The sequence below is a fragment of the Calliphora vicina genome, chromosome 2 (assembly GCF_958450345.1).
Source record: "Calliphora vicina chromosome 2, idCalVici1.1, whole genome shotgun sequence".
NCBI lineage: Eukaryota > Metazoa > Arthropoda > Insecta > Diptera > Calliphoridae > Calliphora > Calliphora vicina.
This window is the reverse complement of record NC_088781.1, coordinates 24,615,487-24,674,582: the sequence shown is the minus strand read 5'-3', so window position 1 is coordinate 24,674,582 and position 59,096 is coordinate 24,615,487. Positions and strand designations below refer to the sequence as shown.

The 59,096-nt window shown below is 31.5% G+C and overlaps 1 protein-coding gene across 1 annotated transcript; it reads left to right on the top strand.

Annotated features, from left to right (window-relative positions):
* Positions 1 to 5,112: 5,112 nt before the first annotated feature.
* LOC135951090 (uncharacterized) lies at positions 5,113 to 54,813 on the top strand. The gene is made up of 5 exons (XM_065500673.1): positions 5,113 to 5,261; positions 31,032 to 31,135; positions 53,213 to 53,329; positions 53,399 to 53,874; positions 53,949 to 54,813. The coding sequence occupies exons 2-5, from the start codon at positions 31,034 to 31,036 to the stop codon at positions 54,331 to 54,333; spliced, it is 1,080 nt and encodes a 359-aa protein (XP_065356745.1). The 5' UTR covers positions 5,113 to 5,261; positions 31,032 to 31,033; the 3' UTR covers positions 54,334 to 54,813.
* The last annotated feature ends 4,283 nt before the right edge of the window (positions 54,814 to 59,096 follow it).

Below are 59,096 nucleotides of genomic sequence, written 5' to 3'. Positions count from 1 at the left end.
TCGTCATCCATCACATAAAATTCCTCCTCAATTTTTTCGCTCGTTCTTTTGCTTCTGGGACTTTCTTTATGTGACTTCAACCCATATAGAGAACTCATATAACGCCCCCTTAATAAAACAATAGTGTATAATTGGTTTGTGCGGTTCAGAAGTGGCGATTTTGACGCGGAAGACAAATTTCGCCCAGGCCAACCTTAAAAGTTTGAAGAAGACAACATTGAGAGCTACTCAAGCAGCAATTTCAAAACGTTTGCGAGCAGCAGGATTCATACAAAAGCATGAAAATTGGGTAGCATACGAATGGAAGCCGAGGGATCTTGAAAGACGAAGGTATTGCTCTGTCGTTGGTGGGAGTAAAACGGTCTTATTTATTATGAGTTGCTAAAATCTGGCCAGGCCATCAAATGGAAAGCAACGCCAGACATGAAATCGTAATATTCCATCATGACAACGCTCAGACACATGTTGCACCATATGTTAAAAACCTCACCCGCCTTATAGTTCAGACCTTGCCCCGTCCGACTACTGTTTGTTTCGATCGATGCAGAACGCACTTCAGAACAGAGTATCCGAAATCGTCTTGACTCGTTCTTAGCCTCAAAAGATGAGCAGTTCGTTTGGCGCTGAATTTATATATTGCCGGATAAACAACTATAGATAAACAACTATAGTTTTTGGAAGACAGTGCCGATAATCGTATAACAGATGAAGTCAGGAGAAAATGCGAAGATAATACGGTCACCTTCTCGTTTTCTCTTGACTTCTTGACACAATCCCAAATATTCGAGAAAACTCATGGAAAAGTGGAGTTCCATCTGATCCATTTTTTAGTAAATCCAAGAATCATGCGGATTACGATAAGAAACAGTGAAGCATAAACATTGAACAATACATAAACGACAGAAAACATAACCCAGAAATGTTTTTGGAAGAATTTACTTTCGGTCTGATGTTGGATAAGTTAACTCAAATATCACATGCCAATATTACAGATGCCTTAAAGGAAAAATGCAATTTACATAGCAATGCAAGGATAAGATTAGAGTGTCCCAAAAACCGGCATATTTGAAAAACCGGTTTCCGGCTTAACCGAAAAAGTGTGTTTTTGAAAAAACCGGTTTTGATTATAGTATTTTAAAAAAACCGGTTAAACGGTTTCGGGTTTTGTCTTCAAAAAAACCGGTTAACCGGTTTATATTAAATTTTTATTTAATATGAAAAAGTTCTCCTTAAATTTATTTTTATTTGTGGACGCTATTGGGAAATGTGTTATGAATTGTATACTAAATCTTCGGAAATTTTGCATTTTTTAATTCTTAATAATCTATCTTTATGTAATTATTTTATATCTTTTACGAAATATTGTCAAAGAAAATATATTTCTTGCAAAAACCGGTTTGTAAAATAACCGAAAACCGAAACCGCTGGAGTTTACAATGATGAAAAAACCGGTTGACCGGTTTTCGGTTTCGGTTTTGGATACTCTAGATAAGATAGTAGAAAACTCAGATGTAGTGGAAACTCCAAGAGGAATGTCAATAAAAGATACCAACTTAAAAATGTCGACAAGCTAGACGAAGTCTGCAATAGCTCATAATAAAAACAAAACGCGATAGCTTGAAATAATTGATCAAAGAAGTTGAGGTGAATCCTTTGAGAAATGCTTATCGAATTGTATTTTCAAGTCTGACTTCGCAAATTATATCCTACCAAACTTCATAGAAGAGTTGTGGTGATGCTTTTTTTAAGGAACAACTATAGCAAATACCAGGCAATTGTTTCATACAAAGGCATTACTATAAATAAATTATCAGAGGATGAAATGCTGCAAATATGCTCGTAGATTGCAGATAATAAATCACCATGTTTAGTGCTCTGAATAAAGTATACAAAATCGGTTTATCCTGTTTCGTGGTACCGGTTTTTTGGACACTCTAGCTCTGAAGATGGAACTAAGGAATAAACTGCAGATATTTTCAATTAAACTGAACAATTGCCTTTGAAAAAGGCAATTTTCTGCATGTTAGCTTGAAAAAGTATTGGAATGGCTTAACAGATTACAACCAGCAGTTAGACTTTCGAAGAGACAGTGTATATTTTGAAAAGCACGTCTTACAATAGATGCATTTGACAACTGAAGAATATGATCGAAGAGGCTATTGAAGGAAAAGGAGAGTGCAGTATTGAAACATACATATGTATTATAATAGCCCTCCGAAAGCTAGATGTACCAAACTAAACAATACGGATACTTACGGATCCACAAAGAGAACTCTTTTACCAGAAAGCACCGATTCAGGAATGTAATATTATACCAATTCAGTAGGAGTTTCCTAGAGAACAGTTTAAAGACCAGTTCTTTGGATAACAATGTTCAACGAAGTACTTGATTTGAATATACCAGAAGTGGCCAACATCATTGTTATGTTACCTTTGAAGCCGGTATAAAACGCTTATAAAGCGTGGTTTTTATAGAGGCGGAAAACTTTAAATTGAAATTAAACAGAGAAAAACGTTTTTAATATTCATCCAATTGGCGTTATTAGGTAGATTATTTTATGACTTTCATGTTTAAATGTGATTTCGGACATGTGGCCGCCCTTCGCAGTATTTCAGTAATAACGTGTCGAATACTCAGTTCCAAGTGCTCGATCATTTCTGGTTTATCTGGATAGACCTGGAAATTTACTTATCCCATCAAACCACACTTTTAAAGCTTATGGACGGGCACGGGTTACCGAAAACAGATCCGTCTAGTTTTGCAAAGAAAATTGTATGACACTAACGCAGAAAGTTCTATCTAAAATTATGATCGAAATTATTTCTTTAAAGGAGTCTACTGTTTGTTGTTGTTTGTCCTTTAATATCAAAGCAATTTCTATTTTTTCTAATTTGCAAACACTTTTGAGACTAACTTAGTTCTAAGCAGTTACTATTGTGAACATCCAAAAGGGTTAATAACGGGTCAATGCAATATTTGGCCACATTCGAATACCGGCAAAACTATGATGGATGACACGTGTACAATATTTTATTTGCCGACTCATAAGGGTAGAAATGCATAAACACACACACATACATACCAAAAGAGAACCTAAACAAGGAGATGCCAAAGAGTAAGAGAGCCACCAATAACTGTATAATTTGCCATAAAATCAACTGGCTCTCTGCTCGCATACATATGGGCAATAAATATATTGCTGATTATAGGACACAGAACCAAGCAACAGCAAAGCAGCAGAAAAAAAGCCGCCCTTCGATAAACAAACAAACTTACGAACAACAACAGCACTTTGCAACAGCACACAATAATAACTACAACAACTACCATACGGTCACGAGACGAGAATATGAAACGAAAACTCTGGTAACAAACAAAAGAGTCATAGTGCAACATCTGCTCCTTGGCAAACAATCAGTACAACGCCAGTCAGTATCCGAAGAAGAACAACGAATAGAGGAATCAACTTTATAAAAAAATAATAAATAAATAAAGAAAAAATCTTACAAAAATAAGAAAAAAAATCATACATAAATTAAATCAGACGTTTCAAAACGTGAAAATTATTTATAACAACCAAAAAAAAAGGTCTTGAAAAAAGTATACAGAAGATTTTTTTGCACAAAACCTTAAAAAAAAATATTGAAAAAATTATAAATTTGTTAAGAAAATACAATTTTAAGGAAACTCAAACAAAACTTGGTGAGAGCAACTATTATATTGTTAAAAAAAATATAAAAAAAAATTAACACATTAACTTGCCCAAAAGGAAATGTATGAAATTTTGTTTTAGCAAAAAAGTGTTAAAAAAAATTAAGATTTTTAAACCGAAAACTTTGGAATTAGACACTATTATATAGAAATTATTGAAAATTTTGTAAAACATATGTAACAAACGCCATTTTGACCAGAGAAAATAAAACTTATTGATTTCTCAGCATCAACAAAAAAAAAAACAGCAGTAGCAGCAGCCAGGGAGACAGACAGAGTCAGTCGTCAGCCCTTTTAACAAAAAAAAATACTTTCTTTTAATATAAAATTTCATATAATATCTAATTTCTCTAGCAAATAATTTTGTCTTGCTAAAAAAAAAAGAAAAATTTGACATTTTATTCGCAAAAAAAAAATATATTACTCCAAATCAAGGACATTAAAAATCCAAAAGACCAATTCAACATCGTTGTCAAAATCAAAAGCTGAGTCACGCAGTGTTGATTGTATACACGTACATACATGTTTGTTTGGATGTACATACATACGTCAGTTTGTGTAAATGTTTGAAGAAAAAAAAGTACATATGTGAAAAACTTGCAGCAGCAGAGAAAAAAGAACAGAAACTGAACTAAACTAAACTACACTGAATGAAGTACTATAAAGCATAATAAAACAACAAGAACAAACACACAACTTACAATTGACGCCAACAAAACAACAACAAACACGCGACTTTAAATAAAGTTCAAAAAAATTCACATACATACATTCATACACCTCTGCCTCTGGTAGTGAGAAAATACAGTTGTGCAAATACTAAAAACAAAAAAGAAAAAACTGCAAGCAACAATAACAAAAACAACACCTCTTTTATAAACACACGTTCTCACCACACAACAATAGAGCAGAAGAACAGCAGGCCAAAGCACCAGAAGAATAAAAACAAGTGAAAATACCGTTTAACACTTAAAACAATTTTGGGTCAGGCCAATTGGAGGTGCTCCGGGGGGAGTTATAAAATTTGTCGTTAATTGCAACCAATAAAACTATAAAACAATAAATTCCAAAAAAAAACAGATTAATCCCTAAAAGGATTAAATTTTCGCATAACCATACAATTTATGAAATAAATAAAAGTATTCTATACACACCATAAAAAATAAGCCTCCCGTCATCTCCAGATCTGTAGGCCGTTACACCCGTGTTTAATTCTAAAATCAAATACTAATATAAAAATTTTAACTATTTGTAAAAAAACAAAATAAATCTGTGATTAAATTATTAAAAAAAAAAATTAAATATATTTTTTTAATACGGCACCTTTAAAATTAAACAAAAAATAATTTAATATTTTTTGGTCACCAATTTTGTGCACTTTTTATAAAAAAATACACTATTATTATTAAAAAAATATTTAAAGAAAAGTAAAACATAATCTAATAATTTAAACAAAAACCAAAACTACAACTCCTAAAATAAAAAAAATAAACTAAAACACAAGTTTTAATCTTCTTCACGCCCGTGGGATTTAATAAAAAAGTATTTTGTAAGTACATATTTATAAAAGATTTTATTTGAATATTTTTGTTTAAAAGCTTAAATTTTAAACATAATCTAACAAAATGTTTAATTCAATTAGTGCTCAATCTATATATTTATTCATTTAATATAAGTATGACTACTACTTGATTTCTTTTAATTTATATACATATAACTCATACGTCTAAAGCTAACTTTATAAGAAACCACAAGTTCTGGCAACTGACCTTAAACTTTACCATTTCCAATTGTATTTCAGAATTTTCTAATTGTATTTCAGAATATTCCAGAAGTTTCCAATTGTATTTCAAAATTTTCTAAGGACTGAGATCAAAAAATTGTTAACATATCCATATATATAAAAATGAAATGGTTCATGTATGTAATGGCATCACCTGAGAACAACTGGATCAAAAAATTGTTAACATATCCATATATATAAAAATGAAATGGTTCATGTATGTAATGGCATCACCTGAGAACAACTGGAGCGATTTGGCTGATTTTTTTTTATTCGATTCGAAATTTTCAAGAAAAAAAATTCCTGGTAAAACTCGGAAAAAACTTTTTTAGTCCAATCAACTGTAATAAAAAAGCTCCCTAAAGTATGTAGTATAAATTTAGATATTTTATTTGCAAATAAATAAGAACAGGCAGGTGTATGTGGGTTGGAGAAACTTTAAGAACTAACATTAGTAAATGCTACCGGGCGAAGCCGGGGCGGTCAACTTACAGTTTTGATTGTTTTTTTATTTGATTGAAATTATTATTACAATTTTTATAGTGCTTTCTGTCAGTTTGTTCGAACAGGTTGTCCATCTCCGTTTAAAATCTACCACACTTTTGGACACCTTTTTTGTGCTCTTCAATTCTGTTTTAACAAAAGCCCAATATCTCTCCACTGGCCTTCAAGGTTGCCAAATCGGCTAGATCTAGCGATTTTATTTTCATTTAGCCATAAAAAATGGCTAGATTTAATCTAGCCGGAAGATCTAGCCATTTTATTTTGTCCTAGCCTTTTTTATGTTAAACTTTTCTTGAATTTTTTTTAAAAATAAAACATTATTTTTCATCAAATGACAAAGAAACAGTATTTTTTAAAAAATCTTATGTAGAGGATTTGATGAGAACAGGCTGCGAAATTGTCATATTCAAAAATCAATTTTGGATTTATTTAATGCATCCGATTTTGTTTATAAGTGCCCAGAAATTTGTTTAGTTTATCAAAAAGGAACCAATTTTTATTGATATTACAATTTTTTATGAAAACTATTCGAAAGAATTTTAAAAACTGAGTTTTTTTCATACAAATTTGTTCGAATCATTTTTCTTTCGACATCGTGAAACAGGCCTGTAATATTTTATATACTAGTAAAGTCGATCTCACTAAATAAAAAGAAAATAATTCATAAATATTCAATTATTTTGGGGTTTTAGCCATTTCTAGCTATTTTTAATTCTAAATCTAGCCATTTTCTGAGCTGAAGAGTTGGCAAACTTGCTGGCCTTAGCTCCTGGCAGTTTGTAGGATTTGCCTCTCTTGGTACAAATACCACATTATTGATATTTTACCATTCATAGGACAGGAAGTCCATATGAATGGAAGTAACATATTTTGTTTCCTTGATGTAAATTTCGGTATTTATAGGGCCCTTTGTAACAAATGTTTGGCTTCTTTTGCCGCAACTGCATATTGCTTTCCATGCCAAGAATTTTTTTGGGAAAATTTTCTGCTTTTGGGTCCTAAACTTTTCTACAACATTCCCTCAAGCATCTGCAACATAAAAATATTGACCCGGAAGCTGCGAATTTCCATACGTACGTTTCGTCATCCATTATGCAGCAGGTATATTTTTATATCCTTCACCTTCGTGAGAAGGGTATATATAAGGATTGTGGAAATTACAAATGGAATGACAAACACATTTGTAATTTCCACAATCCTTATAAATAGCGGAGTCGATTAAGCCATGTCCGTCTGCCTGTCTGTTGAAATCAATTTTCTGAAGACCCCAATATCTTCGGTATCCAAATCTTCAATAATTCTGTCAGACATGCTTTCGAGAAGTTTCCTATTTAAAATCAGCAAAATCGGTCCACAAATGGCTGAGATATGAGGAAAAAACCAGGACAACCTCGATTTTTGACCTATGTATATCTGGATACTAAGTCATTAATATAGACAATATGGTTATCTAATGATAGTGTTTCAAATACTTTGCAACGATGTATATAAGACCATAGTAAGTTGAACCTACAATGAGTCAAAATCGGAAAAAATATTTTTTAACGCGAATTTTTTTTTTTTCACCAAAAAAAATAAATCTAAAAACCAAAAATTTTTTTTAAATTTAAAAAAAAATTAAAATAATTCGAAAAAAATTGTTTCTAAAAAATGAAAAAACAACTTTGGAAAAAAAATAAATTTTGTTTACCTAAAAATATTTAAAATTTTTATTTTGAAGTATAATTTGGTGAAGGGTTTTAATGAAAAAACGTGTGATAAGGTTTTTTCGATCTCAGTCCTTAGGGGGAATGTATTTAATGCTACATAGATTACAAAGCCATAGTCTGGTAGCTGGTCCAAATTAGTTAGTTTATGCCGATACCTCATGCCTGGTACCTCAATAGCAATTTGACGATAAGTGTCAAATGATCCAAAAATATAGCTAGCTTTAGAACTCTACAATTTGGACAATTTGGAGCAAACATCTTGTTAAAAGTTCTTGGCAACAAAAAAATTGTATTTTTGTTTTCTATTGTCAAGATAACAGAAAATACTGCATAACTAACCCCCTGTCTATACTTGACAAATATTTATCATAACAATTAATGACGTTTGTTGTCAAAACAAAGTTGTCTGAGCAAAAGCACTAACAATTTTGTCGTAACGAAGCAATAATACTAATAAATGGAGACTATACCTGATAAGTTTTTATAGTGACAACCATTTTAATTATATTGACATTTATCATGACAAAAATTTATCAGTTATAGACATAGCAGTAAATACGTATGTATTTCTCTCTTAGTAAGATGCTAATTGGATCTCACTCCTCTTTTCTTATTATTTTTTTTTGATAGCAATGCTAACATGTAATTTCCATTTTATCAATATAATTAAAAAATCGTGTTCGCTTAAATGGAAATAAAAAAAATCATTAGCTAATCTTCGTAATTTTTATGAGGTTCTTTCAAAGCATCTAAAATACTATTAAATTTCAAGAATTCATTGAAACAAATTAAAACTAACCGGAAACAATAAAGTCAAAACTGCTCCTGTCAACATGCATCTGTCAGCTGACTCCTGTCAAAATTTGAACAAGCTGCGCCATTTAGTTAGTGTTTGACTGCCATTGATAGCAGATTACCACGTGACTTGAGGAGAAATTGGAAAAAAGTGAATTTCGTCTGCTCATTAAGCATTCTTTTTTGTGAAAAAAAAACATCATTTGGGAATTCTGCACCATAAATTTTAATGGTAAAACAAAGTGGTTTACTGAATTTCATTGTGGCCGTACAAGTTGAGGTCTCTACAACCGAAGCAATTGAAAAGAATGTTGGCTGATTAGAGATTGAAATTGCGAGCGATTGTGGAAGCCATAGGCATCTTACATGGCTGAGGGGTTTCAATTTTGAATGATAACTTGGGTATGAGAAAGCTTTACGCAAATGGCTGCAGCGTTTGCTCACAATCGGGTGCACAAAAGGGTACAAATGTGCAGTTTCCATGGAAAAAAAACACGAATTCTCCGGATTTAGGCCCTAGTAACTATTTCTTGTTTCCAAACCTGGAGAAATGTCTCGGCGGAAAGAGATTTGACTCCAACGAGGAAATCATCTTACAAAAAATACCTATTTTGATGATCTCGACAAATCTCATTTTTAGGAAGAGCTCAAGTGAGACTATGTTAAAAATATAAAATAATTTTTTATTCAAAAACCTATGTTTCATTCAAAAAGGCAATATTCACAATTAAAAATCCTTGTTCACAAAGTGTAGCGTTCCATGGTTAAAATTTCCCAACTTTGCACTAAATTTGTAAATGTCAAAGGATGACAGCTCAATTATTGAAATTTCATCATTTGACAGCCAATTTACTTCATAAGCATTAATTTGTCCACCCTTTACAACATTTTACTACAATATAATCTTTTATTAGTTTTACCAATTAAGCTGAAAGTGACAGATGTGTGATTTTATTAGTGAACTTGTACTTGCATGTGTAGCTGCTAAATGGGTGATTTTACAACCAATTTTGTTTTTTTCAAATCTGACTACAAAATGTTACAATTTTCTTAAATTACGCAGCTTTTATTTGTTTGTTTTTCATTGAAACTATAAAATAGTTAGACAAATTTCGCAAAAATCCCTTTTAATGCTTTTTGTTGGCTTAGTGGGCAAATGTGTTAAGTCTACTTTTTTATGAAAATTTTGATTTTAATACAAAACTATTAAGGGAAAAAATAAAAATACATATGGTCAATTCACAAGGTCTCCTATCATGTCATAATGTCCTAATATTTTACAATGGTTTGAAAATATTGTTAATGCCTCCTTACAAGCTAAAAATGTCCTAAAGAGACCTAAGCCGAACGCCTAAGAGTCAATTAATCCGAGACATAGAGTCGTGAAATATTAGGACATGAAACTGTATAGCTATAGGATTTTTTCTAGTTGTTATGCTGTGGCAAGCAAAAATGTCCATATTTTGAAAATGCCAATTGAAAATTATCGTGTGATAATAACTTACAATCATTCTAGTCAAATTTATTTGCGTATAACATTCTATAATAAATATTAAAGCGCAGATTTAAAAACAAAAGTTTTTTGAAATTTCTAAAAAGGGACTTATCACATTTCCACCCTAAGCTAACCACTATTTATTTTGTAATTTGTTTATTTACACTCATAAATGCACATGTGCATGTCAATTTCAATATTTGTGCACAAAAATCTATTCACATCTTTTGTTTTCATTTCTATTCGCATAATAATAAAATTGTGGTATTCAATCTTTATGGCACATTTTCATTTTAGACTTCATGCCGAAACACAAAAAAAACAATTTTTATAAATTAGTGTCATTAACACAGAATGAAAATGTGACAAACAATTTTTTGCATAATGAAAAAATGTGTGCATTAATTAAAAGATGTAAATGAAAACGTTTTAAAGTAATTTTTACTTTTTTTTATTAAAATGTTGTTCAATTAATTCAAGCTACTAAAATTAGTACAAAAGAGAAGTGGTAAAAAGAATTCAGTTCAACCTTTCGGTTTTTTTTTTGTAATTAAAAAATATTTCAAATTTATTTGCACAAAAGTACCACAAATAATTTGACATTTTTGTTAAATGGAAATATACCTAGTATATGGTTTGCTTAAAGGCACAACTGCAAGTTAAATTGACCGTTTATTTGAAATATTTATTCTCATACATTGTTTTTGTAAATATGTAATTTACAGTGTAAACAATCATGAATGTGCAAGTCTTTTTAGCGATTAAGACTTAAAATACGGTATTTTTTAAATTTGTTAGCTTTTACTTATTTTGAAACATTTGTACAAAACAAATTTATTCAAAGTTTTATTGTTAGCTATTTCCATTATCCCATTTTTCTGGCAACATATGGATTTCGCACCAAAAGAACTGTTCAAGACTAAGAACGAATTCGGAAGTGAAGCGTATTGTAGAAAGAGCGTTCTGCATCGATCGAAACAAATATTAATCGGTCGGAGCAAGATCTGGACTATAAAGCTGGTGAGGCAAAACTTCCCAACCACTTCATTTTAAATATTTTTTAACAGACTCGGCCTCATGTTGCAATATGTGACCGAGCGTTGTCATGGTGGCGTTTTTCTGCCAATACTCTCTTCAAGCTAATCAGTTGCATTCGGTACAGGATCCATGTGAGGTTCTGGGCAGATTTCAGCATCTCATAATAGATAGGACCCTTTTGGTCCTACCAAATACAGAGCATTACCTTAGCGCTATGAATATTTGGCTTTGGTGTCGATTTGACAGGTTGGCCGGGCTTCAATTAGGATCACTTACTCTTCGGGTTATCGTAATGGATCCATTTTTCATCGCCAGTAATGATTCGATGCAAAAATGATTTTCTTTTATTGGGTTCAATCATCATTTCGGACATGCAAATCGTCTTATAAGGTCTCTCGGCTTTAATTCGTATGGTACCCAATTTCGCTTCCTTTGGATGAATCCTGATGCTTGTAAACGTTTTTTTTGCAATCTCCTGTTGAGTTTGAGAACAATCGTCATGGAGTAATGCCTCCAATTCTTGGTCTTCAAATTTTTTTAGCTGGTCTGGGCGATGTTTGTCTTTCGTGTGATCAACACTTCTTAATCGCACATTGAAACCGATGGAACACATTCACCATAAGCTTTGGTGAGCAATAGGTGATTCAGCGGCACTTTTTTTTCGTTGGAACAAAATTCGGCGATGAGGCTCATTTGTGGCTTAACGGATTTGTTAATGAACAAAATTGCTGAATTTTAAGTGAGACCAATCAACAACAGACCTTACAGACTCTATTACATCCAGAAAAATGCACCGATTGTTGCGGTTTAGACATCATCGGACCTTATTTTTTTTTTTCAAAAATGAAGCCGTAGCTCACGTTACGATCAATAGAGAACGTTACCGCACCATGATCGAAAAAGAGGTCCAAAATTGGAAGTCCAGAATGCACTTCGTCAAGAACATTGAATGAATGAATCATTTTTTATTCTAAATTGAACAAGTAAGAGTGCTATATTCGGATATTATATACCCTTCACCAAATTATACTTCAAAATTTTAAATATTTTTAGGTAAACAAAATTTAATTTTTTTCCAGCTGTTTTTTTCATTTTTTGAAAAAAAAAATTTTCGATTGTTATTTTAAATTTTTTAATTTTTTTTTTTAAATTTTAAAATTTTTTTTTTTGTTTTTTAAATTTTTTTTTAAATAAAAAAAAAAATTCTGGTTAAAATTTTTTTTTTCCGATTTTGACCCATTGTAGGTCCAACTTACTATGGTCTTATATACGTCGTCTTTGAAATATCTATCTTTAGATATCCATATTGTCTATATTAATGTCTTAGTAATCCAGATATAGGTCAAAAATAGGTAAAAAATCGAGGTTGTCTTGATTTTTTCCTCATATCTCAGCCATTTGTGGACCGATTTTAATATTAAAATTCTCGAAAGCATGTCTGACAGAATTATTGAAGATTTGGATCCCGAAGATATCTGGGGTCTTCAGAAAATTGATTTCAACAGACGGACAGACAGACATGGCGACTCCGCTATCTATAAGGATCCAGAATATATATACTTTATAGGGTCGGAAATTAAAAATGTAGAAATTACAAACGGAATGACAAACTTATATATACCCTTCTCACGAAGGTGAAGGGTATAAAAATCGTATGTATTCGAAAAATATCCTCAATTATTCGAATAATTTTTATTCGAATGGCAACTCTAGTAGATTTCTAAAGATTTCTTCTAATCTACCCACCAATTTCCCTCTTATTTTAAACAATGACTAAAATAAGATTATTATACCATTGTTATTTGAATGTTCCTCTTATCTTGAGACTAATATTTGTTTGCATACCAATTTATGATTTACTACTAACTTTACTATTGAGTGTGCTGATGTGGTGTTGCCTGATGATGTGATATATAATGTGTAAAATACTTTATTATACATGATTCATACTTTCATCGTCAGCCTTGAATAACACAGCCACTCAGCCTGTTACTAGGCAGTAAAATTACAAAATATTTAAATAATAAAAACAAACCAAAAAAAAATACACCAAGAATATTAGAAGGCCCATTGTTCAAAAAGCACTTGAATAAAAAACAGAATAATATCAAGATCAAAGTTAATTTTAATTAATAAATGTCTATCCCTTGTTGTAAGATAATGAACAATTGTAAAATATCTGTCCCTGCAAATATTTCATTATTTGTATGTCAGTGTGTTGTTTGATTTATGGCATCTAAATTTACTTGATTCTTTTTTTTTTTGTGTTAAATAAATTGAGATATTTAATAGTACTTGTGGCCACATTAAACATGTTTAAGTAGACCAAATATTACTTGTTCTAATACGTATAATACATCTATTGATTTTTTGCTATTGTAATGTACTTGACAAAACATTTTACAACATAATAATGGCATACAAGTTGTAAAAAGTACAAAAGAATTTTATTTATCATTGCCGAATTTCAATATGAAACCAAAAGAGGAAGTGTCTTAAATTTATTTTAAATCTGTTTATTAAATTTAAAAAAAAAATATTACTTTTTTCCTTATTTATTCACTCCCTACTGAAAATGTATATTGTTAAAGTAATAATAGCTGAATTCTTCAAAATCAAGAACCTAGTATTTTGAATGATGAAAGAAATGATTTTTATACAGGCTCCAGTTCAAATTATTGTATTTTAGAATAATAAGAAGTAAGAGAGCTATATTCGGCTGTGCCGAATCTTATATACCCTTCACCAAATTATACTTTAAAATAAATTTCTTTAAATATTTTTAGGTAAACAAAATTAAATTTTTTTTTTTTTAATTGTTTTTAAAATTTTTTTTTTTAATTTTTTGAAAAATTTTTTTTTTCAAATTTTTTTTTTTTTTCAAAAAACAAAATTAATTTTTTTTTTAATTCTTTTTCAAAATTTTTTGGAAAAAATTTTTTTTCAAATTTTTTTTTAAATTTTTTTTTTTTTTTTTTAAAAAAAAATTTATGAGAAAAAAAATATTCAAAAATAGGTCAAAAATCGAGGTTGTCCCGGTTTTTTGCTCATATCTCCGTTATTTATGGACCGATTTTGCTGATTTTAAATAGCATACTTCTCGAAAGCATGTCTGACAGAATTATTGAAGATTTGGATCCCGAAGATATCTGGGGTCTTCAGAAAATTGATTTCAACAGATAGACAGACGGACATGGCTTAATCGACTCCGCTATCTATAAGGATCCAGAATATATATACTTTATAGGGTCGGAAATGAAAAATGTAGAAATTACAAACGGAATGACAAACTTATATATACCCTTCTCACGAAGGTGAAGGGTATAAAAAAGGTAATTTAGACTCTAGGGACCAGAAAGCACTTTGTTATACTTTACGACCTTCGTCAACATTCTTTGGGGATTTTAGTGTCAAGTTTTATAACCAATAATCAATAATTATGATTGCAGATATTGCAAATGTAATTCACTAAATTAATATTGTTAGCTTAGCGTGCAAACGTTTTAAGTCTGATTTTTCAGTCGATGTTGGATTTGTTGGAAATAAAACGGCTGGTCTGATCGGGATAAAATTTGACGTGGGCGTAGCCAAGGAGTTTAAGTTATAAAAATGGGTAATATGGGGGCTCAAAGTAGGGTACCTTCGACATGTAACATTTTCAAACACATGCCATTTTTGGTTTTGTTTCCCAACTGATTTCAAAGATTTTTATATTTTTGGAAAGCGCTATGCTAGGTCATGCGTGTGCTATTTATCTCTTATAATTTGTGAGTTATAGGCATTTGAAAATTGAAAATTAAAAATTTTGGATTTTAACCACTCACTTACAACTCTAGATATGTGTTTGGGGTCATTGTCGTGCTGGTATCTCCAAACTGGGGGCATTTTTTTACACTGCGTATGAATATATAACATCGTTTAAAATGGATCTCCAGTCAATTTCAGTCTTAGTATTTTATGAATTGGACTCATCCCTTGCCCTGAAAAACAGACTGTATTATTTGTGTATTTGGCTGTATCTTTCCCTCCATCCGGCTGTTTTTTAAAAAATATAGGTCGTATTTTTGGACCGATTTTTTTTTTTTGTTAGTTAGACAACTAATTTACCGTTATTATACAAAAGATTTCAGAGTAAAATCGATTATGGATAAATAAACGATTTTCAATATAAAAATTCCAAAAATAGTAAATTTTTACAGTTTTTTGGGCGAAAATGTGACTAAACTCTTTTTTTTATTAAAAAAACTTTCTTTAAGAACACACAGAGAAAACAGATTCGTTATCGCAACCGAATTTGTCGCCAATCGAATTTTGTCGGTTGCAGGTACTATCATACAATTCGATTGCGATTACTGAATATATTGGTACTCACAACTGTTCATAAAAAAATATTTCGGTTGGAATAGTCATAAAGTATGTGTTTAGGCTTTCCCAATTAAAAAACATATATTTTTAAGATACATATTTCTTTATTATTCTTAGATTTTACCTAAAATAACTCCAAAAGAAAATACATGGAAAATAATGTACATATCGATGGCTTAATATAAAAATGCCCTAACTCGTGTTTTTTATGCCTTGATTTTTTGGCTAATTATGATATATGATCGGACCATTTATTGAATTGACTTACAAAAAACACGAGTTAGGGCCTTTTTATATTAAGCCATCGATAGTATAATGGATTCGAAAATTCAATTCTCTTAATGGCATGAGTTGGAAAACATTATATCCTTGATAGCAAAGTTGAAAAATTATTCAGTAACTAAAAGTATTTGGTGTTCTTGAACAGTTTTGATATATCTATAACGATTGATACAGGTCGATTGTTCTCGAGATCTAGAATTTTTAAGATTTTTAAATGTAAATAAATGATCTTACAGATTTTTTGACAAATTTCTTACCATTATCGGTTGCATATAAAAGCTGGGAGTATATAAAATCTACAATCATGGGTCAACCAACGGAACTTCTGTAGATGTTTGGCAGCATAAACTGAAACCGATTGTATCTTCTAGTAATCTTATGAAACCTGCAATCATTTGAGGTCTTTCTGCATTGAATTTCGCATAAAGACAAGACCTGTTAGCATCGGTCACCAAATGCTAAATTCAAGATCGGATTATTTCATGAAATGCTTGCCTTTCGTTTCCATCATAGTCCAAGTCTGTTGATAAAATGGATAAATTTTCTTTGAACTTTTGCAAAAGTTTATATCTACAATGTAAACAATGCACAATTCTCAATTACTTACCTTTACTAATGCTGTTGATTGATTATCGTCGTTTATATGTAAATATTTTTGAAATTTTTTATCTCGTTTCTGTATAATTTTTCTAAATTTAAATATTGGTTTTTATTTTATAATTATTTTTTCAAGAATGTCAAAAAAACATTTTTTGATTAACATAATTATCAGTCGGTTCAGAACACCGTATTATAAGTTGTATGTATTAAAATATGAATTCAATTAGGTTGCAATTGTCGATTCTATAAAATTTATTTTAATCAGACACAAATTGATTATGCTAACTAATCTAACAATGCTACGAACCAAATTTCCATTATAAGAATGATTTTACTGCTATAATTCAAGAATATTTGTTAGAGTTATACATTTTCGATAATTAATATAGAATTTTGGATAACTGTACTATATTTTCGTAATTGTAACCATTTCTCAACCAATCCTTTTTCTGTGTGCATATAACAATTTTATGTTTTTCTGTAAGATATTTTTACGGAGAAGATTTTTGTATAAAAAAATTTATTTCGAACTAATTCTTTTTTTGTTTATATAAGTTAATTTTTGGTATTACAAAAAAATAAATCAAGTCAATATCTCAGTTAGATTTAAAAATATGCCATTTTAAAACTCCGTCCTTCAAATATATTGCACTTTTACATATTTTAGTATAAAATGTCAGAACCATTGACTTGTTGTTAAATAAAATATTCCGAATATTTATACAAATTTTTATATCCTTCACCTTCGTGAGAAGGGTATATTGTATAAGTTTGTCATTCCGTTTGTAATTTCCACAATGTAATTTTCCGACCCTATATATATATATATTCTGGATCCTTATAGATATCGGAGTCGATTAAGCCATGTCCATCTGTCTGTCTGTTGAAAACAATTTTCTGAAGACCCCAGATATCTTCGAGATCCAAATCTTCAGTAATTCTGTCAGACATGCTTTCGAGAAGTTTCCGATTTAAAATCAGTTAAATCGGTGCACAAATGGCTGAGATATGAGGAAAAAACCAGGACAACCTCGATTTTTGACCTACATATATCTGGATTACTAAGTCATTAATATAGACAATATGGATATCTAATGATAGATATTTCAAAGACCTTTGCAACGACCTACAATGGGTCAAAATCGGAAAAAATATTTTTTAACCCGAATTTTTTGTTTCACCAAAAAAATAAAAAACAAATAAAAATTTAAAAATAACAATTCGAAAAATTCAAAAAATGAAAAAAATTTTGGAAAAAAAATAAATTTTGTTTACCTAAAAATATTTAAAATTTGTATTTTGAAGTATATTTTGGTAAAGGGTATATAAGATTCGGCACAGCCGAATATAGCTCTCTTACTTGTTTATTATGAAAAAGTGAAATTTGTTTAAAGGACTGAGTCGAAGGTACGCTATTTTGAGCCCCCATAGCGCTGCCCTTTGACAATTTGTAGGGCCCATTTTAATAACTTAAACTGGAATGGTCCTTGGCTATGCCCACGTCAAATCCTGATCGTACCAGCCGTTTAGAGATGCCAGATTTATTTCCAAAAAATATTGATTCTGCCCCACTGTGCATCATGACAACGCTCGGTCATGGAGTGGTTTGAATTGTTGCCTCAACCGCTTTATAGTCCAGACCTTGCGCTCGAAGTCGATCGAAGCAGAATGCTCTCTCTGGGATACGCTTCACTTTGGATAAGAATATCCGATATTGGCTTGATTTGTTCTTGGTCCCAAAAGATGAGCAGTTATTTTGGCTCGGAATCCATATGTAGCCAGATAGATGGGAAAATATATATGGTTACAGTAAACAAGTATATGTTTGTGACAATATGTTGTTCTCAGATTATGATATCATAAAAATGGTTATCACAAGTCACCATATACATGATTGATACAATCATGTGAATCATAAATTAACCATATTATGGTTACCACAATCATATAAATAGTTAATGTGACTATAATATTGTTAAAAAACTTGCAAAAATGTTGAAATGGTTACAGTAAACATGCACAACTATATTTTTTCTCTGCGTGTAGCTAGATTGTCACAGAATCGTATGAGGAACCTTTATACGTATATATACAAAATCAGTATACCCCCTCATATTTTTTGACGGTGGGTATAAAAATTTGAGTTTGAACGTTTAAGTTGCATGAGCTGGTAACAGAAAATCTAAAATTTTTTAAATTGTTTAGCAAAAAACGAACGGATTTGCGATATCTTTTCTGCCGAATACATTTATCGTTTTGAAATGTAAAAAAAAACAATTTGTGGAGACTTACTGCCCTTAGCTCATAGCTGTTCTTTCCATACAATTGTATTTATATCCCTGTAGTATAAATACAATCGTATATGTTAAACCCAGTAACAATTACCAACTAAAGTGAATTGACTTGACTTATGTTTTGTGTAAATTTAGTATTTATTTATTATGTAGTTTGTTGGTATTACTTATGTACTACTCGTATTTCGTATGCTGTTGTTTCGTTCTACTGTTTTCACCAGATACTAAGAAGGGATGAAACTGAAAAAGTGAATTTGACACAGATACTGGTATTTATAGCCATAGTAACAAAACAAACCATTAATATTGTAATACAAAGTATGTAGCACGAACTAACAGCTTTTTTTTTGCTTCTTTGCACTGCTTCTTTTCTACTTTATATGTATGTATGTACTCGTATCGTAGTACTTGTATAAATGTTCTAACGACCACAATTTTTTTTTGTTGTTCTGTAAACTATTATGTATTTTTGTTGTTATTTTTTATTTTTATATCCGCTTGTAATACATACATACAATATTTGTTGTACATACTTATAAATGATTTCCGGGCCAAAAATGTCGGTTATTATTATTATTTCTTTATTTATTATTTATTGCTTGATAATATTTTCAATAGTGAGAATAATTGTTTTTAAGCTGGAAATTGTTTAGGAATTTATCTAAATTTAGATTATCGAAATTACTTGATGACATTGTTGCAATTGAAATTAAATACTTGCAAGTTTAAATATTATTAATTGTGGCAAGTTTTGCAGTTGCTGCATTGGTTGGTAACATTATGTGAATAGATAATTTTTAGGTATTTTTCTGTGAGTTAATTCTTATATTTAGATATATGGCAATATCGGGGTTGATCTGTCATCATAAAGATCGTAAAAATTCGTACTTTTAACTAAACATTTGCTGAGAATATTTTGTAATTGGCCTTTCAATCACCATTTGTTTGTCAGAAGTTTTTGGATAAATAAAGAAAAGCCACCGCCAAACATGGATCTTTCTCCAAGACCTCACAGGTCTGCTCATTATCACACGATCCTCATATATTACACAGCTTTAATTTAATATCAAATGACTTTTTTTTCCTGCACATTAAACATTAGTTTACAACCCAGTAGTTTTGGCAGCTTACTGTTCCGAAATAGTGATTTTAACTGCCATTAGGCAATATTTTTTAAGGACAGAGTTTTAAAATGGCATATTTTTGAATATAATTGAAACATTGACTTGACATTGACATAGTTCGGAATAAATGTGGATCAAATTGTTCGTAATATTTGCAATCCTATTACAATTTTTATACAAATTTTAGTTTTAGAAACTCAATAAATATGTAATAAATCTCTTTATTTATTAACAAAACTCAATAAAATTTTCAAAGTTTTTTAAATTTGTCATTCTAAGGGAATCCCGCAATTCCTAAATATAGGGGCGAAAATCCCAAAAATGGTATGTTTTTACAATTTTGCCCATAGGTTCCACATTTCCTTTGGGCTGGGAAACTAATTTGGGGATAAATAGAGAACACATCAAGGTTTCCAAAGCAGCTTTCGGTTTTCTTATTCCAGCTTTGGGAATTTTGACAGCTGTGGCCCAAAGTTGAAATTTTGATTAAAAAAATAGGTTAAATTCCGAAAGGCGTAGGGGTGACATATTCGAAAAATATGACATGTGTTTTATACCAAAATGTTTACCGTAAAGATTCATTACAGAAAAACATAAAAATTTTATATGTTCTTAAAGAAATTTGTTTTTAATAAAAAAAAGAGTTAAGTCACCATTTCGCCGAAAAAGCACCAATAATATTTGTATACCCTTCACCAAGTGTGGCAAGGGTATATTGTATAAGTTTGTCATTCCGTTTGTAATTTCCACAATATAATTTTCCAACCCTATAAAGTATATATATTCTGGATACTTATAGATAGCGGAGTCGATTAAGCCATGTCTGTCTGTATGTATGTCTGTTGAAATCAACTTTCCGAAGCCCCCAAATAACTTACATACACGATTCATACATCAATATCTCCGGAATTCTTCGGGCTCGTTTGCTATTTAAAATCGAGAAAATCGGTCCACAAGTGGATGAGATATAAGCAAAATACCAGGACCTCGATATTTGACCTATTTTTATACCATTCACCTTCGTAAGAAGGGTATATATAAGTTTGTCATTCCGTTTGTAATTTCTACATTTTTCTTTTCCGACCCTATAAAGTATATATATTCTGGATCCTTATAGATAGCGGAGTCGATTAAGCCATGTCCGTCTGTCTGTCTGTCTGTTGAACTCAATCTGAAGACCCCACATATCTTCCGGATCCAAATCTTCAATAATTCTGTCAGACATGCTTTCGAGAAGGTTGCTATTTAAAATCCAGGATAACCTCGATTTTTGACTTCTTTTTTACCTACATATATCTGGATTACGAAGTCATTAATATAGACAATATGGATATCTAATGATAGATATTTCAAAAACCTTTGCAACGACGTATATAAGACCATAGTAAGTTGGACCTACAATGGGTCAAAATCGGAAAAAAAATTTAACCCAAAATACAAAATTTTTTTTTTTTAAATATAAAAACAAATTAAAATTTAAAAAATTAAAATAACTATTCAAATTAACATTTTTAACAAAAAATTAAAAAAAACAACTTTTGAAAAAAAAAATTTGGTTTACCTAAAAATATTTAAAATTTGTACTTTGAAGTATAATTTGGTGAAGGGTATATAAGATTTGGCACAGCCGAATATAGCTCTCTTACTTGTTGACCTATATCTGGATTACTAAGTCATTAATATAGACAATATGGATATCTAATGATAGATATCTCAAAGAACTTTGCAACGACGTATATAAGACCATAGTAAGTTTGACCCATTGTAGGTCCAAATCGGAAAAAATAATTTTTTTAACCCGAATTTTTTTTTAACCAAATTTTTTTTTCGCTAAATATTAAAAAAAAAATTAAATTTAAAAAAAAAAATATTAAAAAATCAATTTTGGAAAAAACAATTTTTTATCTAAAAATATTTAAAATTTTTATTTTGAAGTATAATATGGTGAAGGGTATATAAGATTCGGCACAGCCGAATATAGCTCTCTTACTTTTTTTAATTGAAAATTGTTTTTTTTTTTTGGATCCATAATTGATATTGCTGTGAAACAAAAAAAATCTAGACCATTTGGTCCAAAAATACGACCTATTTTAAAAAATGCTTGTTTTTCAAAACCTAGCCGAGCGTTTCTAAAAATATAAAAATCTTTGAAATCGGTACGAAGGTACCCGACTTTGAGCCCCATAGCGCCGCCCTGGAACTTTTGTAGGACCTTTTTTAATAACATAAACTGGAATACTCCTTGGATACATACGCCCGCGTCAAATTTTATACCGATCGGAACAGCCGTTTAGAAATGCCAGATTTATTTCCCAAAAAAATTGATTCTGCTGGGAAAGTCAACGTTTTTCGTCTCCTGAATAATCGGTTAAAGCGTTTAAAATGTTTTATATAAACATTTCAATAAATATATGCGAAAATATTTTAATTTACCTCTACTTGTTCAATTTGTTTAGTAATCATTATAACAAAGATATTATCTGAAAACCTGCAAAGGACTTTAACATATGTTAAATTAGTTTGTTGATTCCCTAATGGACAAAATATTCATATTACAAAATAAATTGCCGAATGTGGGACACAATTAATTTGTTAAAGACCGCCCCATGCGGAAGCCCAAACAATAAATTAATTAATTACAAGTATATTTTTCATGTATTCAATTAATTTGTATAAAAGAATACATATATATGTAAATAAATGTATATATGGATGTCAATATTACATAGAAACCATTGAAGCTTTACAAATGTTAATTTGTTATTTAATCATATGGAATTGTTTGTTTTAATTTGAAATTTTCTGGGACTAATGTGACATAATTATAATGGTCCTACATACCGAAGTAAACTATGACTTATTTTAAAGTATTTTGTGTTGGAAATCTTCCCTTATCTTTAAAATGTAATACATTGTTTTAAATAGAAGTATCATATCTTAGGTTAAGACCTAAACTCTCAACTTGTCCAGCATAGATTCCGTCGATCCATACCGATTTACCCCCACCCCCTCCTAGGACAATGCCATGTCCATTCACATGAAAAATTCAGACTAGAATCTTACCACTGCCTCAGTTTCCTTCGCCCTAAGAAACTTTTACAACCTTTAGCCATGATTTTTTCATTGTTCTCCATTTTCTTTTCACTTAATTTTTTCCCCCATTAAAATTATTATTTAAAGGTGAGGGTTTCTTTAATTACAATACTTCTTTTATTAACAAAACTACTGGCAAAAAAAACCTTTTAATGACTTTGTCTATACTTTTAGTAAATAACAAACAAACTTGTTTTTATTATTTTTCCGAAAATAGATTAATGAGGCAATTTGATATTGTTCTCGTTGTGTGCCAGTGATTATTTATGCAAAAAAAATAAAAAAAACGCATATCCAAAATAATTAAATTAACTACGAGGGTTGCTTTAATTATGTTTTGAGACAAGATGTGAAGTGATGTGTGAGAATGAATAAAAGTCATTGGGTATTAAATCAGGATTAAAGAAAACAATGCTAAAAGGTGTCCAAAAATGGAAAGATATAAAAAATAGTTCCCTTTAACAATTTTAAAATTCAAAGCAGTTTCGAGATCTTAACAAATATGTTTCTTAAAACATACACTATAAATCGAATAATGTGCTCTAAATATGCACTAAAGAAATGTACTAAAAAATATAAACTATTCACAAAAATATAGAATTATGAACTGAAACTAGAAAGAAATTATTTTTTAGTGTCAGTTTTTTGTTACCTGTCTATACTTGACAAATATTTATCATAACAATAAATGAAATTTGTTGTCAAGACAAAGTTGTCTTACTCCCTGTCTATACCTGATAAATTTTTATCATGATAAACGTCAAAATCGTTGTCAAGATAAAAAATTATCAGGAATAGTCTTCATTTATTAGTATTATTGCTTCGTTATGACAAAATTGTTAATGCTTTTGCTCAGACAACTTTGTCTTGACAACAAACGTCATTAATTCTTATGATAAATATATGTCAAGTATAGACAGGGGGTAACAAATGTAATTAATACGTTATTGGCATAAGAAATTATTAAGTATAATGTGTGATATCCTTTACTATTATATCTTACTTATGTATAGTGATTTAAAAACTGCTATTAATTATCTCATAATTTTGGTAGTAACCCTCCTTTAATTAATATTGTAGGTAACCAAGTAGTTTATGCTTGTACAAATTTGTTAGTGCCTTTTGATGTAAATACTTATGTAAATTAGATTATTTTATGTTTTGCTACTGCCCACCATTTTAGCTACAGGCCAAATATTTACAGCAAATTATATTATGTACCACCAACCACCGCCTGTTGCTTTTATAATTTCAAAACAAACAAAAAAACCTATGTTCTAAGTAAAAGTAAAATTGTAATAAAAACTGATAAAAATCCAAAAAAAAGAAGAAAAAAGAAAGAAACTGCAAAGAAAAACCTGCTCTTGAGGGGGGAAAAAAGAGCAACAAAAGAAAAAAAAAAGAAAAGTTCACCCTTAAAAAATGCGTAAATTTGTCGTTAACATTGTTACTACAACAACAAATTTGTATGTGCCACATATTAAGAAGTACAGTTAGACTCGTCTCGTTTTTGTGTTTAGTGCTCATGCTATTTATGGTTCCTGGGGGAGATGTGTGTGTTTGAGTGTGGGTGTAAGAGCAGGAATCTGTTGTAAAGTGGAAATTTATCCTTGAATTTTGTTTCTTTTTTAATTTGAAGAGAAAAAACTAACTTTTTTTGTTTGAAATAACTTGATGAGCTAAAGTATATATATGAGATTAAGAACATGGTAAGATATAGACAGACGTAAGAAAAGTTAACAGTTTAGCAGTTTTTATTTAAAGGTAACATTTAGTAATTTTAAAATGTGCCCTATAAAGTTATCCTTACTGTGTCCGCACTAGTGATTTAATCAATCATGGGTCACCACTGGTTAATAACAGAATAACCTGTTTGACGTGTCTTAGGCGGAATTCAATTACCCCTACATAGATGGCAAATACTAGTGTTCTTACAAAAGAACTCTTATGGCGTTTTCTTTTCTGTCATAAATGATGCCTTTATTCTGCCTTTTACCATTCCTTGTGTTCTCTTCTGAGAAAAATGTAGTTTGATAAGCGTATAACGTGTTCTTTTCAAATAATATTGCCCTAAAACCCCGAAAATATGCTACATGTTTCACCCTTAACTCAATATCAAAGGGTTAGAAAGGCAGCACTTTTTAAACAGCTTTTCTTCTTATTGTTTTTTAAATTCGTTTGTGTTAATGAAATAGTTTTTGTTAAATTTCTCTTTTCATTTAATTTTTGCTCTTAATCTCTCATTTTGACTTTAATTAACACTGCACACATAAATTATGCCATTGGCAATGAATGAATTATTACAATTCTTCAGCATTGTATTGTTATAATTATGGCATTACATGAATTAACGCAACAATTTTGAGTATCTTTTTTATAAGGAGTGAGATCGAAAAATTCTTAACACACGTTTTTCATTACATTTTTTAACCCAAGTATTATTTGAATTTTTTTTTGATCAAGTTACCTTTGAAAAACATGTCAGTTATTATGTGTAATGTCAATTATATTAATTTTTTTGTTAATCTGATTAAAATGAGTGACCAGAAAAAAGTGCGTACTGAAATTATTAAATATTTTCAACAAAACCCAACTTGGTCTTACAAAAAGTTGGCCAAGCATACAAAGGTCTGCCGTCAAACTGTTTCCAATGTTATTAAACAGTACCGGGAGAACTTGTCAGTTGATAGAAAACCTGGTTCAGGTAGAAGGAATGGTCCACATGATGTTTCTAAAGCCAAAAAAATAGAACGCATTTTCAAAAGAGCTCCCAACACATCCGGTAGGAAAGCAGCCCGGTTAGCTCAGTGCTCGGACTATTTGGTACGAAAAGTTAAAGCTAATGCAGGTTTAAAAACATACAAGGCTCAAAAAGTTCCTGACAGGAACGCTACTAAAAATTTAGAGGCCAAAAACAGAGCACGGAAATTGAAGTCAAGTTTTATAAAAAAATATTCTTGCTGCATAATGGATGACGAAACGTATGTTCTGGCAGATTTTTCGCAACTTCCAGGTCAAAAATTTTATGTTGCTGATGCTCGAGGGAATGTTGAAGAAAAGTTTAGGACCCAAAAGCAGACAAAATTTCCCAGAAAGTTCTTGGTATGGCAAGCAATATGCAGTTGCGGCAAAAGAAGCCACTCATTTGTTACAACGGGCTCTATAAATACCGAAATTTACATCAAGGAATGTTTACAAAAAAGGCTGCTTCCATTCATAAGACTTCATAATGTGTCCACTTATTTTTGGCCTGACTTGGCATCCTGTCACTATGGCAAACAAGCCCTTGAGTGGTACAAGAACAATAATGTGGTATTTGTACCAAGAGAGGCAAATCCTCCAAACTGCCCGGAGCTAAGGCCAGTGGAGAGATATTGGGCTCTTGTTAAAAGAGAATTGAAGAGTACAAAAAAGGTGTCCAAAAGTGTGGTAGATTTTAAACGGAGATGGACTACATGTTCGAGCAAAGTGACAGAAAGCACTATAAAAACGTTAATGGAAGGGTTTCCGAAAAAGGTTCAAAATTTCATCACTAGTGATTAAAACTATAAAAATAATTTTTTTTGTAAATTGTAATAATAATTTCAATCAAATAAAAAAAAAATTAAAGCTGTAAGTTTAGTGGTTTCTTTTTTATAAACATATATGTATGTTAAGAATTTTTCGATCTCACTCCTTATTCAGTGTGTAATTTATTTAATATGCTTTGTAATTTATTAGAGGTTCTATTGGGACTATTAAATAAGTAGTTTGATTCGCTACTGTAAATGGATTTATAAGTAATACATATTACAACTACAATACTTATTTATAAGCAGTAATTGTTGTACACAGTGGGCGAAATATTTAGTGATTCATAGAAATAACTCTTAACAAAGGAATTGCTTTAAAATATAAACCATATATGACATCAAGATAGAGAACTGAAAGCCTAAAACCTAAGTCTGTTGTCAAAAACCTAATGCTTGAGAATGTATTGCCATATAATTTGTTATTGTATCACACATTTGTGAGAAATGAGAGCAAATTTGTTCGATCATTTTCATTGACATTTCTCTCTCTTTGCATTCTACAGTGAGCCTCAAAAGTGAGTATACATCAAATATTATTTGGTTTTTTTAAGATAATGAAAATCCTAAAATTTATTCATCGATTAAAATTTTAATGTTTAGGTTTGTTGGAGATTGAGTTGAATAATAGATTCGGTTGTGAAAAAAAAGATTTAAGTCGGACTGGTTTTCATGATCCTAAAAAATCAATCACTTTTGAGGCTGTGTGTATGTAGTTATTCAATGATTCTAATCAAATTTAAATTCAAATAGTAATTGTATTTCCAACAATATTTCACAAAATCTAAACGCAATATTGGCTATGAGAGGGTTAAGATTGATGCAATTTTTTTAAGGCAAAAGCATGCCATTTAATTGGAACAAAACCCTCGTCACATCACCAATTAAATAATATGTCATATAAAAAAATTATTTAAATACTAACAGTATTATTTTATTACAGTCTTATTTAAATATTACTCATATAATGATAAATACCAAATTTATTAAAATTCGCTTATATCGGAAAAAATTTAAACATTTTTTTGGAATAATTTCTATATTTGAGCTATGAAATTGTAATCTGTTACTGCGATCTTCAAAGATAAAATATAAACGGATCAAAAACCAAAAGTGCGATATCTACTTAAATAAAAAATTTAACAAAGAATATGCATAAATTCATATAACTAACATAAGTATAAAAGTGGTTCGTGAAAAAAGTCGAAATAAATATTGAAATTTGTGCAACATTGTGAATAATAAAATCTTGCCATTGAAAGTTAGATTTTAATAACAGAAGGACTGGTTTAAAAGGTGCACTAAAAACAAGTTATGTTTTAAATATTACAATACTTTAGAAAAATTATAATTATTTTTGTAAAGTAAAAATATAGTGCCTATTAGAATGACCCTTATTTTTAACTTTGTAGATTCTTGATGCTCCCAAGATTCTCCGATTGTTCTCCGCATAGTAACTTTAATGACTAATTTTGGTTGTAAAAAATTTAAAAAAATTAATTTTTCTCATTTAGGAATCATATATTTTTATACCTTCAAGAGGAAAGTTTGGCATTCTTTGTAATTTCTAAACTTTTAATTTTCCACCCCATAAAGTATATTTATAATAGATAAAGGAGTTGACATAGCCTGTCCTTCTGTCTGTTGAAATCAACTTTCCGTAGCCACCAAATAACTTTCATACATGATTGATATATCAATATATTTAGATTGCTATTTAAATCGAGAAAATCGGCCCACAAATGGCTGAGGTATAAGCGAAAAATCGCGACTACATCGATTTTTTCACCAAATATTTTGTTCAACCAAATTGTTGTGTCACTAAAATTTTTTAAAAAGAAAAAAATTGTTTTTAATAATGCGGGATTTTTTTTAAATTTTTAGCTTTTGTGTTGAAACATTTGTACAATATAAATTTATTCAAAGTATTGGACATTTTCTCATCTTTCTGACAACATATGTATTCCGAGCCAAAAGAACTGTTTATCTTTTGAGGCCAAGAAAGAATCAAGATAATTTCGGATACTCTGTTCTGATGTGAAGCGTATGCCAGAGTTAAGTCTCTCTTATTAACCACTTCATTCTAAATACTTTTTAACATGTATTGCAACATGTGGCCGAGCGTTGTCATGATGGAATATTACCGTTTCATGTGTTCCGCATATTCTGGGCGTTTTTTGGCGAATTTTCGCTTCAAACGAATCAGTTGCGTTCGGTACAGGTTCTTTGTGATGGTCTGGTCAGATGCTCCCACCAAATAGAGAAAAATACCTATAATTTGGCTTTGGTCTCGATTCGGCTGGTTGGCAAGGCTTCTCATATGATCTCTACTTTTCGAATTATTGTAATGGATCCATTTTTCATCGCAAGTATTTATTTGGTGCAAAACTTATTTTATAGCGTTCAAACAGCATTTCAGACATACAAAATCTTCTTTCAAGGTCTCTCAGCTTTAATTCGTATGGTACCCAATTTACTTCCTTTGTATTTATCCTGCTGCTTGCATACGTCTTGAAATTGCTGCTTCAGCAGCTCCCTATGATTTTGCAAGTTCTTGTTGAGTTTGACAACAATCGTCATGGAGTAATTCTTGGCCATCAAACTTTTTTGGCTGACCTGGGCAATATTTTTCTGTCGTGTCAAAATCAACACTTCTGATCCACACAAACCCTCTCTCGCACGTTGAAACCAATGAAACCCATTCACTATAAGCTTTGGTGAGCAATGGGAGTACTTCAGCGGCACTTTTTTCAAATTAAAGAAGTAGAGCAAAAAAAACGTTGTTGTTTACAATATAATGTTCAATAACTAATTGAAAATAAATGACAGATATGACAAAAACCGGGTTCAAACGATACGTCATCGATTGTAAATCCCGCATTTATACCCAATATTAAAAAAAACATTTCAGTGTCTATTTTGTAATACATATTTGCTAATTTAAGATATTGTAATTTTAAATTTCTAGAACATTTATAGACCCTTTCATAACAATTCAATTGTTCTTAGTTTCTAAAATTACTTTAATAAGAATTAATTCCTAGCATTTTGGCTTTCTTCCTATAATTTTGGATTTTATCTCCTTGTAATTGAATTGCACTAACAATTTTTGAGAAATATTTAAATCGTTTATTTGTACTCATGAAAGGAAGCTTTGTCCACACTGTGAGGATGTACAAGAGCACTTAATCACTTTCTTGATAATTTGTTTGACATTCAAATATGTTTTTCCAAAATGCTGGTCTTGGTTAAAGTCTTCGTTCGTAATATCTATTTGTTTCATGTATTAAGCATTGACTAATTTGCAAATAAACTTTGAATTTTAAATTAGCGATAGTAGTCTAAATATTCGGTTAAAATAAAGCCCATAAATATATTACTGTCCCAAATCTTGTTACAATATAACGAGAATTTTGGTATTGAAAAGACATGGCTTTATCGACTCCGCTATCTATAACGATCCAGAATATATATACTTTGTGAGTCGCAAATGAAAAATGTAGAAATTACAAACGGAATGACAAACTTGTATATACCCTTGCCACACATGGTGAAGGATATCAAGTGATATGTTTCCGATTTTATTATATTCTATTAATTGTATCTGTTATACTCATATATTTAATCTAACTATCTCAAAAATAAACAGAAGGTCGGGAAAAAAATTTATATTTTTATAAAAATTTAACCCTAGACTTGGTACAAAATATAGTATTTCCTTGTTTTCTTGTGGAAAAGAAATTGTCTCTTAGGCTTTACGGTTATTATTAACCTTAGGCTACCATTCTAGGGTTAAAAGACTACATACAATCCAACAACTAAATTGACATTCAGACAAACCAATTAAAAACAGATTTTTCATTCCAAAAAGCCTAAGGATATTTTCACAAGGTTGGAGCTAAAAAGATAATACTACATGTATGTATATTTAAATTAAACAACAATTTCAACAAAATATGAATATATTTGCAGTAAACTACTGAACAATGGCAAAAATAAAGTTATAAAGTAGAATTTTTTTTGTTTGTAGTTTGTTTGTAAATGAGAACATAAGAACTTTAACAATTCATTCATTACGCATTGAAAATATTTTATATTTTATATAACATGTTTATATTACACTCACTCTTTTATTCAGACAGACAGAGAGACAGTTAGTCAGTCAGTCGCTCATTCAATCATCCATATTTCATCACTATCACCATCATGCCATCAACAACAGCTGCAGCAGCAACATTATTGTAGTTGTCATTGTTGCTGCTGTTGAAGGCATTTCAAGAGCATTGTTAAACGCAGTAGATTTCATTTAGATGATACAGAGTTGGAATTTATAACAAAAGCATTGATTTTTTATTCTGAAATCTTCTACAGGACTATTTTTTTTTTTTCTGTTTGTTTTTTAATTTTATACCAGTTTATTTTTTATTTTTGTTGTTATTTCGCTGCATTCATTACCACTGCAATGGCCTTGAAAAAGGACCATTATGAAATGGATGTAAGCAGCAACAACAAAAATAAGATGAAAAAAACTGTAAATCCTGTAAATGCGGAAATACTTTTAAAGCATTTAAATCTTATGTGAAAAGTACTTTTATGTTTGTTTCTTTTTTTGTTCCTTGTTATTTGCAAAAGTAATGTTAATAGTTTTCCTTTTTCTATTCATTTTAGAAATGGAAATCATTCCTGAAGGCAGACACTTCCGTTTGGTGCAAGAATCTGAGCTTCCCGAAATATTGGATTATTTAGAACGTTTTTTTCCGGAATCACTAAAGGTAAGAGGAGATTTGTTATAAGTTAAATAGATATTCAGCCCAATTATGAATAAAAAAATTCCACGGGAGTTTGTTCCCCTGGAGTTTTTTCCCATTGAATTTGAATAGGAAAAATGGGAAAACGGAAAAAACTCCCGGGGAATTTTAATTCATAATTGGGCTGATTATTATAGTCACAGCGAAATAATAATTTGCAAGATGCCACTCTCACTATTCTGATTCCGTTTATTTTAAGCCCAACGGACACTGGCTACATAGGTTGGGTTAAATAGGCAGCAACTTCGAATTGACGCACGTGGGTCCTTCAAGGAGAGAGCCATAGTTTCCCAGCTGACAAGTTTCGAGTTATTAAACAAACCATTCCATTCCACGTATGAAGGCATCCAACCTTCTAACGTTCGTTCCTGACAGATCCATTAAGTCGTACAAGAATAATTCGCCTAGACTTTGGTTTTTTAGGTCCGGACAACTTGTGTAGAAGTCGTTATATGGGAGATTTAATCGCTAGCATGCACACAGATCAGACAGTGAGCTGTGATCAGTTCAACTAGGTTCTTTAATCGGTCACATGGAATATTTATCTGTGTTGATGTTCTGCGACTATCATAACTGGACCAAATGGGCCTTGTCCCAACGGAATTCCAACCAGTCGAGTCCAAACTCTCCATGTCGTATTGAGGCTTTCATCTTGGCCAATGAATCTGATAGACCAGTCGATAGTGTGCTGAACTATTAATCTGAGGGTTGCGGGTTCGATTCCCGCCAGAGACTCTGGGTGTTTGTTTAAAAAAAAAAAATAATACAGTTTCCTGGGATATATTGATGTCCTTGTATCCGGAAGAGTCTTACTTAGGAATGCCTCGCCATCTCATATACAGGTGCTCGTCATTTGAGGCCCAGATTAGATGTCGTGGAGAACTTTAGCCATTTCGCGGTCCTTTCCACGGCAGAGATCTCAGCCTAAAGAACACTGGATTGATTCAGTGATCTAAAATACACAATCATATCAGTCTGTGCGATATAGAAGCCACATTCGATTTTGAGCCATCAATGAAGATCTCGAATGGGTTCTTCCGTCAAGTTTTCCATTAGTGATCGACACATTAAAGCAGGGAAAGGCAAAACATGGGCGCGGCGCGCGTTTTTCAGTTACTCTTCTCTTACGTACGTGTGCACACGCATTGTAGAGAAATAAACAACTTTTAATCAGTCTAGCTTGAGAATTCAAACAAGCAGGTTGTGTATCGTTTTTTATCGCACAATTTAAGAATCAGCGTTGTCAGTGAAAAAAAAAATTGACCCAACTTTTAAAGATGTATGATGAACAATATGAGATTTTACATTTTTAATTGGGGAAAAGAGACGAAAGTTTACTGGCAACACCGATTCGTGGTGAGAGCGGAGAGAGTGTATAACTAATACAATCGTAAAATGCAATAGTATAGGTTGCCTTTCCCTGCATTAAAGCCCTTGTCAAAGGTCAAGGAGTGCAGTAGTCAATGTTGCCAGGGAGGTGTCTCAGACAGCTGATTATGGTTGCATGAGCGAAATTCCTTCGGTTGTCAACACCAAAGATTACGAGTCTAATGGCTGCATTAAGAGCGATGCCCCTGAACATAAGACCAACAGGGAGCCAATTTAGCATGGAAAATAGGGCTTTATATGATGTGGTATGGCATAGTAACAAAGTTTGAAGACTCGCCATATTATAGTTCTTCAGATATAGATATAGTAAAAATATTTACTTTGTTTGGAAGGTGTCACGTTCACTATCATGATTCCGCTTAATTGTATGCCAAGGTGTCATGTTCATGATCCAGCTTAATTGTGTTTCAACCGAACTTCAGTTGGGTTTTCAGAGGGCAACAATTGTTTGGTCGCGAATTTGGCAACAGAACATGATAGCTACCAGTTGCCTTAAGTAATACCATTCGGTTGTCAACATTAGTTCGGAATAATAGACCTATTAATTATAAACAATGCTAACAAAGTAATTCACACACTCTCATTTTAATAGTTTTGCCAATATTGGATAATATTTATTACTTTGTATGGGCGAAGCCACGCCTACTATTCTGTCTCCCCCATTTTAATTTCAAGTAAAGAAAATTACAATAAAAGGGCCCGTGCAATGTTTTCAAACACTTTAATTGTTCTCTAGATATTTAATATTTACTTTGTATGGGAGTTGCCATGCCCACTATTCAGATCGCGCCTATTTTATCTAAGCTATATACTATAATAATAAAATAATTCGAGCAAACTTTTGAAACTGTCACTTCAAATTCCTATAGAATATTATTCGTCAATAATAATTTACTTTGTATCGGAGGTGACATGCCCACTTTACTTATCCCGCCCCTTCGTATCTCAGTTAAGTACAATGATAACAAATAGTGCAAAGTTTTATGACTGTCACTTTAATAGTATTCTAGATATTCGAAAATTCATGTTTACTTTGTATTGCGGGTGACACTCCCACTAGTCTGATCCCGCCCAAATTAAATCACTTTTGTCAGTTATTTACTTTTCGATTTGAAATATTGCGGGAATAATTGTCAGTTGCAACGTTTGTACCAAGAAAATTTAATCTCAAAAGATTGCTTAATAATGTCTATATAATTTCTACAACTAATCTAAATACCGAAATATCTTTTAATCCATTTTTTCTTTTTGGTTTATTAATTGCAACTACAATTATTTCCCTATCAATCATTTATAAATAAAGTTTATATGACTATGTATATAAATATTATAAAATTTTTTAATATGTACTATTTGCAAAACTTTACATTTCTTTGGATAACAACATGCGATATTTTTTACACCCAACACAACTTTTTAATTGCTAAAAATAAAAATCAAAAGTTTTCTTTGCCATTCTCTCTCTTATATAGTTTATAAAAAATTAAATATGATGATTAATTGAGGCACTTTTATTTCGCAAGGCAAATAAAGCAACGCAAAAGTTTTTGTTTCTTGCGTCTCCTACAAAATAATAATAAACTTGTACCTTGAAAGCAACAACTACAAAATTTAACAACAAATATTCAACAAAACATAAATGCCACATGTGCAACATGCACACAAAACAGAAAATATTCCGAATAAAATAAATAAAAAAGACACATTAAATGTATCCAACAACTGGTGACAATGTGATGGTGCTGATGTTGATGTTGACGATGGGGGTTTCATGGTACAAGTGCAAATATTTTGTTTTTTTTTTTTCAAATAAACATAAATATTTTACCAGAAATAAAAACAAAAATATACAATTAATAGCAGCAAATAATACAAAGTGCATAATATTTCTATTAAGAGATTAAAATAGAGACAGACAGATCTGCAGAATGTTTGCGTTTTGTTTTATTTTAAGAGGGGATTAACTTATTGTGCTGTGCTACAATGTATCAGGGTATAATTAAGTTTGTAATGTTATATGTAACATGGCAGCCAAGTGGTGTGGAAACTGGATATATTGCGAAAGAATGAAGGTAGATACAATGTTATTTATTCCCAAAGAGGGAAGGATATAGCACATTACCGGAAAGGACTACAGACCAAGAAAGTCTGGTCAATGTCCGGAAAATCCTCATTCCCGGTAACTTCTGCAAGGCACATCACGTTTACCTTAAGGAAAGATATGTGGAAAGAGAAATGGTTATGTCCGCATTATCGAGAGAAGACTTGACAAGTGAGAGTATGTTACGACATTTTTTCTGGATATACAGTGAACTCGCGATAATATGAACACCCCAATATATAAACACTTTTTACTTCCATAGGGTACTCTAAAATATAAACTTGGTGAACTAAGCTGTTCATATTTTAAAGCTTTTTAAAATATGAAGAGCTTTTTTTGTTTTTTTAACGTATTTTATCTATTTACACAGAATTGAAATCTAAATCAACAAAGTAGTGTCTAAATTCTAATTCAACTGCTTAATAATTTTTGGACTTCCCTAGCTGTTGATGGGAATTAGATGCTATTCGCAAATATGAACAATCTTGCAAAAGTGAACTGACCTGGTTTTTTTTTCCATTACCCCACTTGGGGGCATTTGGCTTCCACAAAGCATCTCCATCTTATACGAATTGATGGAGTATTTCCCATCCTAATTATTGGAGTATCGTGCGTCTCCATGTACGGTGTTGCCATTAAATCGATTGTTATTGTTTGTATCAGTTTTAAACGGTTGTTGTTCCGGCTAAGTAGATGATTGGTCTGCTGTAGCGGGTCTTCGGATACATGTATGATGTTGCCATAGGGATTCAATCGATTGTTATTTTTGCCTTGTGTCAGTTTCGTTAATCGGTTGTTTATCCAGCTAAGTAGATGATTGGTCTGCTGTAGCTGGTCTAGGATAATGGTGCTGCCATCTGTCGTTCCCTGTGTATTTGGTGTAGTGATGGGGAACCTTGCTGATCTTTGATTCCTATTTTTTTTCCCAGGGGGTGGGTGGCGGTCTGCCTTACCTTTTTCCATGATGTTATCCTCTTTTCCAGGTGGAGGAGTGGTCAGAGGGCTTCTTGGATGGATTGTTTAGAGGGAGGTTAATTTTAAAAACTCGAAAACCATGATTTAAATTTTTCGTCTTCTGCCAGGGATCGAACCTGGGGTGCTTGGTTTTGTAGGCAAGCACTTTAACCACTACACCATGCCGCCACTCTGACCTGATTTTAATTAGTTCATATTATCGCAAGAGCACTGTATCCTTAATTGTCGTGATCTTTTATTTTGATTTATGGCTTGATCAAAGAATAACGAACTGGACGGGAATATCCTAAAGAGCTGGGCAATTAATTCAAGTTTGGGTTGTGACTAGAGGCATAAGCGAAGATCAGTGGGAACTGCCCTAAATGACGTTGTTCTTACTATCGAGGAAACATTTGACAATATAGAGTGGCATCTTTATGGATATAGAGGATTCCTTTGACAATGTGAATATATCCTCAATAGTCGAGGCCTGGACAAGGAACATGCTGAAGAGCTAGCCAATTAAGTTCGGGAATAAGTATAACAAGGAAGATTGTGATTAGAGGCACACCTTAAGGAGAACGTGTTACATCTATACTTTTTTGAAATCTTGTCGATAATAAAATACTTTTGAGACTCAGTAGAAAGACAAATTTCTTTCACTGATAAGTGATCTAATGAAATAAGTTTTTTGGGTTACATGTGCTGGCAATCATGAAACGATCATCGGCGAACATTATTTACAGCTGTTGGACTGATTCGGCATTGATTTGAATTAAAAATTAAGAAAGAAGTAGTTTTTCACCATGACATTGCACCGCCTCACAAGTGTGTAGTCGGCGTGCCAAAAATCTATAAATTGGGTTTACTAAATGCTATCCCATCCAGCATAATCTCCAGATTACGTCCCCAGCAACTGTTTCTAGTTTCCAAACCTAAAGAAATGGCCCGACAGTGAAATAAACACCCGTTTTCCGAACCTTAAGAAACTCTATTATTTTGAAGGAAAAGAAAAATTGAGAAAACGATGAACTAAATGGAGAATTTGCAGCGGACGGATTATATGGCACCTACACTTAACTTTCACAGAACCTTTAGGATTACAACACCGACAAGAGAGGACTGGGTCGCAAACTCGACCTTCGAGGCAACACGATCTCCGTCTATACTGCCTGTCTCGAAAATATTCTCTGATGAACTATCCGAATTTATGCAAGCGAATTTGGTCGGAGCTGGTATTTGTACAGGCTCAAAAATAATCCGGGAATTAGATCTCGAGATGTCGAACATTGATATCTATATGGACAGCCTTTCATCAATCAACTCTCAACTCCAAAGTTAGTATAGATATGAATGCATCCGGGGAAATGTAATTGCTAATGAATGCACGGCAAATGGGACTTCTATTATATATTATGATTAATGAATTTGCGTTAAAAGTGACGGAACTCAGTTGGTCTACGTTCGCCACTTGTCGAATAGCTAAAATGCTCTGGCACAGAAAATTATTAAGACTCTCTTGGCTGTTGATATAAACTCGATAAGACTTCTTAAATGTATGCTTACTGGGCACTGTATGAATGGACATATATCGTAACGCATAAAATTCCACACGTAACAACTAAAGCCGAAGTTGTTTAGATGAGGAGGAGGAAGAATTTATAAAACACCTTCTATGTGACTGCCAGATATGACAGGAATCCACCAGATTCACAACATTGTTTGGTTTAGGAAAGGTGATTTGTAGTAATTTACATGAATTCTATGTGAAAATTGTTACGCGTGAACCCTTAAATGAGACAAAATCTCCAAATGTATTTACTAAATATGGGTTATACGGGTAGCCCACAATTAGTGAATAAATATCCTAATATCCTGAATTAATACACAGAGAAAACAGATTCTTGGTAGCAACTGAATTTGTTGCCAATCGAATGATTCTACCTTAGTTATCGAATTTCACAGTTGTGGCTACAAAATTTTAAAAGAGGTAACAAAAGTTTGGTTGCTTTAACCGATATTCTTCCTTGTCAACTGACTTTCTGTTGATAGAACCGAAAAATTCTATATGTGCAAACGAATCATTCGATTGGCAACAAATTTGGTTGCTATCACAAATCCGTTTTCTCTGTGTACCTATGTGGTATTTGTATGTCTTAATAATGCGGGATTTTTTCCGTATTTTTTGCTTTTATTTTGAAAAATTTGTACAATATAAATTTACTCTAAGTATTGGCCATTGTTAGCTATGACATTTTCCCATCTTTCTGGCAACATACGGATTCGGAGCCAAAAGAACGGCCAATCTTTTGAGGCTAAGAACGAATCAAGATAATATCGGATACTCTGTTCCAAAGTGAAGCGTATCGGACGGGGAACGGTCTGGACTATAAAGAGGGTGAGTCAAAACTTCCCAACAACTTCATTCTATATAATGGCCGAGCGTTGTCATGATGGAATATTACGGTTTCATGTCTGGCCGATGCCTGCTTCAAACGAATCAGTTGCAGTCGATACATGTTCCCTGTGATAGTCTGGTCAGATCATAATAGATAGAACCCTTTTGCTTCCACCAGGTACAGAGAATTACCTTAGCACCATGAATATGGTGTCCGGGCTTCACATACGATCTCTTACGCTTCGGGTTATCGCAAGTAATGATTCAATGCAAAAGTTATATTCTTTTATAGCGTTCAAGCGTCATTTCGGACATGCAAAATCGTTTTTCAAGGTCTCTCGGCTTCAATTCGTATGGTACCCAATTTCCCTGCTTTTGTATGAATCCTGCTGCTCTCAAACGTTTTGAAATTGTTGTTTTAGTAGCTCCCAATTATTTTGCAAGCTCTTGTTGAGTTTTACAACAATCTTCATGGAGTAATGCCTCCAGTTCTTGGTCTTCAATCTTCTTTGACTGGCCTGGGCTATCTTTGTCATTCGTGTCACCAAAAATCACCACTTCACAATCCATTTCTCGCACCTTGAAACCGATGGTACACATTTACCATAATCTTCGGTGAGCAATCGGTGTGCTTTTTTTTCAAATTAAAGAAGAAAAGCAAAACTTCCCGCATATGACGCTTTGTTGGTACAAAATTCGATATTTTCGAAGCAAAAAGAATTTTGTTGTTTACACTATAATGTTCCATAACTAAGTGAGAATAATTGATAGATATGTCAGTCAAAATGACATAAAAGATACATCATCTATTGAAAATCCCACATTTTTAAATCATACACCCAATAAAATGTAGTATTCTTTCCCACCGTCCAGCGAAAAATTGTATACACGATTTGTTGGATCTATCGGATACTGAATTCTGTAGTCTTGTTACTGGAGTTGGGAGATTTTTCTATAGAATGAAATTAAACAATTTACAAAACGAACCTTTTTAGTTTTCTTATCGTTTCGTTGAATAATAAATTATTTTGGGAATGACTCATCTTTATATCTAACCAATAACATTGATTTAAAATAATTTAGAAATTAGTTGAGTCTTAGCAGCAACCCGTAACTAACATCACAAAATTTTCAAAAACAACGACGGTCATAATTCAGCAAAACTAGCTTATAATCTGCAGAAATACAAAAACAGGCCATAAAAATCACATCACAAACTTTTAATAACCTGTGTACCCACAAGAGAAGAACAAAAAATCAAAACTTGTATGAGTTCTAAACGAAAACTTTTGCAAATTAAATCTGCAGCAAATAAATTCGTTTCCAAATGACGTAACTTGACCAAGTTATTGGGTAATCTGCTGGTGCATATACAAAATCACATTATTATTTACAGTTCAATTTATCAATATAGTTTTTTTTTGAGCAGCCATAAAAAACTCCAAATCATAACGATGCTACACAGTTCAAAAGTTTAAGGTCAAAAATCATCATATTTGCAAATGATGATGGTTGTGGTTGGTTGTTTAGATAAAATAAATTTACATATACCTACATACATATTGAATAACATGAAATTGTTATAGTTTTTTATATTTTTTAATACTTTAATTTAAACATTCAATAAAATCTAATCCAATTTACGAATATGTGCAATATTTCGTATTTATTAACAAATTTGTAGCAACATTGTAGTAACCACAGAAACTCATATTTATTTCCCCTCCCTATTTAGTAGCAGCTACGCCTTTTTTTAAAATTAATTGACTTGTAGTTGTGTTACAAAATGTGCACAACTTTTTTGTTATTTTATTTATCTTTCTTAATTATTTATTTAAAATAATGATTTTTTTATCGTTATGAATTATATAAACGTGACAATAACACGTTTCATACCAGCATTTACCCAGAAGATGAGAAAAATACAAGTGAAGGGGTTTTTAGATTGAAGAGGAAAACAGACGACATATTTACACAAAATTTTATGAAATACACAAATACTCGTGTATCAATAAATGTTGAGGGGGGGACTAACATTTATAGTTTTCTTTTAAACTGGCTGTTGCTGTGTTATGAACGAAATATTGGTATAGAATATTTGTAAGAAAAACATTATCACCCTAACTACAAAAGAAATTTTAAAGACTCATTTCTAAATATTAGAAAGTAGTTTACTATAACAGTCTAATATTGCCTATCACCAAACAGGGCGTAAGTATAGATGTAGTAAGCATTAAGTTCCATTTCAAACCTCTTCAGCTTGTAACTCTTACCGACATACACCCATGCGGTATTTTAAAGCTCACCAATTTGAATTTTCTAGTATCGAAAACGAACTTTGTCGTGTCCGGCTTAACTACCAGTCTCTTGAATTTGCCCTAAAAAAAAAGTTCTCCTAGTACCTATGCCAACATATTGTAACGCCTTTTGCTTTGGTATGGTCAAGTCAGGTTGTGGTAACGTTGACTGGAAACAGCTAAAGTATAAGTGATTTTACTCCCATGCACCACTGTGGTTCCAAATCAAAATCTAGGTGGCCAAATTTATAAAAGTCGGTATCTTCAGAATTTGGAAAAACGAAGTTTTTTCGGAAGCTGTCAATCTGCACTCCTCCAATACAAATGGGTTTTCCAATTGGACATTTCATTTCACTTCTCGACAGAAGCGCCAGAAGTTCAAAACATTTTCAAACATATTTTCGTTAATTTTTTTTAATATTTTACTGCTTTACTAAATTACATATATCTGAATTGCTTTACCATATAGAAATTCATACTTCAAAACATACATAAACATTGATATAGGCTTTTATTAAGTGTATATGTTATATTTATGGGCCTCTCCATTTTCCTGTTATAGTCCTTTAAACTTGGGTCTCAAATATACTTATATTTTTGTTTTAAGAAGCCCGTCCAATGACTATATCCATCATTTAATGAAACTTCTGGGGAATGTCTTTGTAAAATAATTGTAGCCGCCAGCACCCACCGAAATACTTTTTTTTAATTTTTATGAAATGGAATTTTTAGAAATATTTATACCCTACACCACCATGGTGGGGAGGGTATAATGCGTTTGTGCAGATGTTTGTAACGCCCAAAAATATTAGTCTAACACCCACCTTAAAGTATACCGACCGACTTAGAATCACTGTCTGATACGATTAAACGATGTCCGTCCGTCTGGTCGGCTGGCTGGCTGTCCATGTAAACCTTGTGCGCAGAGTACAGGTCGCAATTTTGAAGATATTTCGATGAAATTTGGTACATATTATTTTTTTGGCTCAATCAATCCTATTGAAACTGGCTGAAATCGGTCTATTATTTCACATAGCCCGCATACAAATGTCCTCCCGAAATTGGACTTTATCGGTCATAAATGTTTAATTTATATATGTATCTCCACAAATTCGGCTCCAAATAAGTTTTATATACACAAAATTCATATCACCAAATTTTGTTACGATCGGTCCATAATTAGTCATAGCTCCCATATAGACACGCTTCCGAAAATCACTTTAACGTGCATAAATCGCTTAAAAATGTTTGTATACACACAAAATTCAACATAGTTAACTTTAATATATACATAAATCACACCACCTAATTTCATGGTGATCGGTCCATAATTGGTCATAAGTTTTATATACACAAAATTCATATAAATTATTGAAATTTAAAAAAAATGTTTTTGCTCTTTTACTTAGTGTAGTGTATTATATGGTCGAGCTTGATCGATCATACTTTCTTACTTGTTTTGTTTTATTATTTATTTTTCTATATCTAGACCCTATTGTAACTTGAAAAAAAGTTTATATAGATCTTTTAAACATATTTTTTTTGGAATCGGAGACACCAATTCTATATAAAAAGAGCGCCAAATAATTTTGTCCATCTAGATTATGATTTGGAACCACAGTGTGCACCTAGGTTCGAATTGATAATTCTGGCTCTAATCATATTCACCCCTATCGCTCGTTCATTAAATTTGTTCACGTGAAAAAATTCCCCATGTTGTGATATTTTTAGATGTAATTTTGTAAACAATAAGCAGCTGTTACGAACAAAATCAACTATTGTGAATGAAAAGTTCATAGGAATATCACGATAGCAATTTTCCCTTCGAAGGAAATGGATATTTCATGGGAACAAAATTGCACATGTTATTGCCGATAGGAGTGATTAACTATCCATTGCACGATGAAATCTCGGATCTTAAGTTCGTGCAAAGAATCCCAAACTGGTTCGAAAATTTCTAATTTTGTGCCAACAGAGCGTCTTATGTAGGATGTTTTACTTTACTTCTTTAATTTGAAAAAAAAAGTGCCGCTGAAATACACCGATTGCTCACCAAAGCTTATAGTGAATGTGTTCCATCGGTTTCAACGTGCAAGAGATGGTTTGTTCGGTCCAGAAGTGGTGATTTTGACGCGGAAGACAAAGATCACCCATGCCAGCTAAAAAAAGTTTGAAGACCAAGAATTGGAGGCATTACTCCATGAAGATTGTTATAAAACTCAACAAGAGCTTGCAAAATCATTGGGAGCTACTCAATCAGCAATTTGAAAATGTTTACATGCATCAGGATTCATTCAAAAGCAGGGAAATTGGGTAACATACGAATTGAAGACGAGAGAACTTGAGAGACGATTTTGAATGTCCGAAATGATACATGAACGCTATAAAAGAAAATCATTTTTGCGCCGAATCATTACTTGCGATGAAAAATGGATCCATTACGATAACCCGAAGAGTAATAGATCGTGATAGAATCGACACCAAAGCCAAATATCCATTATGAGCTGCTGAAATCAGATCAGACCATCACAGGGAATCTGTACCGAACGCAACTGATTCGTTTGAAGCGAGCATTGGTAAAAAAAACCCAGAATATGCGGCCAGACATGGATTTTTGCACCGAATCATGAAAAATTTATGAAAAATTGATTGCGATGAAAAATTGATCCATTAGGATAACCCGAAGCGTAAGAGATCGTATGTGAAGCCGGCCAACCAGCCGAATCGACACCAAAGCCAAATATACATTATGAGCTGCTGAAATCTGACCAGACCATCACAGGGAATCTGTACCGAACGCACCTGATTCGTTTGAAGTGAACATTGGCCAAAAATCGTCCAGAATATGCTGTCAGACATGAAACCGTAATATTCCAACATTTCAACGCTCGGCCACATGTTACAATACCTGTTAAAAACTATTTAAAATGAAGTGGTTTGAAAGTTTTGCCTCACCCGCTTTATAGTCCAGACCTTGCTTCGCTCTCTCTGGGATACGCTTCATTTTGTAACAGAGTATCCGAAATTGTCGTGATTCGTTATTGGCCTCAAAAGATGAGCAGTTATATGTTGCCAGAAAAATGGGTAAGGTCATAGCTAACAATAGCCAATACTTTGAATAAATTTATATTCACCCCTATCGGCAATAACATGTGAAATTTTGTTCCCATGAAATATCCATTTCCTTCGAAGGGAAAATTGCTATCGTGATATTCCCATGAACTTTTCATTCACAATGGTTGGTTTTGTTCGTAACAGCTGTTTATTGTTTACAAAATTCCATCTAAAAATTTCACAACAAGTGGAATTTTTTTCATGTGAACAAAGTTGATGAACGAAAAAAGGAAAAGGGAAAATATTTCATGTGGAATATTGATTCGCGATAGGGGTGATTGTTCAAATGTTTCAAAATAAAAGCTACCAATTTGAAAAAATCCAAAATTTTTAAGTCATACTCCAAATATTTTAACTTATTTCTGATCTACAGACGTTCTATTAGTCCCCGTGTTTATAAAGCTAAGCTAATAGGTAATAAAACATATGTGAGTGCTAGTTAAATACTTCAGTTGTAAGTAAATATTTCATTATTTCAATATTTGTGGTATACAAAAGACATGTGATACTTTACTTAAATTTTACACAAATAGAAGACTAATGTGCTGTTTTTCTATAGCGAACGAGTACTTTGAGTGGAAATTTAACATGTGTTTTGTTATTGTAACAAAAACAAAATACATGTAAAACGTCCACTCAAGGCACTCGTTCGCTATAGAAAAACAGCATATAAATGATATCATTCCGTAAACGTAATAACACAAATATAAATTCAATAAAATACATATAATACAAAATTTTCCCTTGAGAGATTATTATTATATTTTGTCACACCTTTTTTTACAAAATGTAGAAAATCAACTTAATATATGTATTTCAATAGCATTAGTTTCAATGATCATTGATTGACTAAAAGCTTATTATTTTCTACTCATATTAATATGTATTTGCAGTTGCATAGATACAAAAATAAATATATTTTACATGAGGCAGACGACGAGCTAGTTGAGTTGTATTATATTAAAACTATTTATTGTGTTTGTATATTTAATCATCAGTTGTGGCTGATTGACAAACAGAAATGAAATGATGTTGTGTTACATAAAAAAAAACATATTATGAATTCATAATTTACACGCAACAACATATGTGACGTATAAGTGATATTTAATTATTTAAATATTAAACATACGCAGTGATGGTTGGTCAGTAAATTATTTAAAACGTACATTATATTTATTTACTTAAATACATAATATAGTAATGGCTATAACGTTTTAAATAGTAATTATGTAAAATAATACGGTGCAGCAACAAAAACCAAATACATCGTGTCATGAAATATTTTGTGGCTTTTAGCACACATGCTCCTACTCTTGCAACTATGGCATTTTTCATTGAAGTTGTGAGAATTCGAAATGAAATTGAGAATTTCAATATGAAATAGGGAGAACTCCAAATAAAATTGCAAATTCCACATTGAAATTGAAATTTACTGTGTAGAACCGGCTGCAATTATTTTATTGTGCAGTTCATATGTAACCAAATTCCATGAATTCTCCAATCAATAAAGAAAAACGTACAGAGTAGAGATGAGCGATATTTCCGTACCTGTGATTTAATCACTGTAATTGAAAAATCACTGGTAACAACAGTTACTGAATATTGCAAGTAACAATACTGTTAAATGTCGTTCCAAAATATTTTTCAAAATTCAAATGGAGAAAGTAACAGGTACTTTTAATGTCGTTTTTTTACGTATTTCAACGAACTGTTAAATGTCGTTCTTTTATATTTTTCAACATTCACTGGTAACAACAGTTACTGCATATTTTTAGGCGCATAATTTTATGCTGCTGTTGGAGACAGTGAATAAAATAAAATGATTATAACATATCAGTTAGTTCTCTTAGGGCACTGCTACACGTTCAATATATATTGACCGCTATCCAGTATCGCGATATTTATTGAACGTGTAGCATACGGTATTGATGGATCGCGATCCAAATCGCAGAATAACCTCATTTTGATCCAAATATCACAATATATATTGAACGTGTAGCAGTGCCCTTAAAATTGTGTTGCATTTGCTTAATTCTATTATTTTCCTATGTTTTTTTAACAGACGTGTTTAAATCACCATATATTAGTTTTTGGTTAACAGAACAACAAAAACAGATTTAAGAATGAAAATAATACATAATGTATTCTTCTTAACATAATTGTTATTTTGCTTAACATAGACAAAACGTGATCACAGTCACTGTTTAAAAGAACAGTGATTTATAAATCACGTTCAATGAGAACGTCGTTCTTCAAAACTCACGGGATCGCTCATCTCTAGTACAGAGTAGTACTTTAACAAAATGAACGATTGTGTCAGATTTGGAAAGCAGGATTCTAAATTTATTTTATTTTGTTGTAGAAAATATTGTTGGTTTCGTGTTGGAACATTCCTGTCGATATCTACTTCCCGCGGCCTCTACATACACCCGATTGTAGCACAGCCATTATTCAATTGGCCATTGTTAGCTAAGACATTTTCCCATCTTTGTTTTCCGAGCCAAAAGAACTGCTCATCTTTTGAGGCCAAGCAGGAATCAAAGCTAAGAGTATCGCAGAGAGAGCGTTCTGCATCGATCGAAACATACTCTGGGCGTTTTTCGGCCAATGATCGCTTCAAACGAATCAGTTGCGTTCGGTACAGGTTCCCTGTGATGGTCTGACCGGATTTCAGCAGCTTATAATAGAAAACACTCTTTTGGTCTCACCAAATACAAAGCATTACCTGATCGTCATGTATATTTGGCTTTCGACTGGTTGGCTGGGCTTCGGATTATCGTAAAGGATCCATTTTTCATCGCAAGCAATGATTCGGTGCAAAAATGATTTTCTTTTAAAGCGTTCAAACATCATTTCGGACATGCAAAATCGTCTTTAAAGGTCTCTCGTATGGTACCCAATTTGCCTGCTTTTGGATGAATCCTGCTGCTCGCAAACGTTTTGTAATTGCTCTTGTTAAGTTTGACAACAATCTTTATGGAGTAATTCCTCCAATTTTTGGTCTTCAAACTTTTTTTTGGCTGGCCTTGGCGATCTTTGTCTTCCGTGTTCTGAACAGCACAAACCATCTCTCGCATGTTGAAACCGATGGACCACATTCACCATAAACTTTGGTGAGCTTCAGCGACACTTTTTTTTGGAAGCAAAAAAAGCTTTTTTGGCGTTCAAAAGATACGCCATCTATTGTAAATATCGCATTTTTAAGTATAAATAAAAATTTCTCAATTTCATGTAAATTTTTCTAAATGTCAATTAGAAGTTTACCAGGCATAGAATAATATATCCATAATATAACAATAAAAGGTAGAATCACTACAAAATATGTTCTCAATTCTACATGCCTTGAATTGTCAGACTAATATAAAATAAAAAATAAAAGTACAATTAAAAAAACACATCAAAAATTAACTAAATTGAAAAATATTTTAAATTCAATTTAAATGTTCATTTGAACAAAATGTCGTAAGATTTATAAAATGTCCTGAAAATAAAATTAAAGAATGGAGTGCAGCCTGCGGTGTTGAGCTGAAGAAACACTCACGGATTTGCATGCATCATTTCAATGACTCCGATTATATTGAACTGTATTTCAAATATAAACAAAATATTTCTCAATTTTCATTTGTTATTATTCGTATTTTTGGATTTCTGTTTTTTATTTTTCTATTATTTGACGTAACAAGGCATAGCATTTTAAACTCTCTCCCTAGTGATTCTACCTTCTAATGGTTGTATCATGGTTGCACCCTATGTTACCAGGTTAAATTGAAATTCTCAATTTCATTTGGATTTTTCTCAATTTCACATTGAAATTCTTAATCTTAATTGGAATTTTCTCAATTTCAAACTGATATTCTCAATTTTATTTGGAATTTTTTCAATTTAATTTGGAAAATTTCGAATTTTCCATGACTCTGGCGCATAAATCAGGCTGAATTTGACCGATGACATGGGTTAAGTTGGATTTGAGATCAAATGTGGTTTGTGGCATATTCGCATAGACCAGCGACTTAGACAAACCCAACAAGAGAAAGTTTAACGGGGTCAAATGACAAGATCTCTGTGACCAGTTCACATCACCACCACATGAAATGCCTTCAAATCGCTCGTGCAGAATGTCTAATGTGGCATGAGCTGTGTGGAACTGTTGAAACCACATATCTTCGGTGTCCATATCATGCAATTCTGGCCAAAAGAAGTTGGTAATCATCGACCTATAGCACTCGCAGTTGACGGTAGTTATCAAAAAATGATGATGACGCCACCAGTCCAAAATCCACATCCAATAATTGACTTTTTCGGGATGTTTTGGATGCTCTTGGATCTCATGTGGATTGGTATCGTCCCAAATTCGATAATTTTAGTTTGTTGGCATAAAATGGGTGAAACACGCGGAACGTTGGCCGAACAAAACAACCAGTTTTATAAAACAATTTTATTCTTTGCACGTGATGTTGATCGCTATATCAGTCCATGACAAAGCTAACTTAATAAATGGCAGCCAATTTGACAGATGTAGCTTCAACAATATCAAAGTTCAGAAGTCTCTATTGGAAGACCCTTTAGAAATTTTCAATTTCATTTGGAATTTTCTGAATATCATGTATAACGTTCTTAATTTCAATTAAAAATGGTGTAGAGGTATGAGTAATAGTTGCTCAATATAAAAGTTTTCTACTATATGTTGCTGATGGTCCAACCAACCATTTTTTTTTTTAACAATTTTAAAGTATGTTTTCTGTTGAATTGTCAATTTACTTAACAATTGTCATTTTATATCCACATTTTATGGTCCTTCATCTTCAGTTTCATTGCATATGCATCATACACTTTTCACTTGATCCCCATAAACTTGTATTGATTTCTTAAGGATTACACAAAACTTGGCAAACAAAAATTTTGGTTCGTTTTTTTTTCTATATGTTATATGTATAAAAGTAGTAGATATGTATGTATATTTTTGCACATGGAAGCCAATGTGATTGATTTATAGTATAAAAATGCTGGCTGGCAGTAGTAATACACATGCCATGCAACCACACCAAACCAAACCGTGATGGTGTAACAAATAGAATAGAACTGAATACAACATGTACTATAAGTAGTTGTAGTTGTAAATAGTAAAAGTGTCCATGAAGTTTCTTGTACGTACATCCATATCCATATAAATTCAAATGTTGAAATGTTAATGGGACCTTACAAAACCACTAGTACCACCACCATTACCACTACTTATGAATTACTTCAGTTTTAAGTTTTGGTTTCTCATTCTCTTTGTTTTATTTAAGTTTTAGATTTTAAATTATACTTGTTCGTATTTACCTAAGTTTTCAACTATACAAAAAGTAGTTGCACAATTTATTTCATATTTAGTTTTCCCTTTTTAAATTACTAGTATTTCGTACACACTCTTTTGCTTTTTTTTGTTTTGTTTTCTTAATTGTTTTTCCGTTCTAATGTTCTGTTGTTCACCTCCATTTTGTTGGCTTTTCAAAAGAAACGTTACATATAAATTGAGGTTAGGTTTTTTTGTTTTCAAATATATTTCCATTCCATTCTATATAAAATATTGTTGTTTTGGTTGTTGCTGAAGTCCTTGTACCAGAGTACAATTCTATTTAACAATTTTGAATGATTTACAACTTAATGTGGACGTATTTAAGTTGGTATGTAAGTATGAAGGTTTGTGTATTTGTTTTAGGTGTGGTTTTACACAATTTATTTATTTTTTGTTTAATATTCTTTTATAGAAATATTCTATTTATAAATTTGATTAAAGCGTATTTATATGCAAAGGTTAAATCGTAACTAAATTTAGTGATTAACATTTATACAAAAGAGTAGGAGTATAAATATTTCAACCCCATTTACGTAAAAGTTTAAATTAATTAATTGGGGTATTTACACCGTCTACTATTTGGGCATATTGTCATAATGTCCTAATATATTATGATAGTTTAATCAAATTTTTGTTGTGTTTCAAACAAAACTGTTCTAAACTAATAAGACAATTTGAACTATGTTTATTATTTTGTCATAAAATAATACTTTTTTTGTTTAAAACACAACAACAACTATTATAATATATTAGGAAATTATGACAATATGACTAATAGCAGACCATGTGAATACCATAAATGTATTTAAATCTAATTTAGATTTTACCTGCTGTTTATAGAACACAAATATTTTACTTGTGTGAGACACGAGTAAAATGTTCGTACAACTTACTCGATTGTGTTCTGAAAACAGGCTGTGAAACATTTTCGAATATAAACATTTTGGTGGACGCCAAAACAATCCCTTTAGTAACCATAACATATTAGAAATTTCATGGGAATCTGTTACGAAACAAACGGTTTCTCAAACTTATACTAAATACAAAAATTTGTTAATAAACAGCTCCCTCATTGTTGCCTTTAAGAGCTAATCTGTGTAGCTTTGTTGAGAAATGAAGTGGAATTTTCTTGAGTGGGCGTTTCTGACACATGCCAAAAAATTACATCAAACTCGAGAACACAAATAAATTGATTAAATCATTAACTCACGAAATCTAGTCCTTGGCCGTAGAATTAATAGCTTATAAAATTTGTCGATAATCAAATGCATTCCGTGTGTTTAGAAGTCCACAAAAATCTCATTAACCATATAAAAGAAATATAATTGTCACTCCACAAAAGGCTCTTTAAACTCAGCAACAGAAATTATGTTATTTTGGTGAGGTGTGCCAGAACCGCCTGGAAAAAAAGTCTGAAACATGAAAGATAACAGTTGATTTGCTTCGTAGTACCTTGCTCCCAAAATAGACTTTCCGGCAAATCTTTGTGATCGATCCTTATCATAAACATCATCATCATCAACAAAATGTTCAACCCTAACAAATACTTACTTAACAAATGTGTGGAACATGTGTGAAATGATATCCATATTGCAGATAAACGACCCATAGAATAAAACAACATCGTGCTCCTCCAGGAGATATTTACCCATAATTGAAATCACTACTGATCCTAAAAGAGTACCATTCTCTCAAATCCAACTTAATGGATTTGATTGAGTCAGTTCAACATACATTCCAATTAGGGTTCCTAATTTCCCGTAATATCTTCCTTCCCGTGAGGCGCTACGAACAAAGTCCCCAAAACACAAATGAATGAAAACCCCAAAATTGGGGGCTTAATTCATTATGAATTAAAACCCAAAAGTTCTAAATGAAATAAATCTCCAACCAAAGGAACTAAACCCCCAACCAAAATGAAAAAGAAACCTTCTTCGCATACTAAAACCTTTTTGCATTGCCGGCCTTTGGCCGGGCTCAAAGATTTTCTTCTCTGGGGTGTATCAAAAACAGGCTTCGCTCAGAATGCGCAATGCAAAAAAACTATTCTGAGAGAAGCCACTTTTTGGTACACCCCAGAGTAATTTCATAATGAATTAAATCCCCAATTTTAGAAATGAAATAAATCCCCAAAATATGAACTAAGTCCCTAAATTTCGTTGTTGGTTTTTTCTATATAAAATTTTGGGGCCTTAATTCATTTGCGGTTTGGGGACTTTGTTCATTGGGGACTTAGTTCAAAAATTCAAAAATCGTTTATTGGTTTCATTTAGAACTAAAAAATTCCCGGGAAAATTTCCCTAATTCCAATACCAAGATTGCCGTAGTTTCGTGGATTTTGGAATCAAACTAACTCCGCATAATTGTTTAAATGGAGCTATAAAAACCAAAAGATCTAAGATCTATGATATATCTAACATCCATTTATCGCTGCAAATTACAGTATCTTTCTAATGGCTAATGGAATACTAATAGTGAGTTCGCACTTCACAACAGGAGCATAACAACATCCACAGTGACCCGATAGACCAGTCGATAGTGTGCTGGACTATTTATCTGAGGGTTGCGGGTTCGATTCCCGTCAGACACTCTGGGTGTATCTGCAGACAAGCAAAACGCTTCGCAGTTTGGGTTTGTTAAAAAAAAAAGTTCGGAATTTTTCGGAAGGATTGACCACGCCAAGACAAGTTGTAGTGTTCGTCAATATGTCCAAACTATCAAAGACCATGTTGGAGTTGAAGAATTCTGATAATACTGAAGTTGAATTATCGACGTCAAATGACATACTGTTAAATCTTAGAACAGCGACATATTATCCTCACACAGTCGCCAAATCTCAAGAACCGTCTTTGTGACATTGGGTTTATCGAAGTTCTTTGATGCAGTCAGTTACGCCATTTTATTGCCCCACAACATCAACCTGGGATGTATCGTATTCGTCCAATTTAGTCACTCTAGCTAAGTTACACTTAAGCAAAGTTATTCATAAGTCAGCATCCTGTCTCCACAATCTGAGATGGATCCACGACAACACTTAATGGCTACACAGAGAAAATAGATTCGTTATGACATTGGGTGAATTCCAAAATGTATGTATGCAATGCAACCTTAAAAAGTAGAGCGATTCTTAACGCAACCGTGTAAACTTTGATAATGTTTCATATCGCAAAATGTACGAAAAAGTAAAAACACGCAGTATGATACGTTTTTTTTAAATTTTAACTACGCGTTTGCATGCTTTGACTGCATTCAATACATACATTTTGGAATTCACCCATTTTGTTGTCAATCGATTTATTCTGTTTTTATGACTGAATTATTCAAATTCTACTGCAAAATTTTATTGTTTAAAACCTAATATCATAGAATAAACGCATAAAACGGAAAGAGAGAGTAAAATATTAATCTCTTTTCACACATACGGGTGAAACAAAAACAAAATACATGCAATACATTCTCATGAATTAGGTTTCTGACAACATACTTAGGTTTTTGGCTCTCAGTTAACTATCTAGTTATTGTCTATGCCTAGTATCATATTTATCAACTGATTTTCTGTTGCTACAATCTGTGTGAAACTGAACCTATAAAGGTGCCAAAATTTCGTCTATAAGCCATCAATATATTGGAATTTCGTTATATACATGATCCTAATTTTGTATAAATTTAGAAATAAACAGAATTGTCTTAAAGAGACTGCAGGCAGCTCTTGAGGGTTGAATTGGGAATTCGTTTTAGCTACATACAAATCTGTGGAATCAACAGTGTATAAGTTATAATCTGGATCACGTACAACAATGTAGGATGTTCCTAAAGATGCAGCAGCCTCCTTAATATCGTATGTACTTTGAAATCGCCCTTAGTACAGAGGTCGAATGTCTTCTCATCTCAAATAGGTACTCAATATAAACACAGTACTTGATAAAGATCAACATAACACCCTTCACTGATCGGCTGATCAGTAAATCCATTTTAATTGGTTCCGAACATAATGTTAAAGAGGCGAAATAGTTGTTAAACTTGGAATTCGTACGTAGTTTTGAAGCCTCATGTCTTCTCATCCCAAATAGGCATTAACAAAGTACAGCGTGCTTCACTTTTTCGACTGATCACTAAAACCCAAAAGAAAAATTAATGCAATTCAAACGTTTACAATATCAATAAACATATTAGATCCAAATAGAAAAGAGCTAACACTTTTTTGGGACAGAAATCTAAACAAAATGATATCTTAAGTATATTTTTTACAATTGTTTCAGAAAACGCAGCAATTACTCTTATATTTTTAGTTAGTATAGTTTTTGTTCAAGCAACCTTTTTGTAGGAATAACTTTTGAGATGTATTTCATTTCTGTAAGCCAAGACCTAATTGAAGTAGCTGTATTATAACTAATTTCGTATGTAATATAAACATTAACCAATATTTCTTTATTTACTATTCTTCCAGTTTCATCAAACAATACGAACGTACCTGAATGATCGTGTTTGGGAATTTAAATTTTATGTTTCAAAAGATTGGCCCGAAAAACCAATATTATTACATTTTCCAGGATGCACGCTAACGGTATATAATTGAAAACTATTCTAATCTTTAAAAAAAAAGTAATTTCAACAATTTTTCCAATAATTTTAGCCCAACAACAATATATACCAAAGCTTTGGCATCTTCTGCCCATCCGAACAAATCGAACATGTGGATCTAATGCGTACGGAAGACATACTGATCGATTGGCAACAACCACTGTACCTGAATTTTACGCACATTGCTATTATGAATCGCCTGGATGATTTTTATAAAGAAATGGGCATCATGGAGAGACTTGAGGGTGATATTTATGTGTGCAATAAATTGAATACGGACTTGGAATTAGCCGAACTACCCGATAATGCGTATATGCGCCAATTGACTGTGGAGGATGTCAAACGCATACACGATTTATATCCGGCCAATGAGATTGAGTGTGTCCATGTATTCGAGATACTGGTTGAAGTGCTGCCCGGTTTGGGTATTTTTAGAAAAGATACAAACGAACTGGCCGCATGGATGGTACATTCGTATTATGGTGCAATGTTTTCAATGCAAACACGTCCAGATTATAGGCGATTAGGGTGAGTTTAACTGAATTTAATTTTAAGTTTATGAAAAAACTTGGAATTTAAATTTGTTCTTGGTGTCTTTTCAGTTATGGCATACGCTTAGCTACCGCTTTGACTAATAAAGTTATCGAACGAGGCTACAAACCTTTCGTTGTGATACGTCCACAAAATGATGCTTCTCGTAATCTCTACACTAAATTAGGTTTCGAAAAAGCTTACGAAACATGCCGAGTCAAAATGACACCACATCCTATTAAAACAAACGGTGCCGCCGAGCCATCGGCTCCCGAACTAGACGCCGACGCTGATTTAGAAGCCAACAAAGAGAATCAACCCATTGACGAGGGCATCGAGGATATGCTAGCCGAAAAGTGTGATATTAAAGCTGATGACGATGATGCTGCAGCAGCTGCCATGGGTCAAGATAAAAAGACCACCACAGCTGATGAGGGAATAGGTGATGATAAATAGATGATAGTTAGATGTAGTAGTTTTTTAAACCGTAGACCGGAGGAAACAGAGAGTAAAAGCCAGGAGAATAAACTTTTGAACATTTTTAATAAAAACAAAGAATCTTAAAAATAAATGTAGTGAAGAATAGATGAAAAAAAAAACAAGAAAGAATAAACAAATAAATTATTATATAAACCAGAAATACCAGAAGAAAACAAAACAAAAACAAAACAAAACTATACATATATATTATATATAAATGAAAAGCTCTATTAAGTTTATTATATAAAGAAAATGGAAAACAAATCTATATATTACAACTTAAGGAAAACCAAACAAACAAAATACTTAATTTAAAAGGAAAATTAAAAAAAAAAAAAAAAGGAATAAAGGAATGAATTACTGTTAGAGCAACAATGATAAAATGTCTTTTTGATTACAGATTTTTTCGCTTGAAAACTCTGCTTTTACTTCAAGAAAAATAATAAAAAACAAAAACAAGAAAACTCCCTTTAAAAAATAAAACTATTTAAAGTAAATACAAATACATATATTTTTTTACAATTTTATTTTTCAAACTTTAACTTTCCAACAACCAAACCTACTCCCTCCCCCCATTATAATTTCGCTGATAACAGATATTGAAAGAAAGGTAATTTTGTAAATGTTTTTAAAGAATCTCTATTTTAAAGGAAATTTTAAAATTTCCTATGTCATTTCCAAACTATTTGATGGAATCTAGTCCTGAGTTTTAAAGTATTATATGAAAATTACACTTCTTTCATTATCTGCTTAACAATTATTATTCATAGAAATCAAATGGCAAAACCAACAATATTCAATTCTTTCCACATTCATTTTTTATCAATTTGAAGAAATAAATTAAAGCAACTTATATTTAGTAATTAAATCTATATTTTACTCTTTCTCTCTGTCACACACACACTCTCATTAAGTTAACATACTTTTAAAGGCATGCAAAGTTAGTAGAAAAAGAGAATAAGCTAGAATACAGAGAACTATTGTCATCATCTAATAACACACAATACAACATTTCATTAGCTAAAAAAACTCTTAATTTTAATAATTAGATACATTTCCAAATATTTATAATTAATTTAATTACAACAAATAATTTTCATTTTTTATGAAAACCAAAACAAAACAACACAAATAAAAATGTAACATTAATATTAGTTTTCCTAATAACGAGAAAATTCTTTTGTCTATCCTTTAATTTAATATTTATATTTTTTTAAGAGACATTGAAAATGTCTTAGGATTCTTTTTTATAACAATTTGAAGCTTTTTGCCCAAATACTATTTATTATTATTATTATAAACAAATTATTATTATTATTACTATAAATATTATTATATTTACACACACAAACAAAAATGTCAACAACAACAAACAAAACAGAACAGAACAAAAATTATAATTCTTTCAAAAAGAAAGAACAACCAAAAATCTTTAAAAAAAAAATTAACTTTTTTTATTAATATTTAAAGTCTTCTTCTGCTTTAAGTTAAGCGATGAAAAAAAAACTCAAATATTTTATTAAAAACCAAAAAAAAAAATATTTAACAAACACACCAAAAAATTAAAAAAAAAAATGTTTAAACAAACACACTTCTATGAAAAAAAAACAAAAATATAAAAATGAACAACAAAAAAATATACGCAAAAATCAAAAGAAAGCTGAATTAATTGATTAAAAAAAAATCTAAAAGAAACATCTTAAAACAAACTATGTATCCAAGAACTAAAAAAAACCAAAATGAAAATATTACCAGAAAAATAAAATATTAAAAACAAAACATTGGTAACAAGAACATAATTGGTTTACAAGATATCTATAGTTTTATTTTTAAAGTTAAAGGTAAGCATCGTAATTATGGTTTTATCCCGGGAATTCCCGGTACAAATTTCCCGGGAATTTTTCCAATTTTTCACTACCCGATTCCCGGGATTTTTAGTCGGGAATCCCGTTAGAACTCTATTTTTTCACCAAAAACCAGTAAAAAGTTTTTTTTACAGTTTTTTGCTTATATCTCGGCAATAATAGACCGCTTATTATTATTATTTATATGAGATTTTTCGTATGAAAATTTAAAAAGTGAATTCATTATTTATAGAATTTATTTCTTATTGAATCATTCTAATTTCTTTAAATTTCTTCTTCAAATCCATAACAAAATAGCTTCAAAAATTTATTAAATCATTAAATTGTTCTTCAATTCAAATCTAGTACAAAAAGGCTTAGACAATTTTTATACCCTTCACCTTCGTGAGAAGGGTATATATAAGTTTGTCATTCCGTTTGTAATTTCTACATTTTTCATTTCCTGGATCCTTCTGGATCCTTATAGTTAGCGGAGTCGATTAAGCCATGTCTGTCTGTCTGTTGAAATCAATTTTCTGAAGACCCCAGATATCTTCGGGATCCAAATCTTCAATAATTCTGTCAGACATGCTTTCGAGCAGTTTGCTATTTAAAATCAGCCCATAAATAACGGAGATATGAGCAAAAAACCGGGACAACCTCGATTTTTGACCTATTTTTGATTTATATCTGGATTACTAAGTCATTAACATAGACAATATGGATATCTAATGATAAATATTTCAAAGTTCATTGCACCGATGTAGATAAGGCTATAGTAAGTTGGACCTACAATGTGTCAAAATCGGGAAAAATATTTTTTAACCCGAATTTTTTTTTCACCAAAAAAATTTTTTTTTAATCATTTTGTTCCAAAAAAAAAAATTTAAAAAAATTTGGAAAAACAACTTTTTTTAAAAACATTTCAAAAAAAAATTGAAATTAAAAACCCTAATCGTAATGTATAGCCAAATTACTGGATTTCATGACGCTATTTTAAAAAACTAAGGTCGTTTTCAAAATGTTGACCTCCTACATGGTATACATTTTTAATATCCCAGCAGTTCTAGGATCATTTTGGATTATAATGAGACTATCTGATAGCTGGTCCAAAATAGTCAAAACATTGGATTCACATACCGGTTACTTACTAGCTAACTAACTGCTTACTATATCAGCTGTCCAGTAAAAAATCATTAAAATTACACACTCTAGATTAGAGGATAAAGGAAAATTGGTACATTTTCGTTTAATGGTACTTTTTTAATATGTATATTAAATTAGTTAGCTTATATACATTAAAGTTGGCTAATATGCTTCTCAGTAAAGAAATAATCAAGAATAGGGGGCTAATAGTATTATGATTCAAAAAAGGAGAACTAAACCAAACTAAGAACTTTTACTTTTTCTATAATATTGAACCTATAATCAGGAAATTAATTTGATTTCAAACTTGACGGGGGTTCAATTGTAGAAAATTGGTACTTATGTACATAATAGTTGGCTATAGTACTATTTCTTTATTGTAATAGTACTTTTGGAATATTTTATAATAATAAACCTAAAAATTAGACACACATGATTCTGAAATGAAAAATTAGACACACATGATTCTGAATAAAGTTAGCAAAAGTTAACTTTAGTGGTACATTTCTTTTGCATTTTCAATAATAATGGGCCCAGAAATATGAAATTAGGAATTCATAATGCTGAGTGGGAATACAAAATATGGGTATTTTTTTCGACTGAGCTAGAATCCACTTCACAATGATCCATACTTTTATTGGATATTTGAAAATAACTAAGTCTTTGTTAAAAACACTTTGCATTCTTTTTTTAAAACTAAATAAATAAACAGTCAAAATTGAATTGTCAGGAAATACTTGGATGAATCTTTGGATGAAAAAGTTAGTTTTTCATATATAAATTTTTAATATTTCTACTGAAAATAGATTAAAAGTAAAAACCGAAGAATAATTGTCGGTTTCGGTTCCGGTTTTAGGCCTTGAAAAACCGCGGTTTCAGTTTCGGTTTCGATTAAAAACGAACACGAAACTCTAGATTATTTAGAGACTCTAAGGAAATAAACTGTATGATAACATAACGAAGAAATTAAACTACATATCGTCCCCTTAATAAAACAATAGTGTATAATTTTTTTGTCATTCTTCCGACTCGGTTGCTATTTAAAATCGACAAATGGCTGAGATATAAGGAAAAAACCGGGACAACCTCGATTTTTGCCCTATTTTTGGTCTATTTATATCTGCATTACTAAGTCATTAATATAGACAATATGGATATCTAATGATAGATATTTCAACGATGTAAGTTGGACCTACAATGGGTCAAAATCGGGAAAAATATTTTTTAACCCGATTTTTTTTTTCATCAAAAAAAATTTTTTCTCATAAATTCTTTTTCTAATTTTTTTTTTTAAATTAAAATTTTAAAAAAATTGGAAAAAACTTTTTTAAAAAAAATTTGGAAAAAAAATGTTTAAAAAATTTAAAAAAAAATTAAATTTAGTTTAAATAAAAATATTTAGGAAAAAAATATTTTTAATTATAATTTGGTGAAGGGTATATAAGATTCGGCACAGCCTAGCTCTCTTATTTGTTTATTCTCACTTGGCTATTGAACATTACCCAGTAAGCACCAAAGTCCCAAAAAATCAAGCACTTGAACATTTTGTTGGAATTTGACTTGAATGCAAATGTAATTATGTTTTAAACTTGAAATATATTTGAAAAATTAAATATTTTTCAAACAAAAAACATATGGCTTAAATTTATGTTTCCTTTTTACTGGAAAATGCTATTGAAATAAAGTGTAATACAACTGTATTTCAATTGTTATTTTTTTGCTTCGAAAATGTCATATGCGGGAAGTTTT

What these genes read in the sequence shown, in the direction of transcription:
- LOC135951090 (XM_065500673.1), top strand. Translation starts at nt 31,034, where the DNA reads ATGGAAATCATTCCTGAAGGCAGACACTTCCGTTTGGTGCAAGAATCT. An exon ending in TTTTTCCGGAATCACTAAAG is followed by an intron (nt 31,136 to 53,212) that starts GTAAGAGGAGAT and finishes CTATTCTTCCAG; the next exon opens with TTTCATCAAACAATACGAAC. An exon ending in CCAGATTATAGGCGATTAGG is followed by an intron (nt 53,875 to 53,948) that starts GTGAGTTTAACT and finishes GTGTCTTTTCAG; the next exon opens with TTATGGCATACGCTTAGCTA.